This window comes from Echiichthys vipera (assembly GCF_963691815.1).
Source record: "Echiichthys vipera genome assembly, chromosome: 16".
Classification (NCBI taxonomy): Eukaryota; Metazoa; Chordata; class Actinopteri; order Perciformes; family Trachinidae; genus Echiichthys; species Echiichthys vipera.
In genome coordinates, this window is record NC_139841.1 from 18,435,221 (window position 1) to 18,495,275 (window position 60,055).

The 60,055-nt window shown below is 40.4% G+C and overlaps 6 protein-coding genes across 6 annotated transcripts; 2 read left to right on the forward strand and 4 right to left on the reverse strand.

The window, feature by feature from the left end:
• Positions 1 to 1,426: 1,426 nt before the first annotated feature.
• On the forward strand, positions 1,427 to 7,038 carry LOC310959158 (uncharacterized protein). Its single transcript, XM_083930406.1, has 2 exons — positions 1,427 to 1,724; positions 3,651 to 7,038. The coding sequence occupies exons 1-2, from the start codon at positions 1,526 to 1,528 to the stop codon at positions 5,264 to 5,266; spliced, it is 1,815 nt and encodes a 604-aa protein (XP_083786532.1). The 5' UTR covers positions 1,427 to 1,525; the 3' UTR covers positions 5,267 to 7,038.
• A 1,861-nt stretch (positions 7,039 to 8,899) lies between these two features.
• On the reverse strand, positions 8,900 to 9,778 carry hcar2 (hydroxycarboxylic acid receptor 2; the record flags this gene model as incomplete). The annotated part of the gene is made up of 1 exon (XM_083930144.1): positions 8,900 to 9,778. The coding sequence occupies one exon, from the start codon at positions 9,776 to 9,778 to the stop codon at positions 8,900 to 8,902; it is 879 nt and encodes a 292-aa protein (XP_083786270.1).
• A 5,957-nt stretch (positions 9,779 to 15,735) lies between these two features.
• sapcd2 (suppressor APC domain containing 2) lies at positions 15,736 to 29,230 on the reverse strand. Its single transcript, XM_083929850.1, has 6 exons — positions 28,217 to 29,230; positions 24,734 to 24,867; positions 19,719 to 19,865; positions 18,943 to 19,044; positions 17,421 to 17,531; positions 15,736 to 17,316 (listed from the first exon to the last, which is right to left on the reverse strand). Exons 1-6 carry the CDS (start codon positions 29,022 to 29,024, stop codon positions 17,188 to 17,190), a joined length of 1,431 nt encoding a protein of 476 aa, XP_083785976.1. The 5' UTR covers positions 29,025 to 29,230; the 3' UTR covers positions 15,736 to 17,187.
• A 5,783-nt stretch (positions 29,231 to 35,013) lies between these two features.
• Positions 35,014 to 37,100, reverse strand: tmem141 (transmembrane protein 141). The gene is made up of 5 exons (XM_083929496.1): positions 36,965 to 37,100; positions 36,704 to 36,770; positions 35,692 to 35,775; positions 35,476 to 35,586; positions 35,014 to 35,252 (listed from the first exon to the last, which is right to left on the reverse strand). Exons 1-5 carry the CDS (start codon positions 37,016 to 37,018, stop codon positions 35,191 to 35,193), a joined length of 378 nt encoding a protein of 125 aa, XP_083785622.1. The 5' UTR covers positions 37,019 to 37,100; the 3' UTR covers positions 35,014 to 35,190.
• A 4,736-nt stretch (positions 37,101 to 41,836) lies between these two features.
• On the reverse strand, positions 41,837 to 46,574 carry zmynd19 (zinc finger, MYND-type containing 19). The gene is made up of 6 exons (XM_083930083.1): positions 46,378 to 46,574; positions 44,248 to 44,307; positions 44,045 to 44,151; positions 42,902 to 43,042; positions 42,329 to 42,509; positions 41,837 to 41,991 (listed from the first exon to the last, which is right to left on the reverse strand). The coding sequence occupies exons 1-6, from the start codon at positions 46,426 to 46,428 to the stop codon at positions 41,848 to 41,850; spliced, it is 684 nt and encodes a 227-aa protein (XP_083786209.1). The 5' UTR covers positions 46,429 to 46,574; the 3' UTR covers positions 41,837 to 41,847.
• A 4,751-nt stretch (positions 46,575 to 51,325) lies between these two features.
• Positions 51,326 to 57,499, forward strand: bspry (B-box and SPRY domain containing). The gene is made up of 6 exons (XM_083930278.1): positions 51,326 to 51,736; positions 52,351 to 52,449; positions 54,797 to 55,027; positions 55,179 to 55,204; positions 55,317 to 55,441; positions 55,885 to 57,499. The coding sequence occupies exons 1-6, from the start codon at positions 51,356 to 51,358 to the stop codon at positions 56,418 to 56,420; spliced, it is 1,398 nt and encodes a 465-aa protein (XP_083786404.1). The 5' UTR covers positions 51,326 to 51,355; the 3' UTR covers positions 56,421 to 57,499.
• Positions 57,500 to 60,055: the final 2,556 nt, after the last annotated feature.

The following is a 60,055-nucleotide window of genomic DNA, read 5'->3' on the forward strand; positions in this document are numbered from 1 at the left end:
AAAGACATTCATAAAACTCAACTATATTCGTGTTGTAGTGAAGATTAATTGATTGCCTTCTGGCTATTCCTCAGTGAGAAAGTATATTTAAAACTTCTGAAGACAGCATTTTAAATTACACACGACACTCCGAGCAAAAACAAAACTACAACAAAATCATTTACGACTTTGGAAGCACAAAAATACTACAAACACTCACCACTTGTATGTGAACATAATCCAGTCTGGAGAACGGTTTTGTCTTTATGGTTTTCATTTGTCAATTGTTTTTTGTTGCAGGTGTGCAGTGCAATAGACTTTTAGACTTTTGATTATTAAACACTTAATAATTATATACATAGATTTAGCATTCCTGTTTGCATACTTGAACTGTGTATCTGTAATGTAAGTCTTACTAGAAAGAACTCCCATATCAGATATCTAATCCAATTGTTACTAGTCATAATTTGTATTTAAAATATCCCAAAAGAAAAAACATTACAACTATGCTAAATATCTAAAATGACATTGTGTATATCTAGAATTGAAAGGCCGATATACATACGATATGCTACACTCCACCGTCACTTTATATCACCACTACATCACTTTCTTTTGTGGTACTGTAACTTACTGCTGCTACACTTCACTGTGCCATACTGTCACTTAGTTCTGTAGGACATGCTGCTACATTTATAACACTGTTTTCACTTATCGCTCCTTCTCACTTATTTAGTTTATTTAGTTTGTACTTATTTTATTTCAATCTGCTGCTAAACTGCACGCTGCGTATTGTTGTACATTGTATCAACCTACGCTCAACCATATTGTCTGTTGCACTCTGTCACGCTTAGTTAATTGTTTGATTTATTTTACGTTAGCTTTATTTTGATTTGATTATGTTTTTATACTTATTGTTACTCTGATCCTTTCCCATCTTTGTACTGAAACTGTTGCACAATAATTTCCCTCGGGATAAATAAAGCTTCTTGAATCTTGAACCTTGAATGAATGGCAAAAGTGACTCTGAAATGACAGTTGTAGATAGGAAGACTGTCATTGTGTATAGCTTTAACATCATTCTAGTAAGAATTATTTTGACTAGAAAACATGGTATTATGGCTATCTAAAATGAAATTACAGATAGGAGCGTGATTTGATTACATGTCAAAACCGTTTGCCATATGTCCAGAGGTATAATTGTCATGTTTTCAACGCCATAATATTGTAAATGAGTTATTTTTCAATAAATAAAATACATTTGAGAAACTTAAGAAATGAAAATGACGCGCCAGGGCCCGGCTGATCTAACGGTGCACCCCTCCGCAGCAGCAGGGGCGCTGCAGACTTGTCAGAAATAGAAACAGCTTTTCCTCGTCGTCACTTTCGTGCGACAATGTCTCCGCTTTGTTTGTTCCGCACACGGCAGCAAAGTCGCACACACACTCACACACACACACACACTCACTTTTCTCCCCCCTCCCAAAATACTTGCGTGTACAAACCATCTGGCGAGCTGTCCGCAGCCGCTCCTCGGTCCATCATCATGGCCAAGTCGAGGGACCTGAAAACCTTCCTGGAGTCTTCCCTCAACGAGATCTTTAAAGCCACAGTGAGTGACATCCTGGACTCGGTGGACCGGACCCTGTCCGAGTACCAGGGCACAATACGGATGATCGAGTCCGAGAACGAGGGCCTGAAGCGGCTTCTGTTTGCACAGAAGGGCGCCGAGTCTGCTGCGAGAGGTACGGTTGTTTACGCTCGGTAAATGTTGGGTGTTGGGAGGGTGGTCCGGCTCCGTCGCGGCAGCAGACAGACAGACGCTGCAGCTCCGTGCCTTTTGTCCGAGGACCCCCCCCCCCTGCGTTGTCAGCAGATTGTGCATGTGCGTGCACGCGAATGTACGTAAACAATGCATAGGCCCGGGGCTCGCGGTGTAATTGCACCCTGTCCATACTTTAGATGGTAACTCAACTGAGTGTGGTCTATACCTAGTCTGTAAAGTGTCTTGAGATAACTTTTGTTATGATTTGGAACTGTAAATAAAATTGAATTGGATTGAATTGAACTGCTGCAGGGATGCCGCGCTGATGTCAGGATTGGTGGGGACACTAAAGTGATTTTTTTTTTTTACCGGTGTTGTGAAATGCACCCCCTCGCTTTATAGGTGATATTCTGGATCAGAAGGCTGTTGTTTGGACCTATAGGAGTAGTTTATATACAGGTAACCCAGTTAAAAGCACACACTGTTGAACATATGAATTGCAAGAAAAGCTGGGATTATATTTAGGAAACGCTGAGTCAAAACATTCAACTTGCTCAAAAGATCCATTTCATTCATTTTGTAATCATGGCTACAGTAGATTTCAACAGAACATATGAAAAGGTGTTGTTTTGTGTTCGCTATCATACAAGTTTGTGATTTAAAATAGTTTAAAGACTGAAAGTCACCAATGTTCTGACCGTTGTGGGTTACCAGGATATATATATATATATATATATATATATATATATATATATATATGCATTTCACAGCAGGGGTGCTGAATATTGCACAACACCTGTATGCTCACGATTTCTTTCAAAAGGTACTGCAGAGGGAATCATTGACTGTGCTTACCTCTTGTTTATCTGTCCTAAACTGCCAGTATCCCTGCTTACTTAACTGTTATATTAGTAAATCATCATTTTAAGGGTCTCAGGCATGTAATGTCTGCTCAGCCCCGGTTCTTCTCACCATCTTCCTTTTCTCCCAGTGTGTGGGACTACTTTATGCATGATTCATTGATATGGATGAATATCAAAATATGGAGCCTTTTTTTAAAGCCTGCTGATCATCAGCGTCTGTGAAAGACACTACTCGTTTATTTGTGTTGTAGTGGAGGAGAGCAGAGATGAATGTGGAGTCAGAAAGAGATTTGTCAATTATGACTTTTTTCCACCATTTCCATTCATTTCTTCTTTGGATCTAAAATGTGAAGAATGTGAAGTCTGAAAATACATTTGCTAAATTTTGAATAATTTAGGGTATTTTTATTGGGGGATCAGCACCAATGGATGTACAGTATGTGTGTGTGCCAACCAATCCCAGTGTTAGACATCAATACAAATATAAACATCACTGCCTTGGTATTTCAATTTTATTCATAATGCCTAATCACAGCAAAAGTTATCTCAATGCACTTTACATTTAGAGTATATCTAGACTATACAAGAGGATAACTAATGTAAAAGGGGGGTCACTCATAAGTGACAAAGTCGCAGATCTCCTCCGCTCAGTGTCAGTTTGTCATTTTGCTTATTTTTTTTTGTTTTCTGGCACGCAACTTCACCTCTCATTTCCAGCGCTGATAAATCCGCTCTACGCCATGTGTCAAACACCAAATGACAGGCAGGCAAAGTTAGCAGCAGTCTTATGAACATCGTGGAGAATTTGAACAGGAGAGAGGGAATATTGGACTTTATTTGAAAGTTGTCATGCAACCACAAACATGAAAATCAGGTGATGCAACTTTTAATTTAGGGTTTGTCAATTGAGTTTGTTCAGTTTTGTTGCTTCATTGTCATTCTTTCCCTAGCGTAATGAAACATTTTAGCTGTAGTGTAGGTATGACCCTAAATCACAGTCTGTACCAGTTTGTTCATTGTCTTTTGGCTTTTGACTTTTACAGATACTCATGAACAAGATGCCGCGGAAAATTTCTTGACTTCAAAATTGAAAGATCATCTCATCGGCTCCGCCCAGGGCACGTTCAAGATGTCCATACGCAGCAGTGACAAGAAGAGCTCCAGGAGGAAGCAAAAAGACAAGACGTGGGAGAGCATATCCTCTTCCTCCTTTTTACTGCAGGACGATCACGTGGCAGAAAGACCGTGTGTGATCACGGCAGAGGTAGGTGTGTCCACCCCAAACGTGATATCTGTAAAAACAGAGCCTGGCCTGGATGAAAGTGGAGCTATAGATCTCTCCCAGCCTTCGTCCCTTCTCAATCTGATGATAAGGCCGATAAAAAACGAGAGCGCGGAGGTCAGTTTTGACAGTGATAATGCGTATGCACCTCTGTCGCCATCTACAAGCCTCGAACAAGACCCCAGAGGCTGTGACGGTGAAGTTAAAGTCACAGTTGTTTCTGACTCTTACGTGCAGGACGAGGAGTTCATGAAAACTGAGGAAGAGGAGCAGAACGGGGTGTTGCAGTATGATGACAATAAGTTGAAGCACGAGTTGAGATATTACCCTGAATCAGAAATAGATCCTGAGGCAGCGAGCAGACAGGTCGCCGAGCCAGAAGTGGAGATGCAGGAGGAAAACGCTGTTGTTCCCGCCGCGGAAGAGTTTTTGGAGGATCGCAACAACTTTTTGCGCTGTCCCACCTGCCTCAAAACATTTAGTCGAGCGGCCTCGCTCAACATCCACATGAAGACGCACAGCGGTGAGAAGGCCCACAACTGCTGCTACTGCGGCAAACGCTTTGGCCGGGCCGACCTCCTCAAGTCCCACAAGCGTACCCACACGGGAGAAAGACCCTACAGCTGCAACATCTGCAGTAAAACGTACGCCCATCCCAGTCAGCTCAGGATACACAAACGCGTCCACACTGGAGAGAAGCCGTACGCCTGCTCGCACTGCGGGAAGCGCTTCAACGAGCACAACCAGCTCAAAGTCCACTTGCGGACTCACACCGGGGAGAGGCCTTACAGCTGCCAGGAGTGCGGCAAAAGTTTCAGCAATGCGGGCAACCTGCGTATACACGAGAGGATCCACACTGGCGAGAAGCCATACTGCTGCGCCCAGTGCGGGAAAAGGTTCAACGGCCTGGGTGACCTCAAGACACACTACAGGATTCACACCGGAGAGAGGCCCTACAGCTGTGAGCTGTGTAAGAAGACCTTCAGCCAGACGGGCCACCTCACTATACACATGCGGATGCACACAGGAGAAAGACCGTACAGCTGCAACGAGTGCGGTAAGAAGTTCACAGTGGCCAGCAGCCTTAAACTGCACCAACGGACTCACACAGGAGAGAAGGAGTACATCTGCTCGTACTGTAGCAAGAGCTTCAGCAGGTCAGGACACCTGAAGAGACACGAACTGGTCCACACCAAAGAGAAGGTCTTCCTCTGCAGCCAGTGTGGAAAGACCTACACTGACCAGTCCTCCCTCAAAAAGCACCTGAAGATGCACGCAGCCAAGGAGCAGAAGGCTCAGAGCGAGGAAGGCACCAGCGAGGCTGACACAAGCCGGCCTTCAGCCTCCGAGACACTTTCAGAAACGGATAGAAATTAGAACCGAATTCTTAGACGATGACTAACGTAAAAGCTAATGCTGTGTGTGATTTTACAAAAATAGTCTTAAATCAAGGTCAGCTTACTAGCTTTTCAAAAACAATACAGCCTATTACATCAGCAGGGCATTTGAGTTGTGCAGTATTTAAGTGTCTCATATGCTTTAAAGGTCCCATATTGTGCTCTCTTTCAGTTCGATACTTGTATTTTGGGTTTCTGCAAAAACATGCCGTAATGTTCAAAAAAAAAAACTGTACACCCTCTGTTTAAAAACCTTCTGTTTGTTTCTGTTGGTGTTTCTGGGTCTTCAGCGCTTTCACCGTCTCATCGCCGTCGGAATGACTGTAACGAAAACATACCAAACAACGGCGAAGTGCAGCCTGCAGTTAGATGCCACGCAATGCTGTATCCAGTTCTCTTAATACATTTATGGTTCGATTCTGCAGCAAAGTTTGGCCAAACTAAAAGTTCAGAGAATAGCTCCTGTGAGTCCTGTGACAAGTCGACTTGTGATAATAAAAAAAAAACGAAAACACCTCCCGGCTGCAGAAAAATGTACTTTTTCGTTACTGATTGGTGGGTTTTCAGCATAACAGCACTGTAGCAGCACTTTCTACCTCTTTCTCTCTATATATATCTATATAGATATATATCTATATAGATATAGATATATATATAGGTTGAGGTCCTATATAGATTCATAGGACCTCAACCTACTTTATAATACATTTGAAAAAACAGCAAAATCTCACTTTTTACAATATGGGACCATTAATCTGTTACTCAAACTAGACTTCCTTGATTGTATTTCATCATCTCTCTGGTATCTTAAACGACGCCCAACCACCACGACGCAGCCCCCTGTGCTGTTTTAATGCAGAGATGTTATCGTGTGCTGTGGTTGAAAGCTCCAGAAAAGACTATTAAGTGGAGCTTGAGTTAAGTTTATTTAATTTTGTCTCACTGCTGTTCCCGAGGTCAAGAACGAGACTTTCACGAAACACATAACTTGTATGTGATGTTTGTGGTGCAGTGCAATACACTGCTGTCTAATCTTTGCTGTGATGTAGTAGGTCCAAATATTTAGAAATGCCTAATGATTGATTTATTATTTTATTTTGATTGATAAACTTGAATACTCCTCTCTCTTACAACACAGTGTAAAGAGACAGATGACGGGACCCTAAAAGAACAGTCGTTCTTTTAAACATGCTGTATCTTACTGAAATGTTGGTAATATATATTTTTTGGAAATGCTTTAAAAGAAAAGTAATTGAATTAAATGTGTGACAGGTTGGCAGGATCATTTCAAACACCCTGCTCAAGCAAGACACTGACACTGGTCCAGGTTTCTGTTCTGTGGTCCTGACCTTTGACTTCCTTGAAAATAAAATGTCCCCACAGGGGTCAGTATAATCACAATAAATAAAAATAATATAATAAGATTCTTCTCCACACATGTATACACATTGTAGTATCCAGAGCGTTAGAAATGTGTGCCGCACCAGTGACTTAGACCGAGCATTAATATATTGCTGTAAATAGCTTTAACTAAACAGTCAGACGTCTGATCCATTCAACTGACACGAATGTATTTGTGTAATAATGTTACTGCAGATGTTCAGTATCGACTGATCCGCTTTTAGTAGAAAATGAATAATGGTTTTGTAAGCCATGATGATCTCAAACAACGTGGAGCTTGTTTTAGTCTGTTGAGGGAGTGAAATGTCGTGTTTTATGATGACGCTGTTTGTTGTGCCAGCTGATTGATACACCTGCACAGCAATGTATATTAAACTGAGTGTTGGCTACTAGGACTTAAATGTGACTTACGTTTGTGTGATTTGTGTCTAAATTAAAGAGAAAAGTTAACCAAAATGTTTTTGGCAGTGTCTTATTTACACTTTATACTTTGATGTGAAACACAGTGGGACAGAAATGACAGAATGTAACCTCAAGTACAAATATATTCAAATACATTCTGTGAGGTAATTTAAATGAGACCAAGTAGTACAAAACCGTATATAAAAAGGGCTAGTGCGTAATGCAATTCCCAGCGTTTATCTCTGATATATAAAGTAAAGAAAATTGAGTGTTTAATCACTTCACACTCCTGGGTTCAAAGGTTTACAGGGCACATTGTCTATCAAATGTTTCAGCATTGTTATTGTTATTATTGTCTTTACAGTAACGGGTGATGTTCCCTCAAAATTACACCGCTCGGCTGTCAACGATGTGACACAAAATATTGACTTAAAGAAAATCATTTTATTGATTTCTAAATGGTCCTCCAGAGTCTATGATTAGCACTGCGTCCATAGCAACAGTCACTTACTCATTGTAGCAGCAGTCTGCTATTCGGAAATAACAGACTGTGGAATGACTTCATTAACAATCAGAACTAGTATTCAACAATTTCCACAGTTTGATGAAACAGATGACTGGTCGTCTGAGAGTGGAAGTGCCTGCTATGTCCCCAGTACAATAGCGATGGATGGAATTTCATATATGGTGCTCGATGCACTGAAAAATGTCTCAATTACAAGTGTCTTTGTTCCTGAATTATCCACAGAAGACACTGTCCGCAAAGTTGCTGTTAGATTCTTGTAGTTTGTTTAAGTGTCATATGTGAACATTGGGGTGGGAGAGATTCGCTGTCTCTTAGGGCTGCAACAATTGTTTCATTATTGGTTATTGTGTTGACTATTTTCCAATTAATCAAATATCTTCATTCATTCATCTTCAACCGCTTATCCCGAGGTCGGGGTCGCAGGGGATGGTGGAGCCGATCCCAGCTGACATCGGGCGTGAGGCGGGGTACACCCTGGACACGACGCCAGTCTATCGCAGGGCACATAGAGACGAACAGAGACAGACAACCATTCACACCTACGGGCAATTTTAGAGTCATCAATGAACCTAACACATGCATGTCTTTGGATTGTGGGAGGAAACCGGAGTACCCGGAGAAAACCCACGCAGACACGGGGAGAACATGCAAACTCCACACAGAAAGGCCCAGGCCGGGATGCGAACCTGAAACCTTCTCACTATGAGAGATAGAAAGAAAAAAAAGAAAAAAAGTTGAGGAAAATGCCAATCACAGTTCCCCAGAGCTCAAAGTGACATAGGCAAATTAATTGTTTTTTAAGTACAGCAGTCCAAAATTGTTTATTTCACCGTCATGTACAGTGTGACAAGTATAATCCTCAAATTTTAAAAGCTGGAACTTGCTTTTCTTTTTCATTATATGCTTAAAATAATTTTTAAACTACTAAAATTGTGATCAGTTGTTTCAGCTCTTATGTATAAACCTGGACAAATACAATCCGAATTATCTGCACACCACCTGGGGTAGCTGAGAAGTTATTTTGTAATTTTGGTAAGCCAACCCTTGATAGCAAAAATTTAACATTATAGGAAATAATGCTTATTCTATAACTATAGACAGTATGCTTTTAATTCATTTTGCCTCAGAACAGGCAATAACTTTAATCTTTGGAGCCCGCCATTTGGAACCCAGTCCTTAGGTTGGGCACCACCGCAGAATACATAATTTTAATAATCAGCATTGTCAACATCAGATCAAACAAAACATAACATCTATATTTCACATTAAAACAAACATGTATCCTTATGGGATTTTCGTGGCGCCAGCCTGGCAGCAGTTGAGCTTTTCCTTGGACAGATAGAGCATCGGCTGAATGCTGCTGCTGAAGTCCATCAGGCCGAACGCGACATAGTGAATGTAGCAGCGAAACACGTCAGGAGAGAAGTAGTGCTGGAAGGGGAACAAAGCGACAGGTGGGAAGTAGTTGAACACTATGATGGCCAGGATGATGAGGACCATCTTGAACGCTCTCTTCTTCACAGGATGCATCTCGTCTCTGCCGGGCCCGGACTGCCTCAACGCCCAGAGGATCGCGATGTTGCAGAACACCATGAAGGCGAACGCTGCGAGGATCATCGCCGTGAAGACCTTCTCGAAGTTGACAATGTTGCCGACGCATTTGGCGGCGGCGTAGGCCAGAATGATCAGCCAGACTATGATGGCCAGGATTGCTCTGTGGTTACGGTCCTTGAGCTTGGTGAAGGTGATGGGATGGGTCACGGCCATGTAGCGGTCCAGGCAGATGCAGGAGAGGAAGAGAGGCGAGGTGTCTTTGATGCCGTAGAAGAAGCGCAGGACGTACCAGGTGCTGCTGTTGGTGAGGAAGACTATGTTGGCCAGCTCAAGTGGAGGGATGAGACAGAAGAGTATGTCTAAAACGGCCAGATGAAAGATAAAGATATCTGAGGTGGAGGAGTCCCCCTTGTTCTTGCGGATGAGCCACAGCACCATGAGGTTGGCTGGGATGCCCAGGAACATGTTCAAGAACTGCAGGACCAGGTACCAAATGATCACAGCAGGCATGTCTTTGCAACTCTCGTACACCGTCTTCTCAGCCACGGTGTAGTTGAGAGGTCTGTGAGAGACGAAGAGCAGGGAGGAGTTGATGTAGAAAACCTCCATCGCAACTGGATCAGAGGCCTCCAGCCAGAAGAAACAAAGATCTGTCAGACAAACGGAACAGACAAACCAACACCAGGTTCAGTTAGAGACAAAATATATAGTATTAAAGTAAAAAGTGAGATTTTTATTATAAAGCAGGTTGGGGCGTTTTATTAATTATTACTGTGAAAGTATGAAGGTGCTCGATCCACAGAGAAATGCACACAGAAACTGTTTTTGAATGAGCCGTCAGGGCTTCTGTATGGTTGAGATGTCACAACTATGCAATATAGATTAAAATGCTGCTACAGTGGTGTTACAGACATTCCCCGGCTGCAACGACAGTGCAGAGACACCAAGAGCACAGGTGCGGAAACACTGACAGATCAGAGCAGACTGGGCTTTCTCGGAAGGGGCTCTTAAAGAGACAAGTGCTAAAATGGAGCGTTTTAGACAGAAGGTGAATTTATTCAGACAAACAGTGTGAGAAAAATAATGCTTGTTCAATCGTTTTTTGAACATTACAGTATGTAAATATGTTCTCGCAAACACAAGTATGAAAAAAACAATTTAACACACACAAACACACACAGCTGCTTTTGTTCAAACATTTCAGAGATCATTGGAGCTTCTTGAAGTTGTATTTTCACTTCACTGAATGATTTAAATTAGCTTATTCTCAGTTTTGCTCAGTTTTTAAAATGGAGCGTTTTAGACAGAAGGTGAATATATTCAGACAAACAGCATGAGAAAAATAATGCTTGTTCAATCGTTTTTTGAACATTACAGTATGTAAATATGTTCTCGCAAACACAAGTATGGAAAAAACAATTTAACACAAGTATGGACCTGAAAATGAGCACAACATAGGACCTTGACAACAGTTCAGGGTTTAAAACGAAGTGAGTGAGAAGTCAGTTAGCTATACAAATGAGATCATACAAAGGTCCGTTATCAAACATGCAAATATGGTTGTAGAGGGTTGTCCTGATGCAGTTTTTCTTTTGAACTTGCTGCGTGTTTCCTCAGTGTGTGTGGTGTGTTTTTTTAAAGTAACAGTTTTTTCTGATGAAATACTGTGTAAAAGTGTCAGTCATTGAAAATCACCCCGTACACTGTTAATATGGACGTTCTCCAAACTCTGTGGCCGTTTTATGTGATTCACTGCGGTTACACAGTGGAAAACTAAACTTTTACCAACTTTGACTGGAAGTGAAGTGTGACTTGCTAAACTTAATTCATTAAACATCCCGCTTTTGTCCTACGAAATATACTTCCTCCAACGCCCTCTGTGAAAATACACTTCCTCACTCATTGAGCAAAACAAATAAATGATACAACTAGACCATAGTAAACCTTTTTTTTCTTTTTTTTTTTTAAAGAAAAAGGCATTTTCTGTTAGAAAAAAGCATATTTTTGCAGCTTAATACACTGGATCAAAAAGAGAATAAGCAAATATATAATACTGAGGTATCAAACTATATTCCAGACTGCATCAAAAGCTTCTGTTGGAACAAAAGTAAGGAAAATCACTACCAAGTGGACTGAAAAATGACATTTGCTATGCGTTTATGTATGATAAGTAAAGCCTCTTACCTTAAACTGGTACTTAATCATCTAATGAATTGATCTCTTGCTGTCTCTGTCACACTCTGCTGACCCATTTCCTCTATACACACTCACGTAGAGCCACACAGTGATATGGCAGAATGTCTTATGTGGTTCTATGAAAGAGCTCACAATTGTTTGCATATCAATAGGCGTCTCATTCAACTATCTCTGTATCTAAGGGTAACATGTAAATATATGCAACCCATAAAGGTCTCCTGCAGAACATATTATCTGATCAAATCTGCAGAATGTTTCCACTGTAAAGAAACACGGCTACAAGACTGTAAAATGACTCACCTGTTCCACTGCAGCACCTTCCTAAAGTGACAGGAGTCCCCGCTCTCCACCTAATCCTTGCGTGACTCCCAGTGTGAGCTAATACTGAGCCCTCAACTCAAAATGAATGGAAAACATCTTTTGGAAAATGACCCAACACTTCAGGGATCTTTGATCATCCAATCACAGCGCTGAGACGAGGGCGTAGGAGGCTGGGGATCTCCCCCTGGATGCCACAATGTCTTTGTTTGGCCCCCATGTACATCCATCGCACATTTTTTAAGATTAAGAAATCAAATAATTGTAAAATGACAAAAAAAAAAGATGATTGACATGAAAGTCTGGAGTGAGTTGTGGGGGAGGGGGACAACAGGGAAATATAATTCAGGTCTGTGTGGAGGACGTGTTGTGGCAAGCCATCAACCATTCACACCGATCGGCAATGATGCAACAAACCGATGGTGCCTGACGGAAAATTGGCAGTAAACAACTGATGCAACAGTCCAGAAAATCACTTCTGATTCAATTCAGTGTAACGATGTGTAATGTGTTACGTGAGGCTGACGTGTTTAGAGGTGTGATGTCCTTCGACGGGTTTGTGCTGCACCCAACATGCAGAACGGGGACGTGTGTCTCTCTATTTCACCTCGAGCCACCATTCACACACTCACAGTTTGTATTTAATTGGGCTTTTTAATTATCTTGTTCATGGCATCTACAGATAGTGTTGTTTTTGAAGGGTTATTGAATGACCTCTCATGTGACCTTTGACCTTTAACTCCTATTTTATGAGACAGGGGTGCGAGAAGTACTCAGAGTTTTTGCTCAAAGTAAAAGTAGCAATACCACAGTGCAGAAATACTAAAAGTCGTGCATTTATAAAGAACAAAAGAAAGAAAGACTTACTACATACTGCTGGGTAGCTTGTGAATTACCCCTGGGATCAATAAATGCTTAGCCATATAATATAATATTATCATTTGTTGATTAAATTTAGTATTTTCTGTGTATCTGGGAAGTAACTAGTGAGTAAAATGAATGTAGTGGAATAGAAAGTAGAACATTTCCCTCTGAAATGTAGACTTATAAATTAACCTCAGACCTAAATATATGTACTTAAGTGCAATAGAATATAGTCACCATATATATATATATATATATATATATATATAATAAAACATGTTACAATAAAGGCCTCTTAGTTTACAAGTGATCTCTTCTCCTTCACTGTGCTGCAGGTTGCGCTGTGTGTGTGTTGTGACGGCGTGTTTGTCCGCGTGCATTTTTTTCAGGCAGTTTGAACAGCTTAACGAGCCAGCTGATGAAACTGGACCCAGGTCTGTTTACCTTTTTGTGCCTGTCTCCGTACTTGTTTGTATTGGTGTCAGGTTCACAGGAGATGTGTCTTTCCTCCTACAAGGTAGAAGATTCTCACAGGTTTGTTAAATTCTACATCCGAGCAGAAACACACACTCACTCACACACACACACACACACACACAAACACACACACACACACACACACACTCACACACACACACACACACACACACACACACACACACACACACACACACACGACAACACACGGCAACACACAGCTGCTTTTGTTCAAACATTTCAAAGATCATTGGAGCTTCTTGAAGTTGTATTTTCACTTCACTGAATGATTTAAATGACCATATTCCACACGCAGAATGTAATTCATGGATCTACTGTATATGTATACCTTGTTGTCCACATGTGGAGATGAAAAATTTCAATAAAAATTTAAGTTTAAAAAAAAAAAAAAAGAGCATATTCTCAGTTTTGCTCCTGGGGAATGTTATTAGTTCATATTTACGCATAAAGCAGAACTCTACTGTGCACAGATCCAGATATGAGTTTTTTTTTAGAAACTATTTAGTGAGATCTGATTGAACCTTATTTTGAAGAAAAAAACCTAATATATAAGATTTATAGATAGAGGTGTGATAATATGATTGTACATTAATACATTATTCAGCTTTATTCATTATGTAGATAGAAAGTCTTTCTGTATGCTGTTGCTGACACTGCTATTCCTGGAAATATTGTAATATTTGCTGTTTATTTATTACTATCAAAATGATATTGTGCTTAACCACAGAACAGCCAACAAGACGACAGGAAACCTATAAACTGTGAGAGAGAAGGAAGTAAGGTTAACGAACACAAACATCAGCAGCAAATAAAACAATATATCATAAACGCAATGATTAAACATATATAAAACACAATCATATAAAACAATGATTATTATATAAATAAAACTAAATGAGCTTAAACATTCAAACCATAAAACATTATATCATAAAAGTTATTCAACTGATAACAAAGTATACCAGTGTATCGGTAAGATGCTCAAAAGACACATTTTAAGAAGCAGATTGATTATAGCAGATTGCTGTTCGGGGGGTTCTTCCTGATTTAACCATTAGAGAAGAGTTAAAGGTGCCAGACACGTTTAAAGACGACTTCATTATTGAAAAATTACTTTTAAAATTTGTCTCTGATGTTTTTTTCCCCAAAAAATGTTCACCTACCTTTTTAAAATTCTTAAAAATCATGAAAACTGTTCTTTCAGTCAACTTTCTACTGTAATCGATGGAGTTCTACATAAACTTGTGACTTTCTGCCAAAGTTGCAACACTTTTGGGGTTTTTTCACAACAGATTTTTGATTCTGTTTTTGTCTGTATTTCTCTCACTGATTTGAATGTTTGTCGAGTATATGGGTGTTAAACTCTAAATAAATAACACCTACCTTGGGTCACAAGGTTTCGTATAATCGATACTTTTAGAAATTGCGAACAAGTTTTCAGGGGCTTTAAAATTGCGTCTGGATACCTCATTGAAAAATCCCAAATCTATTTGTAAGCAAATATTTTTCATTTTAGAAGTTTCAATTACTTCACTGTAAAGTACGTTCTCAGTGTGCACCGGAGGTTTTGAGTTTCCACGTCACACTCAAAAGTCAGATTTAAGGTAAACTTTCCCCTCCAGCAGATACGTGATGTGAAAACAGCCTTTTAGTGTTAAACCTTTTTCAGTGGAGGGGGAACTTTAAAGAAAGCAAATCACATGTTAAATGGAGTAACCAAGATGCACGCAGTGGAGTTGAGATGATGCAGTATATCATAGAGGTTTATTCATGTTCAAGTTGTAGGATAAATGTAACCTATATATTCAAACATTACTAGTTTCTTAGACTTTTCAGCTGATGCACTGCAACTGTGCAGGTTTCCAGTTACACTCCTCATTAAACCAAGCAGTGCTAATCCCATCTGAGGGTTAAGTGGACATGTGGAGCATGAGTTACATCAGATCACTCTCACTATCAAGGGACATTTCCTTGATTCATGACAGAACTGAGCAGAACAGACCGTCCTGGAAATTCACTGATTATTTATGGAAAGTTGAGTTTTTTTTCCTTTAAACATCCTTTAATTGAGATCTAAAGGAAGACACTTCACACGACCACTCATTGACTTCAAAATGTGGAAGCAGGACAACAGCAGTAAAACCAGCGAGTGGTCGGAATCGCTCAGTTTAGGTCATTTACCAAAAGATCTGTTCAAAAACCTATAAAAAGCTTTTTTTTTTCTAGTTTTTTTAAAGCCTTAACATCAGAATACATTTTGTAATTTTAACAAGGTTATCGAGGATGGAAACTACCAAAATGGAAAATACATTTTAAAATGATTACATTTAAAAAATGTATGACAAATAAAATGAATAAAATAAGATATAAAGTAAATGAAGTCAATTATAAGCGAAATATCAATTTGCCATATTGTATCAATTAATGAATGTCTTAATTGATTTTCTTGGTATTTGATTACTTAATTATTTATTTGTTGTTATATATTTTATTTTTCTAAGAAATATATATATATTTTACTAGAAATAGGACATCGTAAAATATGAAAAATAAAGGATATGTAATAGTTTTAAAACATGATTTTTAAACTTAAATATAAGTGTTTATATGATTGTATTGCAGCATTGTAAAAGTTATAATACACACATTGCAAGGAACCACAGAACCATAGTCAGCAGTGTTTGGTTGTATTTATTATTTTACATTTTATCTGAATTTGAGTGCTCTGGATACAAAGCTGAAGGAAAAGAGTTTCACTCACATAATGTAGTTTGAGCAGCAAGAAACATACAATCAAACAGGTGGGAAACAGACATCCACAATATGTTATGTGCAGTACCATACAGATCCATTATAAAACTACAATGTTTTTTTATTCTACCGCCACCCACTTACTAAATATTTCTCTTGTAAACTTTGTGGATGGCTGTTTTTTTATTTTTTTATTACAGTTTTAGTCTAAAGCCAAACGTTTCCAGGCTGATCCTGGTCAAAAGGGATTCAAACAGAAATGTCATCAGAGGATAAATACTTTGGAGCTGAAAATATGACCCATGCAAAGAATCCACTGTAAAGACATACAGAGGATGTAGCGCTATGTAGCCAAAGTCATTTCCTATTTGTTTCTGACGTGACATCAGAAGTTTTTCCCAACCGAGGACCTCGGGCTCCGACACATTCACCGTCTGCCATGTTTGTCCTCCACATCTCTCTTCTACGTGCAAACTTCCAAACTTCTCTCGTCCGTCTCTGCCTCTACGTCTACTTCATCTCCGATGGCTTGTAGGCTGTCCTCCCATCTCTTTTTTTTCAATCTTAAAAAAAAAACATCTCAAAATTCATAAAAGATCTTAACATTAGACATGCTACCATGATATAAAAAAAAAACGTTCTTTTTCAGTAATTCCTGTCTCTGTGTTTAAAATGAAACACTCTAAAACCCAGAAAGCCAATGTCAGGTAAACATATTATTATTCATTTACATTAACAGGAAGGAAATACTGATAGACATGGGTAAAGTGTATGTTATTATCATTTAGGTCAGAGTACCAAACTAACAGTAATGTCATTGATAGGTCACAGCAAGCAGCTGGTGATTTGTTTTCGTATTAAACTGTAAGAATATGGCATTTTATTCCAACAGAACCCCACCCCCCACCGCTCAGTTAAAGTTCATGTTTGTCTTTTTATGTTGCCTGTGCTGTCGAGCAACAGAAGCAAAGACGAAAAGCTGTCTTCTGGGAGTGGGAGTGGAGATCTTGTTGATGCTCTAAGAAATGGAGTGATGGGATCTCATGAGGCCCGGCTTATTTCTTGATAGCGTTCCAGTCTTTTCAGCTCAGTCGGAGTGTTTATGCAGGAAAAGTAAAAGGCAGCAAGTAAAAGACTCTCCAATCAAGTAGAAATAAGGTTTTCCTCCGAGTGTTCACATCTAGGTAGTGCATGGTTTGGTTGAGGGTGAAGTGGTCGCATGCTGCAGTCGAGGGTGTTGGCATGTCATGGCTAAAAGGTGCATCACTGCTACAAAGTGTGGGTAAACAATTGTCAGCTTAGAAAAGTTTGGCACCAGACCATCGTCGTGATGATTCCTAGCTGAAACATGGTGCTAACGTGCTATGCCGTTGGGTGGAGTGTAATTGTTTTCAGATGAAGGTGGAGTCCATGGTGCTGGTGTCTTGTGCGCTGCGGGCTCGAGCCTCAAAAAGCTGTTTTATCAAGGCTGACTTCTCCTGCTCCAGCTGGGCGATCCGCTCGCTCCTCTCTGTCACCTCCTTGATGAAAAGAAGGAAAATAAATGAAGTGAGAGGGTGAAAGCAACACAAGCCACGACTGGTAACTATTAGTGTCTATCGGCAGTATGTGGACAGTGTCAAACCTGTGTGAGAAGTCGGTTCTGGTCCTTCAGTCTCTGGATGGCTTGTGGAGGGGCTGGACCTGGAGGCTGGGGGTTAGCTGCTGTCTGAGCAGCGCTGGAAGGAAATGATTGCTAAGAAACAAAGAGGAACAGTGGTAAAGAGAAAGTGTCATCATTTATAGTCTAGTATACACAGCTTCCCACAACTTGGTGCAGACAGGAATTTCCCTGAAGAATATTTTGAGTTATGAGAATATTTACTGTAGTCAGCTTTGAGTCACATCACTTTCCCAAAAACAAGTGTTTTTGCTTATGGTTGCTTATGTCAGTATTTTTACACTGGCTACAGCCTATAAGAGGCTCTGGGGTTATACTTGAACTTAATTATTAATTCAACCTTTATTTATACCTGAGAGATTGTTGAGGGCGGACACCCGTTATCAATGACAGTGAGTCAATTACAAAGACAAAGACAGAGAAAAACAACAACAAAGAGATATACTAACAGAGAAGAAATACCATTATCAACATAATAGAAAACCATTCAAAACTTTGTGATCAGCAAAACTCATTTGGATAGAATACAGTTGTGCAAAAAGCCCTGGAATTTTGCAATTAGGGAAGATAAATGGATAGATAATATAAAAATGTAAAATACAGTTATGTAAAATAATAACAAGCACACGTTCGGAGGTTTAAAATCAAATGTTGTCAATGTCCAAAAGGTGTAAGTGAATTCATTTTAAGGAGGTGCTGTATCTTGTTTCAGAAGTTAGGAGCACTAAAGTTAAAGCAGTTTTACAGTTCAGTTCAGACCGAGCGTGTGGAACATGTAGGAAAAGCTGGTCCGTAGAGCGTGATCGCCCCAGTTCTAAATAAAGGTTATATGGTAATTTTCCAGTTATCACGTCTCTCTTGGAGGGGAAATCACCCGCCCATGCCATAGAAAATACAATGATGTGTACCGATAGACATCACCAGTAATAAAGGCTAATGTCAGCATACTAACACGCTCCTAGTGACACTGTGAACACGCTGATGTTGAGCAGGTATAATGTTTACCATGGTCTTATTCTTAGTTTAGCATGCTGCTAGGAGGAATGCTGTTTTTCCCGTATGAATGTTTCATATACGGCCATGCATAGCTGAAACAATTGCTACAACTCTTCAATAGGCAGAAAAATATACAATATTGTTCACTGCAAAGAACGCTGTGGTCAGGGTAAGCTGTGAGTGTATGTGGAGGTCATGTAAAAACAAAACAAACACTTGACATACCAGCAAACAGGTTAGTATGCTAACATATGCTAATACGCACTAAAGTACAGCTGTGGGGGATGGGATAGTCAGTTGTTATGAAGGTGCTTATTATGTTATTATAAATCCTAAGAGTGACCAAGTATCATTCATCTTCAATCTATGTGATGATTTTAATTTGCATTATATTTAAATTGCGAGACTTTTCGCTACCAATCTAAAAAATCCTTAGGGTTTACCAGAATCACATAAAAATGCAGAAATCAATGAAGCAGCGAACACTCACCATCCCAGAGCAGGAAATAAGGTCATTAAGGCAGCGGTTGACTTCTTGCAATTTGGGAATTAAAACATTCATGCGACTCTGGTTGGCTTCTGTTAAGAAATCCTGAAACAACGTAAAAGACAATTAGAATGAAACTCAAAGGGACCTGAACAAAATGAGAACATGTTTTGGTCAAAATTAGGTTCATTTAAACTAGTAAATAAGGGGGAAAATGTTACATAATCAGACAAAAAACACACATGATAGTTTACTTTGTCAGGTTGTTTTCTAAAAAACAGTCTTTTGTTTAAATAGAGCATAGTCTGACAAACTATGTCAAATTATTTTTTTCAATATTTGAGAACATATTCTTCTGGAACTGCCACTTCGCACTGGAAGGAAAACCATCACAGATTACTGAGGCTACTGTGGGAAGAAGAAATGTCTGCCTCTTCTTTTAAAAAGGTATTTTTTCCTGTTTGACTGCAGAACATAATCAAATTTAAAAATGAGCCCTTCATTTCCCATACTGTGTACAGTACTGACACTAAAAACCTGATATGTAGTCAAATTATAAATCTCTCCCAACAGATTTATAGCTCAACGTCGCTTTCATGTTCTAAATGTTTGTTGCTGTTTTATTTAGTAATATAGGCTATAAATCTTTACTATGTGTGCTGGGAATATCTTCTCATGATGAAATATGATCTTATTTGTCCTGTTATCCATATCAATAAAAGATATATAAAAAGTACAACAGGTACTTTTAACAGTTATAGAGCCGAGTCTGAACTGACCGCGCAGTGGGAGCTCTGGCCGACCTGCCGCTGCCTCTCTGTGACATTGTGGATTTGGCCCTGGTACCAGTCGCGGGCCCGCTCCACCACTTCCAGACCCGCCAGCAGGGAGTCCTTCTCCTGCTCCAGCTCTTTCATTTGCTTCAACTGTGTGAGTTGAAAGTTAAAAAAGGAGAATATGTTGTTGGAGAGTAAAAAAAAAAAGTAGGGGGGACAGGAAAGGGGTGGAAGAGGAAAAACAGTGATTAAAAACAGACAAAAACAAACCCGCCTGGAGTCACTTTCTGTGCAGATCTCACATAGAGACAGAAAACATTTCATTTTAATATTTTCCATGCCATCATTAAAAAAAAAAAAACATTCATATCGCTGCCAAGATTAAATCTAATCATTGATTTCTGGCTGCCAGCAGTCTACATGGTAGACAAACTCCCATCTTTTCACAAGGGCATCTGCAGCAAACTCTTTTGTGCCGACAGAGACAATGGCGCCATACCAATTGTGCCGGACTCTCTCCCATCCTGAACAATGTTTAGAGGAGCAATCAGCCCGGCGTCATGGCAACCGCACAGCAACCTAAGAATGGGGTAAACAGCACCAACTATGGCCACCCCAGTGTGTGTGTGTGAAAGAGAAAGACAGAGTGAGTGTGTGTGTGTGTGTGTGTGTGTGTGTGTGTGTGTGTGTGTGTGTGTGTGTGTGTGTGTGTGTGTGTGTGTGTGTGTGTGTGTGTGTGTGTGTGTGTGTGTGTGTGTGTGTGTGTGTGTGTGTAACCCAGCAAGGCCCTGCATTGAGTTGTGCTGACCAGGCTGTCCATGCCACAGTCCAGGCCTCATTGCTGGCATTCAGCCACCTGGTGTGTCATCTTTCTATCTACCCATCACTCCATCCCTGGGTCCCCTGTGCAGCTCAGTACATTCCTGTTATGATCGCTCATCAGTGCTGTTAAAAACATAGCGCATGCCCGCACACGGGGATACATTTTGTGTAAGCAAACTAAAAACTGGACAAGGAAAGTAAGAGTCTAAATTTTAAATCCTCTTTAACATATTTGCTCCGTTCGAAGAGCCTGAAGCGAGAATAAACACAGAGGAAGAGGGGGGTTTAGGGGGGAGAGGAGAGGGTCGGAGGGGTAGGGTCCGTGTCTAGAATGAAGCATGACCCAGTGTCAAGCTGCATGAATGTGCAGTTGTCCACAGGCAGGGAAGTCCTCAGTTTAAAAAAGAAAGAAAGAGAAAATACACACACACAGAGAGGGAGCAGAGCAGTAAATGGCTGAAAGGTTATGTGAAAGTATGAGCATGTGTGTTTGTGTTCTGGCTGAATGAGCAGGCATGAATACACACAACAACGCACATACAATGACATGACACAAGATGTTTAGCTCGGGGCTACAATACAACAGCAGGTCACAGACAATATACAAGTCCAACAGTCCCTGAAACAAAGACGGTTTAGATCTGCAACAAACGATTGAAATCTAGATTAATCTGACCACTTTTTTTCTCTGATTACTCAATTAATTATTAAAAAAGTATAAAACCTAAAAATATACAATTTAACGTTGTATTAAAGAGAGTCAGGCAGCAAACCACGATATATTAGTATTAACTTGATTAATGACTTGAAATGTGATCACTTAAATTCTTCTCTTAAAGGATCCTACTAACACTATCCAAAAACCTAAATGTCTACAATACCACAACAGGTTAGCGCTAACAAAAAGACCCAACGTCCCTGAAAAAGGAAGAGATTTCATCATTGATCTGCCAGTTACTTTTTCAATGAATCACTTCATTGTTTTAGTTTATGAAATGTTAGAAAAATGCCCATCATGTTCTTGCTCATTCAATCAAACAAACAGTTCATAAGTCAAACATATTCAACTTACAATGATATCAAACAGTAGTAGTAGTAGTAAATCCTCACCTTTGAGAAACTGTGACTAGAATTTTAGCTTGATAACCGACTTGAAACATTGTTGTTGATTAAACTCAGGCACTACTCTACTAAACAAATCAACTACTCGTCTTAGCACCGCTTCCAACCCTCCAAAGTGACAATACCACAACAGGTTAGAGTCAACAAAGTCCTTAAAAATAGTTCAAATAAGTACTTTATCCTGTTCAACATACACAAATTCTGTCTGTCTCAACTTTCACAATTACATATCAAAACAACCTGATGGACACATTGAAATCCTGAAGCACACTTCCACTATCTCTCCCTTACCTCCTCCGTCTTCCTCTCCCTGTCGTCCTACTCACCCAAAGAAAAAAGTGCAGGGCCTTGCTGCTGTAGAGGCTATTGCTGAGGGGGATGAAGACAGTAGTGTAGGCAGCCAACACAGCAGTCCAGGCTGGGCCGGGCCGGCCGAGCGAGTCCTCTACTTCTACCAGGCCCCTGGGCCCGACCCGGCTCACTACCATCAGGGCAGCAGCGGGCCAAGTCGGCCTGGGTGGGAGGGCCAGAGGGAAGGGGGAGGAGGAGAGGGGCAGGGAGGGAGGGAGAAGGAGGGGAGCCGGTCACTCAGCCTCTCCAGATACAGAGGCCAAGGGGAGAAAAGAGACGGAGACGGCGACACAAACAGGGAGAGAAAGAGGGAGAAGAGGCGAGCTAGAGAGAGCGGTAAATGGTGAGGCAGGGGGAGAGACGGAGAGTGAAGGGAGGCATGAGCTCCCGACTGGAGGGTGGGAGGGGCGGTGTGAAGGGGGAGGCAGCGACAGAGGGATGGGAGGGGAATGTGGGGGCCAATAGAGAGTGAAATGGAGAAGAGCCTCTACTAGAAATCTCTTTCCTGGAATTTTCATGCTTCGACTGTTTACTTTTCCACGTAAAGAAAACATAGACATACATCTATAAACGGCTCCATCCCTGTTGTATCCAGTCACGCTTAAAATGATCAAAGGTTTATTCCAAACAAAGCGCTGTCTCTCAAAGTCTTTTACTACTGATCCTCTAATATTTTAAGGACGATGGATACCAAATAGAAATCATTGTAAATATGTCTTGTGTAACCCTTTCCACTACTATGAAAACTATGAAAAACAGTTTGTTACTTATGTTACACCTTTATTCAGTGGTTGTCACATTTTTTACTGATTTATCGGCCAGTCCAATAAAATGTCCATCAAAATGAGATAAATGTCACAATTTTCCCAAAGCCAAACGGTGACATTTAGTTATGAATTATCCGAAAAACAGTCCAATAGCCAAAGATATTCAATTTAACATCATTTAAGTCAAAGACAAGCAGCAAATCCTCACATTTCAGGAGCTGGACCAACCTTTCTTTGGCATTTCTGCTTGAAAAATGATTAAACTATTCATCAATTAGACCACCAACTATCACCACCTCCCTTATTTGACTAAAGAATGACTTAATTCTAACACAATTGAAAGAAAGTATGATCTCAATGCGCATATTATAGAGCCTACCACATTCTGTTAAAATGTATTTGTGCTTAATGTAAACCAAAAGTGAAAACACATGTTTCCCAGCTGCAGTACCGTCGTTCTATTAACTTCAGCCGCACTAATGATGCGTGTATTAAGTTTGCATGGACTGTGGTTTTAGTGGTAAAGACTAGAGGTTATTAAATGAAGTGAAATTTCACAAGAAGCAGCTTTGAAATGGTGGGTGCAGCTGTTTAGTAACAAACAGCAGGGTCAGGTTTGCAGCTCAGTGAATAGAAACTGGGACCCACACTGCATTAATGTCAACGCCATAACCTGTTGTGCTATTTAATCAGTAATTAATGAAAAACTCATCGCAATAAAAAAACACACACAATAAGTTGATTGTGGTGAATTTCCATTATCAGGATTTGGCCACAGCCTATAATTAACAATTAAAATCAAGTACAGTTTATTTGATTTTACGGGAAATCATCTTCTCATATGATGTAGCCTATTTAAAAGAGTTTAAAGAGAATTTAGTAGAAAGTAGAATGGTTTGTTGCATGAACAATTAACTAGAGATGCACCAATCCGAGACCTTGATCAGCTCCGATAATTATTAATTAGCTGAATCGGATATCGGCTCCAGCATTCATATCCAGTCACTTCTTTTTTATTAACATCATAAACAACAATACAGTTACAGCGATCCAGTCACTTCAATTCTGTGTTTGCAACAGCGGTTAGGGTTTTATATTACATTTCAAAATATCTGTTTGCAGTTCATTTTACATGCAAGTTATTTCTTTTTATTATTATTTTTTGTTGCTTATGTTCACTTTGTCATTTGTCAATAAATAATAACAAGTACATTTATATCTGTGTTAATTTGTCACCTTTTGTAACAAGGCTAAATGTTTTTGTCAAGCCTGATGCCTTCACCCACATAGCCAGGTATACGGTTCATTCATTCAACAGTAGTATCGGATCGGTATTTGGTATCAGCCGATACGCTAAGCCCAGGTCAGATTGGATCAGAAAAAAATGGATCAGTGAATCGCTACAATTAACTGTGCATGTATTTATCAACCACAACAAAAATGTAAGTTTGATTGTTGAATGGGCTGTGTGCATGTAGAAATGCTACATTTCCAATTGGGCTTCTCTGTGAATTTCACCCTCGCTGCGATTTCGGCAAGTATGTTCTGCTGCCATTCTTTTATGATATACTATAAAATAACTTTTTAATCAGAGGGACCTCATGAGGTTTACCTTATTTAAGATTCTTTTTCGAAAAAAAATATACATATATATGTGTGTCCTGTCTGTGATGCAATGAAAATATTTGTTCTTAACTAAATGTAAGGTGAATGTGATTCTAGTGCCATTTTAAGTATATTTTGATGATAACCAGGATCCTATCATGAATCGTAATAATCTTGACCAGGATAATCGTGACGTAAAATGTTCATATCTTCCCATGACTATCATGTCACAGAACTGACATTGAGAATTGTTTCTAACTGAAACATGAGTCAGACTCATTCCCCGGGCGTGGCCCCTTTCTAAAAACCTTTAAGACGTGTGTGTGTGTGTGTGTGTGTGTGTGTACCAACCATTCCATAATCTACTCCGTTGGATATGGTATGCCGCCTCTGCTCATCCCGACTCCGCCCGTGTCGTCTGGAGCCGCCAGTAAATCCTGTTGCCGATTCGCTCTGGGATCTTGGTAAACCAGATTTCACAACACCTGCACAATGTGAAACACACAGACATAATCCATTTTTAACCCTGCACTCTGTAATTACAGAATAACTGAACATCACAGGGAAAACACACTTTGTACAATATTTTATGAAAACATTTGAAAATAGGACTCTTAAAATGTACAACTGCACTAGTTAAGAAGCAGTGGTGGTAAGAACAGTGTTTTAACAGTGGGCATGCAATGACACATATGCACGCCACACCCAATAATTATGTCACATTTGTGGAATTATAACTATTAGGGGCGTGTGAGTCCAGGTGAGTGTGAAAAGTCTGACTTTACTTCACATGTTCAGTCAATCAGCAACAGTAAAGGTGAGCTACATCTTAACACTGAAGACAAAATCAGATTTAAAATTTAAAAATAAATGTAATTGGATTGGTTCAGTCACTGGTCTACAAAATGTGAGATTAAATTCCACTGGGCAAACATATCGTCTCATCTGTGGACTGACAGTAAAGACCAAGAAAACTACAGACAAAACATCCATTTGATCCAATAATTATTCCGAGTTGCAAGTTACACCACAGGAGGGAGCTGTAGCTGCAAATGTGACACTGAGCTCAATCAAGGCCCCTAAATTGATTTCTTGACTGAGGATGAGTTCAGTGGAGCAGACAGAAATATGTGAAGTATCTGAGCTTAAAAACCTCCCTGGGTTAATGAAACATAAAACGAGTCCTCAGCACAATAATCACTTGATATCTTTTTAGGCAGGATGTTTGTTGTGATCAAGAGAAAGAGTTTTTCTATATTTTCTAAAGAGTAAACATCCGTCAAAACAGGTATCAGGCTTCAGACTAACTTTAACACTTTTACCTCTTTTGTTCTCGGAGAAATAAATGGAAATTTGAAAAGTCACATTTCCAAGACAACCGAACAAACCCCATCTGTCAAGGAAGATCATGTGACTAGATCGTAAGCTCCAAAGCAGCTAAAGAAAGTAATTTTGAAAGTTTTCTCTGTCTGGTTCCCCTCCGACTCACATTCAATCTCTGCTCCTTTTGTTTTTGGAGTCTCCCTGAGGGCTTCTTACCACATGCAGGTCTGATGCAGTGGAGGCTGAACTTCAAGCCCTCACAAATTGTGTGTAAACTTGGATAAGCATTTCCCACATTCTGTATATACTGAGGTATTTTTTTATCATTATCAGATTTTTAGACTTAAGTGAATACTTCAGCAGCTGCTTTACGCCAAACCACAAGTAGTGATGGGAATCAAGAACCGGTTCCAGTTGAGAACCAGTTTCAAACTGGAAACGGGGTCGGTATTGTATGTCTCCGAGCTTATCAGTTCCTTTTATCAATGACGGCATGTTATGTTATAATACTGACTAAGAAACCCTAAATGAAAACAAATGCTGTACAAACATTCTCTCATTTGCATTGACGCTGAAAACCTGCGTAGGCTGAAAATGGATCAGGGACAAATATGGGATTTGATAAAGAATTGGACCGATAAGCAGACTCCATAACGGCATTGATATCAATAAATTGTATCAGTTTCCCATCCCTAACCATGACAGGAGAGTGGCAGGACTTTGCGGTGATGTCCAGGGTGGTGAGGAGGATTTCACCGCGGCCGCGATTCAGTGCGCCCTGGTCTGTCTGCTGTAATCTGGCCTAATCCACCAAGGTTTGGCTGCATGTAAGAGATTACAGCACGGACACTGCTGTTCTGCCGGTGGACGCCCAAACAAAGTAAGTGGAAATAATATTACACACATATGTGATTTTTGGATGCACTATCTAGTTCCAAAACTATGGGCATTAAAATGCTGCTATAACAGCAAACGCACCTCTGGGAGAACTTTCCTAAAGATTTTAGAAACTGGCTGCAGGGATTTGCCCCCATTCAGCAACAAGAGCAACTGATGTAGGACGATTTCACCCTTAATGTGAATTAACATTTCCTTTCATTTGATTTAACAAAAAAACTAAAGTGTGTGAACTTTTAGCCATCGATCTATCTATCTAAACAAAAAAACGTGGTACAAGTACTTATGCAAGTGGCGTAAGCAGTGAAAGCCCTGAGGGCTCGACAGAGAGAAAGTGCAAGAGTGTCACTCTTATAGCTCCAGACAGGCCTGGCTGTAGAGATCAGGCAAACTCGGACAGACGAGAGAGAGTGAGAGTGGGGGAATGAGAGAGAGAGAGAGCATGTTAAAAGACTCTTATATGATTGTGAGAGAAAGAAGAACAAAAGTGAGTTTGTGTGAGAGCGAGAGCCTGTGTGAACAAGATAACGAGCAGGCAAACTGGGAATTTCTCAGCAGCAGCTCCTCCAACCTACATCCTTCTCACTACGGAAAAGCTGAACAAATGAACATGCACTATACAACTAACCATCGCCAACTCCACAGTCAGAGGGGGGCATTGCAGGGATGACTGTGCTGCCTCTAAAAGGGAATCCCTCCAGAGTTTCTGACCTGACCCCTGACCTGACCTGGGGTTAACAACGGCAATTATTCAACTAATTCGCCACCCATGGTTGCAGCAGAGGCACTTAAACAGGGCCTGTTTACGCTGTGACATAATACTGATACCCGAGGCTTGTGTTGTCAAAACCCAACAATAACTGTTGTTGACCTCGGATGAGAAAGTCTCAATTTTTTACCTTTGTAGGGCTCCCTCTGGATGACAAGCAATGACATGCAAATGCAAGCATTCTGCAGACATTGTGCACTTGTACTATGAGATTGAAGCTGGCAGGATTGCAGTGAACATATCAACTCAGTTATGCACGCAATCAAATGGCTTGCTCATGTGAATTCAGATCTGTCTCAAGCGCGTTTTGTTCCGTGTTGTGGTGGGTATTCAGTGGGCAATCATCCTCAGGCACAATCAAAAACAAAAGAGAAAGTAGAATTATAAATAGTTAATGTTGATGGGATTGAAATACAGATGCAGACAGTGGCATCATGCATCAATGTTTGATAGATGGTGGTGTATATACTGAGGTATTTTGCTGCTGTGCTGTGTTTTTGTATATATATATATATATATATATATATATATATATATATCATTGTAAATGTCAGATAATGGGTATTATCAAGCTAAATATTAATACGAACAACAACCAACAGATTAAAAACAAACACTACAACTACAGTGCAATTAAAAATCGATAAAAGGTCATAGGAGCAGTGAGATGCAGATGCAACTGCATGGCAGCAACATAATAACGTTATCTGGATTTTGACAACTCGTTATTGACACACTGAGTCCTCCATGAACTCGGTGAACTGTCCCCAAGGCCCTTCACACACTCGCACACACAGTAATCATGTTTAACTGTTTACATAAAAGGCTTTTATGGTTCTACTTACTTGGTCTTTGGAGCTGCGGTGACTCCAGAGCGAGAGACTCAATGGACCTGCCCCGGCTCTGCGCGGGCTGAGCGGGATTGGTGGCATGGCCCGGGTCGGCCCGGTAACACCCGGTGCCCCCGGGTGCAACAGAAGAGCTTTGCTCCAAACTCCGCCCGGACCTCTCGAAGCCCGCGCTGTACCGCACCGGCCCACCACACGCGGGGTACCCGACCCCCTCCTCTGGCCTGACCCGGCTTTGCAAGGAGGCCGACCGGTGCGGCTGCTGCTGCGGCTGCTGGGTGTTCGTCACGTTGCTCGGCCCCAGCGGACGGACCTTATTCTCCACCCGTGTCCCGACACTGCATGTGGACACTAGCGGGGCGGGTTTCAGGGGCTGCTGCGGGTGCACGGCAGCCTGGGCCTTGAAGTGGGCGCTGCAGTGCTCCGGGTTGAGCATGGAGTACCGCAGCCCCGCGACAAACCGCTCAAAGGTGAGGCAGCCATGCGGCGGGGTGACCCTCCTGAGGCAGCCCAGCACCCCACCGGGCAGGCCGCGGGTGTCTGCCCCCTGCCAGCGGCTCTCTATCTCCGAAATGTGGACATAGCCCCGTCCAGAATCATCCAAAATGTCAAACAGGGTCCTCAGGCTGTGCAGGAAGGCTTTGGGCAGGCCATCTGTTGAATACTCCGTCTCTTTTGGCTGCATTTTGGCCGTTTTGAACCCCTCCGTCCTGCCTTGAAACACCTCTTTTCTCGGTCCAACTCGGCCGTAAATCGCCGACGTCCCGTTCAGTTTGCAGCCTTGTTCTGTCGCTATCAGAGCCATGAATGCGCCGATAATCTGCACCGAGTGATCAGTCAAAAACACACCAACACAAGTTGGATAACTTTACATAAACACACAGCCGAGCATACAGGTTAATAAAAAGGAAACGTATGCTCACTTATCAGCAAAATGCGTATTCAAGTAAAGCTTTTTAGCCTGAAATATCTTCTCTATTTCACCGTTTTGACCGTGTCCCTTCCCGTCGAAACTCCGCTGCGGTGTGATCCATACTTTCCTTTTTCTGGCCCAGGACCGCCCTTCAAACGGCTGTGCGCGAGCGTCCCGGGACACAGCCATTGGCCGCGGTGTGCACGAGCTGAGCGCTCATTGGTGGAGGCCTGAGGTATGCTGCAGTTTGAGTTGTGCTTTTGTTATTACTAATGCTGAGACGTTATTCATAAAGGATATTACCCCCCCCACACACACACACACACACACACACACACACACACACACACACACACACACACACACACACACACACACACACACACACACACACACACACACACACACACACACACACACACATAATCAGAAAGAGCTGGATCAACTATCACCTTACAGCCCCACATGCAGCCATACTAGGGAACAGAGTCCTTTTGTTCCACGTTAAACAACCTTAAACTTCGCATGGATTGGTATATAATATATTTATATATAAATGTAAAATGTCGAATTTACTGAAGAGCTATTGTTCCGTGTTGCATTAGAGTGTAGGCCTATAAATGTTCATGTTATCTTATTGGTCCAGCCATTCATTGCAGTAACATTTTTGACATTTCTTGATTCTATTTCACCTGTTTTTATTCTATGCTGATTGCTGATCTTAATGTTGTTTTCTTTTTACTTATTTTATGCATTGTTTTGTCAAGACCTGTGTATTCTTGGGCTCCTTTTATCTACTGTCCTGCCCAAACCTGATTTCTTCTAATGTAAAGCGCTTTGGGTCAACTCCTGTTGTATTTAAATGTGCTATATAAATAAAAGTGACTTGACTTGACTTGACTTTTTCTAATACTTTCAACATTTTAAGCTACGGATCGACAGATATGGATTTTAAGGGCCGATGCCGATACCAATTTTTGATGACGGATATGTACTGCCGGTTTTCTTGAGCCGATATTTGGAGCCGATACTACTTTTGCTCCCTCAATTTACATCACAAAAAATACACAATGATGATAAACAAATGTTACGAGTCTCAATTTTAATAAAAGTAACATTTATTGAAAGGCGTCTCCAGGAACACGTAGCTGCCTGTGGTCGCCTTCTCTGTAAATAATGCCGTGGTAAAACAATGCAGAAGCCTGCATCGGCCGATACCGAAATGCAACTATCGGCCTATTATACCGGCTGTATAACACTTTTCAAAGCATTTTTGTAGATTCACACTATTTGGCAACTGCTGCCTACCGACTTTGTCTTTCTGTTTTTTCTTAGATTGTATTATTTTGATAGGTGTAAGGGAGGAAGCCATAAAAAAAATTATTGTAGTAAGTAAAATGACAATAAAGATAACTTTAATTCTGAATTCTTGGAGCTCCTTTATTATTGTGTTCAAAATGTGATGGACCTACAAACTAGTTACATGTGTCTGTTATTTTATGATCACAAATGATCGCGGCCATCTTGGTAACACAAACAGAAAATGCAGGTTTTTGTCTCAAACTAAAGGAGTGAAATATTACAATCTAACCCATGGTCCAGGTAAATTGTAACAAAGCCTGGAGTGATTTGTAACATTCTGGGACATCGACATAAGACAGTGAAAGCATTTTAATTGTTTTAATTACTTAACATAGAGGGCTAATTGGTGTTTTGTGTGTGTTGTTTGTTGAGGCGTGTTCGTCTCTCTTTATCTGCTCTTCTACATCAGTTGATGCTCTATTCAAAGTGTTGAGAGGCATATGCATAATAATATATAATTACAAATACTATTTTGCTTGGGGTTGGTAGTAAAATGTTGTTGTTACAAGTAACCCAGACTCCTGTAGCCATGAACTAACTTGCCTTACAGCTAACAGTTAAAACATTAGGACTAATAATAAAAAATATATACATATGACACATAATAAACGGGATGTGCAGAGTGAATCAGGTGATTCGCAGCTTGTTCCGTATTGGAAAAGTGTTGACACTATCTTGTGTTACCACCATCCCCGGTCTGAGTGGCCTAGTTGCTCATTTTATAGAGTTGCCATGACATTTCATGGTAAAATGGTACATTTTGTCCCTTTTTGTATACACAGCCTTGCTTTTAAGTCTAGGGTTTGCACATTTGCAAAGAGCTTTGACAGACAAAGCAAACCTAACCGGTAGGGCCAAAAAAAACAAGACAAGATTACGGTAAATAAAAACAAAAGACGAAAGAGATGAACCAAAGTAGAGAATACAACCATGACAAAAAGTGTCTAACCCTATCCAAATAAAGTGATAACTGTGTTTCCTCCTCCCTCCTACGACCCTTTCATCATGCATCAGCTTTGATATTATGTAACGTCATGTATATTAAGGTTTCCTCTCAGTCAGGCTGGAGAGCTGCATTAACCCTGCTCCACATCCCGTGCAGTCCAACTTCCAGAGTCAAAACACATTCACAACCATTTCTGGCACTTCAGGGACACTTCTGTTTCGCTTTCTTTAGCCATGAGTCACTCAAGAGAAACTCTCTGTCCCTGCACAGACCCGTGTTTATCTCCGACCTGCCCAGACTTGAGCTCTCATCCCTTTGTCACCTGCGTATAACCCTTTAGTAGTGATTCATTTCGAAGATACTGTCACATTCTCACAAAGGACTCATTCATATTTTAACCTGTCAGATCTGATTATGTTTATCAAGTTAACTGCAGAAGAGGACACACAATCAATAAATCCCCTCACAACAAACTGCTCCCCTTCCCTCTGACAGTCAATCACACACCAGTTGTTCTTGTTAACGCATCAATTTGTGGGAATTGATCGTGACTCTGGGCTAAATAGATCACGTGTTTAAATATCCAACAGTGTTTCACAGTATAGATTTATATCTATGGTGGTTTGTGGCCTGGGATTTAAAAAGAAATGCTGTAAATATTGTTTGTTTTGTGGCTTTTTTAAAATGTATTATTTGCATTTCAGGCTTGATTGTTATATAACCAAAAGGAGCCAGAAAGCAAAAGAAAGAGGAGAACACTCACTGCCCAGTTGCAGCTCAGCTCATCGACTCACAAGGTCAGAGCACTCACTCCTGCTCTCCTCATCTCTCTTTCTCATGTTATCACACACACACACACACACACACACACACACACACACACACACACACACACACACACACACACACACACACACACACACACACACACACACACACACACACACACACACACACACACACACACACACACACACACACACACACACACACACACACACACACACACACACACACACACACACACACACTCCTGCTCTCCTCATCTCTCTTTATCGTGTTATCACGCACATGCACACGCACGCACACACACACACACACACACACACACACACACACACACACACACACACACACACACACACACACACACACACACACACACACACACACACACACACACACACACACACACACACACACACTCCTGCTCTCCTCATCTCTCTTTATCGTGTTATCACGCACATGCACACGCACGCACACACACACACACACACACACACACACACACACACACACACACACACACACACACACACACACACACACACACACACACACACACACACACACACACACACACACACACACACACACACACACACACACACACACACACACACACACACACACACACACACACACACACACACACACACACACACACACACACACACACACACACTCCTCATCTCTTTCTCATGTTATCACGCACATGCTGCCAAACACTCACACTCACTCACACTCTCACAAGCACACATACACACATGCGCACACTAACACACACACAGGGCTTTATAAACCATTCCAGTGGTCACCAAGCGTGCCAAAAGGCCAGTCCATTTCAGTAACTGGACATGTACAGCTCCTGCAGCTCTTCTGGCCAGTCACTGCTCTCATGTTAACACACTTCACACACACACACAGTTTCTCCCTCATTATCTGCTGTTAACTCTGTTTCTGTGAATTCTTTTCCTTCAGCAGCACCAGTGTGCATGTGACAAAGGATTTGAGAGCTTATTCAATTCACGACGCAGAGAGAGATTTTGAAAAACCGTCAAATCTTGGAAGTGTTGACTCAGATTTAAATTGAACAGTGGGAGGACGAGAAGCGAGAAGCGAGACGAAGCGAGAGTGGGGGTGGATCCAGGCAGTACAAAGACGGAGAAGGAGAAAAAGAACATTAAAGCAAAGCTAATATCTTCCCTTATTCAGATTACCTTTACTATGAGACCTTTTTCTTTTACAAACACTCTAAACACGTTCCCCACTTCACAGATGTGAACTCTCAGCTCTCCGAATTAGTGAACTTTCTTTGGCTTGTTCTCATAATGTCACAGGCCTGGACTTTGGTCGCTTCGTTCACTCGAGGCGTTAAAGCTTGAAAGACTCTATTGTTTAATTGGCCTGCACTGCATGGTGCAGAATTTACGTTACTTACACCTTATAGTACAAAATAGTTCAGCTATGCGCAAATCAACTAGACATTTAAATATTAGAGATTTTCACATATACAGTATGTACTGTATGTTTCTGTTAAATCTCATATACATGCATTTGGAGCCACTTTCAGCACTGCCACCCCAGAAACTGCTGCAGGAGCACTACAGACGTAGATATGAGTCAGAATATACTGCAAGTGTCTGCAGCTCTCCAGTAATTATTGTAATTATCATTACTTCTCTACCTCAGCGTCCTTAAGTTGCTTGTTCTGTGATTATTGAGTGATTTGGCTTATTTAACAGTGAAAGTCCCTGTTGAGATTAATGATATACTCTTAAATGAAATCCTTTTTGGGTAAAAGGACATACTGCTACCGATGATTGGTCCAAATCAATACGCTAACTACTGTTTTTTTCTACCTTTGATTACAGAAACACTACACCACACAAAAGTTAGTGGACACATCTACTGTTTACTGACTTATGGCCATATCTTGTGTGTGTATATGTCAATATTTTGTTTTTGTTTTGTGGCAGGGTGCTACTCACTTTATATAAATATACTGTGTATATATATGTATAGTTAAACACAATAAGGTTACAGTTAAAAAGCCTTTCCGTGTTAATTTAACCTCTAAAGAAGCAGCTAAACAACACCACAACTGTTTTATCGACTGGCATAACCGTGCGGGGAAACCGAAATTGCCTTCAAACCGCAGATGCAAAATATGATATAAATATGAACAATATTAACAATATTATCATAAACAATTGTTCTTTTGCACATTACGGTACTTTGCAAATTACAGTACTTGTGTATATATTAATATTGTTAATTGATATTTTATATATATACTTATATATATTGTTTTATATTTCTGTTTTTCCAAATATATAGTATCTTTCTGTATATATTGTTGTTGTTAAATATGTTGTTTGTATAGCTGGAGTTTGCAACGATAATAATTTCCTCCTGGGATTATTTATGTATCTGATTCTGACTTAGTCATCCTGAGATGTTACAGGACATCATTCCACAATGATTTTTTCTCTGTACTCTTTAGATCATCAGCTACTGGTTTGCTTGAGCCTCCGGTGAGTATAATATACAGCTCTGCAAACCCCTACAGTGAAAACTAGTGGCTGGTTTTGGCAGTACAGCGTTAATTCTGTTGCATGTCAAACAAAACACATCCAAATGATAATACCGGCTCACAAGCTTAACATCGGATTCCTCCTAAAAACCCAAACTAATTCCTGACCTCTGATTCGGGAAATCCATCTGTTTATCCACACATTAATGCTGTTATGAAATTCAAAAGCTCCACAAACTCTGAAACTGAAAAGAAAATGACTTCATTCATGTTGTGTATTGCAGAAATGGAGGATGGAAAAAAACACTGGGATGCAATTAAATACACTATGTACGATCTCACACTGACAATATCATCTGAATATTATAATGAGTACATTTTCTGAAAATGTGTAGTTATATACATTAGATACACAAGTTTGTTTAAAACTATGTTCATTCCATCACGTCGCCATATTTTGTCTTCTCAGGTCCTTTTGATACCTCTGGTTTAGACTCTGAAAGACAGACATAAGAGACAGAAAAGAGTGTTACAGTCTGTTAACTGGTTCATTATGACTGAGGAAGAGAGCTGGCACAGTTAAGAATACAGAGCCCACTGGACAAAAATGTATTTTCTTCCATAAAACACAGTTGCTTCTCCTACTGAAAGTTAACTTTCCAGAATGAGCAATGGAGGATGGCGAGCAGGTCTGCAGCTTAACTCTGTAGGCTACTCACCCTGCGGTGGCAATCTGTCTGGGACTTTTCCTGTTTCTAGCAAAATCCAAAGGTCTGAGCATTTCTGCGTTTCCCAGCGAGTCACTGCATAACTTCCTACTGATGACGCCACTGAGAGAAAAGAGAGAGAGGTGATGTTAGAGAGGGAGTTCTGAGCTAGGAGGAAGTATGGATGGTGTGTTTAAACCTATTTGAAGCATACGTTTTATTTCCCACCTATTGAAAAAAGTAGGTTCCACTGAAGAGGATAAGGAAGTTTCTTCTGGAGGAGCTTCTGAATCGCAAATAAACCGCCAGCGCCTGTAGAAGCAACACGCGACACATCTCAACAGGACTTCCAGCAGCAGGCATGATGGACATGCAAACTTTCTGTGACTCGTTCAGTATCAATAACACTGGACAACAGCACAAGTCCTTTGCTACACTGTCTCTCTGTCTGTCCCTCTTGCACTTGCAAACAGAACTGCTGATTTCCAATTGCCCTGCATGTGCATGTGATATGCGTATACACTCCTTTAGGAGTTTTTTGGGGAGAAATGGGAGTTAATTTCTTTAGATCTTGCAAAAGTTCCAGTTTTCAGTAAAAATTCCCACAGTGGAAAAGAGGATCAGGCCAGAATAACAATAATCATGACTACAGAGAACAGCGACATGGACAAAAACACATAAATTCTTAATTTTCTTCTTCGTCAACATACTTTATATACCAATATGTGAAATCAAGTTCATCACGTTAGACTGGATTGTAATAGAAGCCAGATCGAGCTGTAACTGTCAGCTGTTGGTCTTGAGTATTGTCATAATGGCTTACAAATTACAAAAAGTGAAAATCAAAACTAATATTATTAAATGTCATGATTCGGTGTTGACTTCAGTTTGCATCATGTAATGAAAATCATCCTGCTTTATTAGAAACAATTGCAGAATATAGCTCCCTCCTGTGGTACACATTGGTCAAAAGTAATGTTTGCTCTGTAGTGTCTTTTAAGTCTTCCTAATAGGCGTTTATCTACAGATATTTAAGAATTTAGCTAAGTAAAATGCAAATGTGTTAGTTCAGGGACTCATTTAAAAACACCGGAATAAAGAGTGTGTATATAGAGTATGCAGTGTATGAACAGAAATGATGTAATAAGATGTATTGCTTTTAAATGCCTGATAATTCCGTCATAATGATACAATAAAAAGTAGCAATATAGTACATTTTCTAGGGTGGGAAGTCACTTACCAAGTATAAATGTCCCTGTCCCCTTCATGAAGGCATGAGACTGACAGGCAGCATAGCTCTGTAACCCCTGGAAAACAGAAAACACACTTTCACTCCATCATTTCCCTTGTTTACACCTTTCTGTGCTTTGTCCCAGTCCATTACAGAGGTTACAGTGTGTGCAGCAGCTAGTTCATTTGCCTGTCAGTGTCCTCCAGAGATCCGCAGGCTGCACTGAAGGGAGAAAAAGGTCACAAACAGCAGGTAACAACAGAAACCCACCGGGTGTTTTGCCGCCAGCGCATCGTCCACTTTGGTGAGGCCGATATTGACCATTGTGTTGGCTGTCGTGAAGCTGTTAAAGTCTTAGATAATTATATTATCTCATGCTGGGACTGTGCACATATCTATTCTGTTATGAAACTTCCGTGCTGCAAACCAAGAGAAGCAGAAAGAGAGAGGAACAGCCGTTTGTATAAACACCAGCGACACCTGATGGACAGGAGGGGGTACTGCAGCCTCTAAAACCCCACAAATCACACATTTATGGACCAAAAAAAGGGATTGTTCTGGTGATATGATAACTATAATAATACAAATAATACATTTTTATAAATCTGAAAAAATATAATAATAAGAAATATGTTTCTCTGTTCTGTTAACAGAATCAGAATCAGGTTTATTGCAGGAATTCACATTAGAAGAAGAATTACTTGATTTATCCTGAAATGGGGAAATTGAATTTTTTCACTCTTATTAGTATTCATGTTACACACACACAGGCCCGAAATACACACATGCACAAACAGGACCTATACATGCAATTAAGGAGAGATGTTGGAGCGAGGGGGCTGCCAGTGACTGGCACCGCGAGCAGTTGGGGGTTCGGTGCCTTGCTCAACAGCATCTCGGCATTGCCCAGGAGATGAACTGGCACCTCTCCAGCCACCAGTCCACGCTCCGTACATGGTCCACACAGGGACTTGAACCAGCGACTCTACGGTTCACAGCCAAGTCACCTATGGACTGAGCTACTGCCGCCCCGTTAATCATAAACATAAGCATAAAAATAAACCTTAGCATAATAAACCATTAGCTATATAATACAAAGTATATATATATATATATATATATATAATCCTGTCAAAAACCCTTCATTTGGGAGAGCCACTGGTATTGATTATAAAAATTGCTCCATTCAGATGAACATGCATTAAATCCTCTGTCTGAAACTTCTTCTCCAACACTTATATGAAATGCTATATACACAAAAACTATCTTGCTCATCTTTGGCCACTAAAAAAGGCTATTTATTTTTTGGTTACTATCCTTGCACATAAATGTAAACTGTTACCTACAGCAGCATTAAGTTTTAGGCCCAATAAATAGATCAAAATATGAGAATTGGTGTTTAAATAAAGTATTTGTGTCTGTTAATTGCCATGTGTGACCTGCCTGCCACAACAGCACAGCCTGTTGACCCCTGTGTTGATCTGTGACCCCACAGTGACCGCAAGGCTGGAGATGAGCGGGAAGAAGAAGAGGCAGATGGAGAGCTTCTAACTGCTGAGACACAAGTAACAACACACAGAGGCTTAAGTTACATGACATCTGTTACTTGTTACAAGAGAGATACACGAAGTAGATAGACTCCAGAGACACAAGGGATAAAACCGCAGAGCTGAAGAAATGCTTTGTTTTTAAAATGTATCATCAAACACGGGGTAAAAAGAACAAAAACTTGAATGAGAGAGCAAAAAATGAACTACAAGTGAGTCAAAATGAACAACCAATCATTCAGCAAGGCTCTTGAGCGATTTTTAAATTTTTTTTATAACATACTGCATGTGAAAAGTTCGGGGCAAGGGGATATACAGTAAAAAAAAAAATGGCAGCTAACGTTTATAGGCCGTGTGAGACACTTAATAAATGATTAATTACATATTGTAAAGTAGTTGTAGGCAGATACAAGTTTTGTAAATGTATACTTATTTCTTAACAATGATAAATCCTCCCACCAGTGAAGGCTTGTGTATGATCAGATAAATAACAATATAGTAAAACTCATGTGTAATAACATAACATAACATAACATAACATAGGAGAAGTAATAATTCTAACATAGTACATTTACTCAAGTACTTTACCTAAGTATAAATTTTGAATGTATTTCTACTTTACTTCAGTATTTCTATTTCATGCTAGTTCACTCTTCTACCCCACTACACCTCATAGGGAAATATTGTACTTTTTAATACATATTATCAACTTGTAAATGATGATTTACTGTATTGTAGATTACTCTAGCCAGCAGCATATAAAGTCATTAAAATGGGGTCCACCTTTAACAGCTGCAACATTAAAGTGATGAACATATAAATGAATCAATGATTTAGTATTTTACTTTATTCTGTATAATGAGTACTTTTACTTTTGGTACTTTAAGTATATTTGGATGCTAAAGCTTTTGTACTTTTATTAAAGTAACACTTCAATTTTTTTTACTTTTACTTGTAACAGTATTTTTACGCTCTACAACGGGTTGTGTTGCCAAAAAATACATATCACAACAACTATAAGACCTTCTACTTTCAAACTTTTAGACTGTTCCGATTTCATAAAACTAACTTTAATTATGCTTCCACTGTTCCTCCGTCTGTGACCAACTTGTGACCTACAAGCAAACAATCAAACCTAAACACGTGAATTTACTTCTCTTAACCCGTGCACAAGTATCCTTGAATTGCAAAGTGGACCTTTTATGATCGTACTCCACCCCCGCATTGATGTATTTGTCAACAACTCCACACGCCAACTCCAACAAATGAGGTTCATTTTATTTATTATCATTTTACATTGGAAAAGCAACGGTCAGTTATCCCCCCCCCCTCCCCCCCAACTGTACTTCCATTCACATATTGTAGCTCTTTATTTCTAGGCGATTAATGTTTATATTCTTACAAAACAAAAAGATTTCAGACAATCTGTACACTCCAAATCCAAATCACACCCCTCCCTTCAAACCATCTATGACAAATGCGCTAACATGGGAGCCAAATTTTTAGTGCAGTGTTGAAAACCTGTTCGCACACACATACAAAATAAACAATCAACAAGTCGCATGTGCATCTGTGAATTACATGCTTACTAAGTGTCTGGACTCCTCACCTAAGACACAAGAGGACACATTAAGCAGGTGTGCGTTGTAGGTAATACAAGGAAGGCAGACGATTGAGGATAAAGTAGACACAGAACAATTTCACTTGGACTGCTGTGTCTTAGAAAACAAAAGCAGGAAATGGGTCAGTTTATTAAACCACTTGCCAAAATAAAAGTTACCGTAAAAGGTGTGTAAAGGGGGGAATTCAAGTTTTACACTCCAAGACATCTCTCACATGGAAGATTTTTTTAGTGACAATATTGGTGTGCAGTGTTTTCATGGAAAATCTGGAAGGGCAACACTGAGGAGGACTCACGGATAAGGAAGGAAATAATAATAATAATAATAATAATAATAATAATCATCAAGCAACAGGGTTGAAATGTTCAGTCCCCCTCCCTGCCCAAAAAGATGTGACATAAAAAGGTCCCATATTGTCCACTTTTTTTTCTTTTTTTTACAACATTTGCCTTCAAATATCACCAGGACAAAAACATGTTTCACAATCAAATGTTTTAAATAAATATAGCTCCATTGATAGAATTTCTTCAAAAAAATAACCCTTAGAGCAAACTCTCACACGAGATACTGAGCTTTACCCCCTCCCCTGACCCCCAACACACGCATGCCATAACCCTGCAGGTGCAAAAAGAAATACAGCGGAAAGACAGGTGTCTGTTAAAAAACAGCAACTCGGACTGACTGGAGGGATTTAAACCAGTTGATACAGAAGTGCCAAGTTACAGGTCATAGTAGACTTTGGTAGAGATCATCATCAGAAAGGTTTGACAGATATTGTGTCTAGAGAAAGGGAAATGATTATTGTGATCACAAGAAAGACTTTTCTTATTCTGTGACTATCAAACCCAGCTTTGTTTCTGTGGGACCTAATAAAGTACTAATAACACCCGGGACAGTTTTTTTTTAAACAGTAACTGGAGAAATTTGAATGTCTTTTATTATTACTTCTAACATATCCAGTTACTTCAGGCAATTAAAACTTTGTACCTCGACTTAACAAAAGTCTGATCAAATTGATAGAAAAATAATTCATAGGTCAAGAAAAACTAATAGCAAAAAAAATTAAAGCCTTTATTTGGCAGCTACTTTATTATAGAAAGTGAAAAAATATTTTTAACCCACCAATTTGATTAAATATGAAATTTAAAACGGTGTAATATGGCCCCTTTAAGAAGAGAAAAGACATACATTAACCCAGCCCGTAACCCACATTGACCATTTCAATGTCCTTCAGTACATATTGGCAGCACATACACATACATACACAAGCATACGCACTCATACACACTCCCACACTCAATACTGGTAGTGTGATTCGATCAGTGAAATCTATCTGATGTGTGTCGTGGTTGGCTGCGTGGGGAGTACGACAGACAGGGAAGCGGCTAAGGTGTCGATGACCATGAAGACAGCAGCCATGTGCACCGGAGAGGTCAGAGAGGGAGCAATACAGTGAAAAGGTCCATGTCCTATAGTACCAGCTGAAAGACGGGTACTGCAGCCCCTGGGTCCCAGCGTTTGCACAGACGTCACTACACCCAGTGGCCGGGTGGAGGAACAAAAGTGGATGCCGACAACTGTCCGTATTGTGGTCCAAAGAAGCCTGTTCAGTTCGTCAACAAGACTACTTTTTTCCCCCTCACATACAAAACCATAGCAGCAGGTAGAGCTCGAGGGTCTCCCTCCTCGAGAAAAATAACGAAAATAATAATAATAACCCTCCCACCCCCCGTCGTCCAGCAAGCAAGCCGTAGAGAATCGCCAGTTCTGGGAAGTGGCAGATGTCTTTTTGCTTTATTCTCCTTCCCCTCCTCCATGAAAAAAACAAAAATAAAAAAAATCAAGCAACCAACATTGTCCTCTATCCTCTTCTGAGCAATTTCCCCCCCGGTCTGCGCTTCATTCCTGCTCTCCTCCAACAAGTCTAACCCCACCCCCCCACCCTGTTCTCCCTCTTCCTCTCCCAGCCGAGAATGAGGTCAGATCATCGCTCGGGCTCCGACTCTAGGGCCAGCACCCGCTTGCGCTCGCGACACTGCTTCTTGTGGGCGGGCCAGTCCCTCTGTTGGCACTGGGAGCCGCAGTAGCGCGCCACCTGGCAGCGACCGCAGATGTTGAACTCCCGGAGCTGTGGAAAGACAAGGAACAAGATCATGTTTGGCTCCAGGCCTGTTTGTCTAATTCTTTGGTACTGTATTGCTAGGTAACATTTCAGAAATACTTTAATAATCCCAGGGGGAAATTAGTTTTGTTACAAAACTCCAGATATACAAACAACAAATATTATACAGTCTAAACCTATGTTAGAAAATTATTTGCTGGACGCATCAACATGTGGATGGGTTCATGAAGGGATGTTTGTAACTCTACTGTTCATCTCCACCTAAAATAACTTCACCACACATTGAATTGATTGAAATCCGACTAGAAAACCATGCAGCTTTCACAGGATTGAGAGTACATACCCTCCTCTCAATGAGTGAACAAGGAGGATAATGACACTCATAGTAGGTGCAGGAGCACTCCTCTTCCTCCACCAGCTCCCCGTTAGCGTTATAGTAGCGTGTGCGGCTCAGCTCCAGATACTGCTCCTCCACAGGGTCAGCCGGTACCTGCTGGATTGCCAGCCAGTACAGAGACTGCTCTCTGGACAAGTGGGAAGAAACATTAGGCACGTGTATAACACTTGTAAAGAAGCTGTAAGAAACTTTTACACACAGGAACACACACAACAAGCCAGTTCTTAACTTTTATCTATTTCTCACTATATTGTTGAAGTCAGCTCAGAAGGAACACAAAATTACAATTTTTTAAAACTTATTAAAAAAGAACTATACATTGATGCTAATACAGTGCTCATTTTCTGTGACAAATGGGCAAAACAGGACAACAAAAATCCATTAGTCTCTTTTCTGAGCTTTTCTTTTCTCTTTTGGTCTGCCTATAGACAAAACATTTGGTTCGTACAGCACTCTACGTTCCTACACAGCGTCAGAATCATAAATCAGCCTTTAGCACTAGTATAAACATAGTCCTACCTCTGTTTGCTGGAAATCTCCTCCGGCTTGGGGCTCCAGCCCAGCGGCACCAGTCGCAGGTTGTCTAGCCGGTTGTCCACTGTCACAGAGTTGATGTGGATGACTTGAAAACTGGGGGCAATGCCTCCTCTGTGCTTCTCCCTAGGTCAAGACATGTATCCAGATCATGAGTCAACCAGTCTCTTACCAATTGCAAAACAACAGCTTATTAAGATGAGATCTCGTGTAAGAAGAGCCTATTTATTCTAAAATACTTGCAGCTCACAATAATTCTCACATAATGATATTAAGATCGAGGCTGGGCGTTAATTCAATATGATCCCTTTTAATCTTCCAATGTAATCATATCATGATGAAATCATATGTCGTGATATACAATTACGTCATCTAAATTGATAATAAGCATATACTAACTCAAATTGTTCAGAAAATCTAATGTGAAAAATCTTTAGTTTATATTTCGCACTAAAATTCTTTATGAAAATGAGAAAATACTCAATATTTTTCACATATTAAATTTACAGGATAGGCGTTTACCATTGGGTTATTTCATATAGACTATTTACTGAATGACCAGAGAAAATGCTTTATCGTGAAATATATCATTATGGAGATATGAAATGACTATCTGATGGAAGATTTTACCGGCCAGCTCTAGATCCATGGGACAAGGCTTGAGTTATATGCAGATAAACATGGGCTACTATACTGTTATATGAAAGATCAATAACAAGCAACTGTCAACTCAGAACTAGTATAACAAGCAATAACCACTGAACTTCCTTATGATGTGAAGCTTTACCGATACCCGCAGAGTCAGCTACTGAACACCAGGGGCAGGGATACACAATCATGATTCTTAAGATTAAGAAGCACCTAGAAAGATGCAGCTAGATTCTCTACAGTCTCACTGGCTGCTGCAAAGTGGCCTCTTCAGCATCATCTCGCAATTTTAACAGTTTCTTGATCAGATCATTGCAACAATACTCATCTGTATTCAGAAGCCCTATTCAGATCGCTTAGTTTGATTATGAGAGATTATGAGAGGACCCTGCTGAGGACACTTCCACAATAAGAATGCTCGCCTGCACAGAGTCTTGAAAAGGGGCTTATCCCACACCTGATAATGAACAAATTACTCACCAAAGTAGTTCATGCAAAGGCCTTCCTGCCCAGCGGCCTTTGCCAATGTCGAAAGCGTAAGCGAAGATCTTAGCTCCATTGCCATCTGCATCTACCTCCATACGTGCCTGGAAATTGAATTTTCTTTAACATTGGCACTATCAGAAAAGTTGTAACAGCAATGCTTTGCATAAGGAGTTGCAGTTAAAATTCTTATAGTTTACCTCAAACGCGTAGTTTTCCACAAGCGGTATGTCCTGCTCATCAATCAGTGTGTATTTTGTCTGAAATGAGAGAATGGAGAGAGAATATTTTCATGTTAACCACAACTCTTGTAGGAAAAGCTATCTTTCCACGGCCTGCTTTAGGGCCAACTTCGTAAAACTAACATTTTAAGAAACTTTACAAGGAACCAAGAGAAAAAAACTACCAGGTCCATATAAGCTGTCTATTCCGATAATTAGATAAAGACTTTGGTCAGTGATACTTTATAAGATAGTTTGATAAGCAATGCTAGTCTATTTTAGAACAGCCTTGTGTTATTAAGTAATGGCCATACAGAACTTTGAGTGCAGTTTCAAGGCAGCATGGCAACTTATTTACTGTCTCCAACCCGGAAAATAAATCAGTTCCAAAAGTGGCCTTACTGTATATTCATACAGAATTTAACTGGTTTGTACATGCAAAGTCAAAACACTTATTAAGAGAACCATGTTTGCGGAAGGCACCAGCATAGTGACAAATGGTAAGCAGTTAAAAGGTATGTGTCCGAACTCCCATTTTCTCTGCACGTGACAGCTGCAACAGAGAAGTAAACATCGTAAATGTTCACTTCATCCACAGGAAAATAAGTTTAAAACATGTTTTGAACCAACCAAACCCTTTGATCCATCTCACACTAACCACATCTGGACTCGAGATGCAACACGGCCTATTTATAAAAAAAGAAAAGGAGAGCAACAGAGCCTCATGCTGACCAACCTAAGTGGGACTCAGAAAAAAACGCACGTGACAAGATACCAACACACTAGCCCCACGCTACACTAAGTGTGGTACAACACAGCACAGGGGCAGTGGTGTCCACATACCGCAAAGTCCAAACATGCAATGTGACTGCCAGGCTATTGTGTAGGATCTTAACAGGAGTAACATGATGCAAATTGTCATGTCAATTTATCATTTGTTTAAATAATGTGTGTTAGTGATAGGATGCATTTCCCTGGACACAGTAAAATGATTCAATAACACAGACTGCATGTTGAACTTTTAGCCACACAGGAACAGTCAAATGTGCATTCACTGTACTGTCATTGATTGGTATTGTCATGAAACAACGCATCTGATAGATAATGCTGTGGATCCTGTTTTTCTTTGGTTGTTTGCCTCCGTCCGGGTAACATAATCATCTTGTCCAACATGTATATGCAGTGCAATTCCCTATGTTTTTTGGTCAGACCTCTGAACCTGGTGTAGGAGCTCTGACCCAGCTGTTAAATAACTCCTCGGTTCTGTTTGACTCTTGTTCCATTTAATCAAACTAACCTTCCAACAGTATATTCATGGATTTATTTGATAATTTCTCAAGGCAATCAGAATTTCCACAAGATATAAAGTGGAGCTCAGGAGCACGGTCACTAAGCAGGTGGGCAACTGATTCGTTAGATCCCAAACAAAACGGTCTGACACTGTTCATCCTGAGTGCGAGTGTCTTGTGACACCCTCCAGCCATAAGTTTAACGTCAGCCCAAAAAACGATGCAGGTTTTCGGCCACAGATGGTGAGAAGTGTGGTGTCCTGTCGGTGCTTTGTCACGTTACACAAAAGAATCAGTTGATGGGAGCATGGATGTCCAATGGCTTCCTCATTAGCAGAAACACTTCACCGTGTAATCCAAATAACACAGCTAGCTTGGCACTGCTAACGTTAACCACGCACCGACCGTTCAAATTACAACACCCGTCGCCGAGAAGAAAAACAACCGTGTTCACCGTTTCTACCCGACGCTGGTTATGACAAAATAAGGACTCCTGTGTTTACCACTGAGACACTATTCCACCGTTTAACGTCAGCCGACAGCTAAGAGCTACCTGCTAGTTAGCGTTAGCTTCGCAGCGCGACTGTGGTGGCAGCGGAGGAACAGAGAGCCAGTCTGGCTCGGCCGGCTTCTCTAATCCGTTCAAATGCGGTTAAAATCGGTAAAGCTGTGCAGCTCCCGCATCCGCAGCGAGTTCATAACCATCAAAGCTGTTGACTAGCACCGACTCATCAGCGAGAAAAACCCATTTTCCATCGCCTTTTGTGATCCCCGCGGGCCCTCCCCCGGCCGCACATGGCAGTCCTGGGATCCAGCTCACCTTCCCGGCCACACGGCCGAGCCGCACGATCCCGAGCTTGAAATCCGACATCAGGAGGACTGGCGGTGGTGACACAGAGAGGCGTAGGATCCGACCGAAGCAGTAGTCAGATTTAAAACTCGCCGGGGCAGCCCCTCAGCCCCGCTGCGATGCCAGTTTGGGTTAACTGGTTGGGTGTTCGCCCTGACTCCGGGTCTCTCCGGCAGCAGCCCAGCCTCGGTGACACACCGCTGCTGGCGCAGGAAAGCCGAGCGAGCTGCGGGGGGCGGGACGGTTCGAGCCACTAATCCGACCGTCCAATCAAAACTAACGTCCCGTTTTTTCTAACACGACGTGTTCGATCACGTTGTCCAATAGGAAACGACTATTTTTAACTGCCGCCTGTTTCAGTTATAACGTCATTACACTCTCGTGACCACTTCCAGTCATTTTCGCGCGAAATGTTTGATGACTGGTGGGAATAATATCTGCATTTCTCCCCGCATTATATCTTTAAAGATTCAGATTTTAAATCATATTCGACCACTAATGAAAACTTAAAACTCAACAATAATATATTGTTATTTTCTTTTAATTATTTACTCATTTCAAATGTACTCCCCTAGTTTAGCAAACCCCATAAATGTTAGTTTTTGTTATTCTTCAGTCCCTTTTTTTGATGTTTTACTGTCTTTGTACATTATCATTTCTACATTTAGAAATACATTTTTGGCACAGTGTGTATCTCTGGAACATTTAAGAAAAGAAATGTTTAAATTGAATCTTTTCAATAAAAAAAACTGCATTTCGCCTACTGCCCTAAAGGCATTTCACCAGTAGTCCACCATTATAAAAGGGACAGCCATAAAAATATTGACAACCTCAAACTGCAAGAAAGATCGATCACTACCCTTAGGTAATGTAATGTGTATTAGGATTTTTAATAAATGATTTTATATTAGTAAAACTTTCCCAGAGCCTAAAGATTGTATTGTAGCCTAATGTCCTTGACCTGCTGATCGTGGTGGTGCCTGCTGCCCTGGTCCTGCATGACGCTTCCTGCTGCTATTTTTACTATTACTAATATATACTGGTTCTATAAATTATACATTTTTAGCCATAAAAACATCATCAGTAATATATCCCATTATCACAGCTGTTAATTCCTGCTGATATAGCTGATATTTACCACCATAACTATTATTATCATAGTCATGTTCTATCACCTTGTGTTTTTTCTACTACATTAACTGCCATAACATATAAGTCACATTCACTTTACTATATATATTAATATAGTTACAGTAACTTTTGTGGTTGCTTACATCTCTTGGACTGTCTCTCTGTCTTTATGTCTGTCTTCGTCTCTCTGTGTCCATCTGTCCGTCTTTTCTCTCTTTCTCTCTCCTTTTCTTCTTTGCTAACCGGTCAAGACAGATGTCCTTCCTCCATAGAGCTGGGTCTGTTCCACGTTCCTGCCTGTTAAAGGGAAGGTTTTCGTTGCCACTGTGTGCACAAGGGGGGATTGTTGGGTCTATGTAAATCATAAATAAGTCATAGAGTGTGGTCTTTATACTCTGTAAAGTGTTCTGAGATAACTGTTGTTATGATTTGGCGCTGTAAATAAAATTGAATTGAATTGTATTGAATTGGCCTAGTGTAAAACATGTGGGAAACATTAATGGCATGTCCATCTTTTAGCTATCCAATTATTTTAATAACCTACATCCATGCCTTTAAGTCATTCTGTTCAGTGGTGGTTTCTTATTACAACGTACAAGAATTTGCTGTGAAATTAGGCTTAATAGTGCAGAACCATTGACAAACCTTTTGTGTAGCCTACATCAGTATGACAGTCCCGCACTGAAACTACAGAAGCACAAAGATAGGAATAATGATAGAAAATGATATTAAGAATATGTATAATTATCACTTATACTGTTCAGAGTGTGTAGTCTACTTAGTGGTAAGTTACAATAGCAACAAAAGTTTTAAATTTAACCACAAGTTATAATTATATTTACATATGGCCCTTGTATGTAAATGATGATGCTATTCTATTGGCGACTTGATGAGTTTCTTTTAATGCAATAACTGTTGCTTGATCATTTCTTTTACTTTATGTCTTTAGTAATAACTGTCAATAGACATTTCAAACATTTTATTTCCATTGAGTTTTTCCATAAATTGTTTAATTTCCGAACACTGGTGTTGATGGTAGTAGACTACACTGGAGGATATAACAGGGCCTGGTGCAGTTTCATCACAAGCATCTTCTGTCTCAACACATCTGCAGTGATGAAGACGACTTTCAGTTCACTTAGTAAAGTGAGTGAGCACCCTCTGGAGATCAGGACGTGCATTACAGAAACAGGCATGCGGAAGAGTTTCAGAATGACTTAATAATAATCATTTAATCAGTGTATCCTTCAAGAAGATTTTGAATTGTTTCAGTTAAAGAAGTTAATGTAAGTCTATCTTGCATTTTCAGATATGGAAGCTGCAAACAACAAAATCTTAAAAATGCATTTATTATTATTATGTTAATATGCTGCTCAGAGATATCAGACATAAAGAGATCATTTTTGGTGGTATTTATTTTTTCAAAACTCAACAGGGAGTATAAAGAGACAAAGGTGAGTGTCAAAATGTTTTTGTATAGTTGCACTGTCGTTATTTGCTGCTCTGTGTGCCCTGAACTGCCCCCCAGGGACAGTTTTTTGAATTGAATTGAATTGAATTGAATTTCCATTTTGTTCTGTTTTTAGCTCTTAAACATATTGCACAGGAAGCACGTGTTCATTTCATGATCTGAACACATGTATTCTTGTATTTACTAGTATTTCACATTACAAAACCGCTTTTTATGTTCAAAACAATGGCAGCCCTATGCTTTTTGCCGTTCCAATTTCAAAGTGAAATGTGAGGAAACCCACCGTTTCTGAGCCGGAGGGCATGACTGTCTTCTGTCAGTCACTCCTGTATCCAGTTACTCACAGACATGGAGCTGGGAGGAGAGGGAGGTGTGTCGTTTCTCGTGCTGGTTTGAATTTCTTGAGATTCTATCTCTGTTTCCTCCCAAACATGTGTGTAGCTTTAACAAAAAAACTTTTGTTTAAGCTCGGTTTAAAAAGTTATGGAAATAAAAAGGGATACAAGTATGCAAATCATTTTGATTTCCTTTGATTTATTTGATCCTCTTCAATAACTTTACAGAAAGTTAACCGGAAACTTGTATTATCAGCTTTGACTGGTGAAAGCTTAGCATGTGGTTAAAAAAGGTACAAATAATATTAAAATTGACAATTAAAACAACATTTCACACTGGCAAATTAAAAGAACATGAATGGAAGTAAATAAATATATATAGTTAGCACAAGGACTAAAGGAATTGTAAAACATGGAAGTGTCTCCTTTATATGGCATTAGCATGCTGTAAACAGTTCTATTAATTTACTTTTAGGTTATTTAAATAAGTAGGCTTTATGCTTTATTTAGGTTATTTAAATAAGTATGCTTTATGCTTTATTTAGGTTATTTAGATAAGTATGCTTTATGCTTTATTTAGGTTATTTAAATATGTGTGCTTTATACTTTATTTAGGTTATTGCTTTATGGTTGCTCCCTAGTGTTGTTTTAGAAATGAAACCATAATTGGAGATGCCGTTGCAACCAAACCCAACTAGCTGCACAGTCTTTTGAAATGAATGGGCCTGGCCATTAATAAGGGCAGACCATCTATCAAAAGTAATTTTGATGTCTTTCTCTCAGAGCTTGGGCGTTATTCACAATATTGCTAAACAGGTACCTCAGTCCTGAGGTGTGGCTGCATCTCTGATCCCTGCACACACATGTATGTTGAAACTCTGTCAGTCACACCTATCCACCCTGGAAAAAATGATTATATGCTTCCACAGTTTTCTACCAATGGTATCTAATAAACATACTGGCAAAATCAAATGAAAATAGTTTTGGAATTTGCGACTAGCTAGCAAAAAAAGGTCAAAAACGCCCCAAAAGTAAAGTATACTATACTTATAGTAATAAGTAAAAAGTCCTATTGAGAAAAATAGTCCCTGGCTGGATGACTTGTTTATCATCTTTTATTGTAATTCACATCAGGTTATCATTTTAAAGGATACTGTTGTCTAAAGGGATGTGTTAAAAACTAATGTAATCACAAAAAAATGAATTCAAGAGTTTGTGAAGATGATGTGAAGTATAACAAAAGAACACATTTAATCACATTCAAGATCAGTTTTTAATGTCTTTTTGCATAGGGTTATATCAGGAAAAGACACGGGACTACTTATTAACGCCATATGAGTAATCCAAAATATATCTCCCAGACCCATTTCACAGTGAAAGCACAGTTGCTCAGCACTGCTCTCATTGAACACATCAAACACACACACACACACACACACACACACACATACACAAACAAACACACACACACACACTCTTTTTTGTGTTTTACTGTCTCTTGCCCTTTTTTAAACTGTTTTTATCAATAGTTATTTGTTGATACTTTTGTAATCTGCACTATGTCCTATTTGGCTTCTTTTGCCCTAGTGTGGGACTAATAAAGGATTATCTAATGTTATATGTTTTACATGCAAAATCTCTACCTGCAAAATGTGCAAATAGAGTCAAAAAGTGCCACTTCCCACTGAAACATATAGTCTCAAAATACAACCTCAACTAAAGTTATGTTCCCCCTAGACTTCATTTTGGGTCACAGCAAATTGCTACTTTAGCCTTTATCACAAATGAAATACCTGCTTGTGATTGATGATTTGAAACATAGAAGGATCAGCTGACGCCCAAATCAAACAACTGTAAAATCCATCGGAGCAGAAACCCTTTTCCCCCCTCAGCTCTGACCTCTGAGGTCCGTGTCACTTCCGTGTTCTGCTCACCTGTTACACCTGTATTACTGCGCTGTGCGTAGGTGCGACTTCAGCTCCGCCGGTGCACCTGTTGCGTTATTTGTGCCATGACCGAGGAGCTCATACCGTGCGATTTAACGTGCCCCTCTTCACCGACGGACCCGGACAAGACTTTAAATGGTGTGAAAACTAAGGAGATGGATTTCGAGCAGCCTATTTTCTCCGTGTTGACCGGCGGTGTGGAGCAGCAGCAGCAGCAGCAGCAGGCGGCGGGGGACACCGCGGAGCCGGCCTCACAGGCTGCGACCACCGCCGACACAGAGTCCGGGATCTTCTCCGGTGAGTGTGAGCTGTGTGTGGAGCATGAGTACGAGCTGGACTGGTTCTGCGGCACCGAGCAGAAACTCATCTGCTCTCACTGCGCCATCGTGGGCCCCTGCCACGGACACACTGTGACCCCTCTGGCCAGCAGAGTAACCGCAGTCAGAGTGAGTGTATAGCTTACTAATACTCTATTCATATACAGCAGTTTGCTTCTTCTTTTTTTAAGGCACTGACTATGGTGTGGAGGATATGTCATCTTTGGAAATGTACAAGGTAAATACAGGTTGTCTTTATGAGGATACCTGTAGGGTTAGAATTAGACCGGGGAGTTACTTTCACTTTGTGTGAAAGCCTTGTAATTTCTTTATTTGTTACTGTTACACATGTTCTCCTAAAGCAACCCTTCTACTTCTTTTTTAAGTTTCTTTTATGAGAGAAAAATGTGTATTTTGTCCTGTACAGTCATCCACTCTGTTGAGGATTGTAGCTGTTGAAGCTATGAGGACTGACTGTAGCATACGAAAAACTGTGTTCCCATATCTGGCAGTTTAATATGTGTAGTCACATAATTCTTACTTGGGTGTGCCACATTTTGCATGTTGTTTTTTCTCGCAGATGGTATTTGAAAAGACAGGATTTTCTTGTTGCGTCTTCAGCTGATGAGAGTGCTGTATCTGTGTGTGTGTGTGTGTGTGTGTGTGTGTGTGTGTGTGTGTGTGTGTGTGTGTGTGTGTGTGTGTGTGTGTGTGTGTGTGTGTGTGTGTGTGTGTGTTACCAGAACGAACTGGTGGATGTGTGTGAGAAAATGCAGCTGCAGGCACTGAGGATTGAGAGGTTTATCGACCAAACGCTGACAGCCAAAGAGCAAAAGCTTCAGGTGAGCAACACTGATCCCCACCCACTCAGCCACGCACTAATGATCACACAGACAAAGTGCCAGCCTCAATACTGATACATACTCTATTGCTCAGTGGAGCCTACACTGTTTCACAATACAGTGTTTTGATGTTGGCTGGCTCCTCTTTATGAAAAAGTCCTATGTGAGAACCATAGATGAGAACCCAAGTGTGGTTTGCAGACACGTGTGTAGCCGGATACTGAGCCCTATGATAAGTTTCTTTCCATTAGGCTGCGACTACAGTTTATATTCATTGTCAATCTATTGATTATTTCTTCAGTTATCTGATTAATTGATAAATCTAAGATTTCAGTACATAGTAAAACATACCATCACAGTTTCTTCTTCATACTGCTTATTTTTGGTTCCAAATCCCCAAAGATATTTCATTTATAATTATTTAAACGAAGAAAAGCTGAAAACTGGCACATTTTAGAGGCTGGAACCAGTCATTTTTAACCATCAGTCTTTGTTTGATTAATTAATTTAATTGTCTCAGCACTTCTTTACATGTGAAACCATTGTTGTCACATCAACAAGGAGAAGAATTGAAAGAAGAATCACTGTATGGTAAAAAACAAAACAAAAAAGCTTTACATGTTTATTAAAAGTGATGTGTTTTATTATTTACATGATTTAGTTAATTCATAGCAATACAACATGAAATAGTATGATGAGCATGCTTCTTGAATCTAAATTATTTTAAATATGCAGGAGCTGTAATTTTTTCTTTTCCCCAATGCACTTGTTGTCTAACAATTAAAGTGACGATTTCTGATAAAGTAAAATAACAAGGTACTTTGCAGCTGTAAATGAATGCGTAAGAGAGAAAGACACAATATGTCTGATAGTGATGTATAACTTGCTGATTCAGTCAGTAAGTCAGTAAGTAAGTAAAGTAAAGGTTGCCTCTTTCAGTGCACCCGTATTTATTAACCTCCCTGAACACAGTGGGTACCTGAAGTGGTCACAAGTCACGCATGTGTAGTTTTCTAGGTTACCGCGACTAACTCAAACCGCAAGCAAACAACAGGGGCAGGTGAGACAAATATGTAGATACCTTATCTGAGCAAGAATCAAATCACCAACAGATTTCTGTAATAACATAAAACAAACGCTTTTGACACTGTGGAAACAATCTGTAATGGCGTGTTTGCTCATGGTCAGACCTAAGAAGTCTTTAACAACCTCTCTACGGGCGCTCTCCATCAAGTGTTTGGCTGCTTATCAGCAAGAAACTTGGATACTATAACCACACTATTTGACCCACATGTTGCCTAATGTTTGATTATAGGATACTTTGCTCAACATCTGGGGCTTGAGGAAATGAGCCTGCCTTCCTGACTAGAAAGTCTTGTTTAAGCCGGCAATAAAATATTTGTTTGGCAACTTGGAGGCAGCAGAAACAAGCAGTGAACGCAACACTGACATATCAGCATAATCCATAAGTGTTCCCAAGTGGTATTGTTGGTGCAGATAGGGATCACTTGCTCTTTTCCTCAGAGGTAACGCACCAGCAACACGGGACACACCGCATTTGTTTACAAACAAACAGTGCAACGCAGATGTGGATAAAATATGTTCTGTCTGTCGATTTTTTATATAGTAGACTGATCTAGTCAGGCTGGCTCTCCAGTCATTTGTTCATATCATTAGAAGCCTGGCTACTGTCCAAAGCAAGAAACAGCTGTAAGAATCCCAATTGGTTGTGGAACTCTCTGGACAAAACAACCAATTTTTAGAAGGAATGAGCAATAGGGATACAGTCCTCAAAGTACATTTTCTAGACGATCTCAATGAAGAAACTGTTATTGTAAGAAGCAGAAAATGAATGTAAAACTCACATTGAAGTCCAATATCAATGTAAGGTAGTCCTGCTCAACGATTAACAACATTGTCCACACCCAGAGATAATAATGAGATGTATTAACGGCAGCATTGTTGAGACACCTGGATTGTGTCATGGTATATGCATTGTCATCTAATCCTAATTTTAAAATGTCGGTTTGGGCTCTGGGAACCTGAAATGGTCATTTTTCACAGATTGTCTTAGATTAAATGATTTGTTCCAAGCATATCCCATCATAAACGTTGATGGTTTTTAGACATTTGAAAACATTACGTAAGTGTATGGGCTTTAGAAGTATTCAATATAAAAATGTTTTGGACAACAGCACAATGAAATGTGTTGCACAAGAAAAACTTAAAAGTTACAATTAACCTGTTGACCACGTCATATTGACACAGTTTTGATATTCAGTTAAATTCATAACCACGTCATTTCTCCTCTCCAATATTTCTCCTCCTCTCCTGTCTCTTGGTGTAGGCAGCGGCGAGCAGGGCGAGGGAGCAGGTCCTGGCTCAGGTCAGCGCGGCGCGTGAAGCTCTGGAGGAGGAGGAGCAGCGTCTCTTGGAGGAGGTGCAGAAAGAGGAGGAGCGGGTGGAGCAGTGTCTCCTCACCCAGAAAGCCCACTGGAGTCAGGCTTTGGCGAGTCTGTCGCAAACACGCTCCGGCCTGGTGCACACGCTGACGCACACTCCTGACGCACAGCTTGTGGTGAGACACTGAGACTTTTTTTCTGTGAGAGAGGAATGGGGTTCATTGTGTTCAAATAGCAGTAAATCCTGATAATGGTCATTACTATTACTACTAATTACTAAACCACATGAATGCCCATTGGAGTCACCACTTTCTTCCTGTCTTCCAGACTAGTGTCCAGGAGATAGCTGACAGGTAATCTTTTATACACGACATTGCTTGTGAGTTTGATTGTTTTTTACACATGGACATGCCAGAGAGGTAACGGGTCTTCTCCCCTTGCTGTTTTTTTGCGTTGTTGCGTCAGGGTGGAGGAGGCAGAGGGGGTCGGGGAGCCATACGACACAGACCAGCTCAACCTGAACCCCGGCTGCAGTGACAGCAAGCTGCTGAGAGGTCTGTGGGCCACTGCAGTTCTGCTGGGACCAAACGGTCAGTGGATTTTCATTCAGTCTTCACGCACATGACACATCTAGCAGGAGCACACAAGGTTATACTGCACATAACGGTAATATACGCATTTATCTACCTTTTGTCCTGATGTATTTTGCTCATTTGTTGGAAACATCAGTGAATCTGTAGGACATGGATGTGGGACAAAGAGAACAGTTGAGAGAAATTACACCATAGGAGAGTGGCACAAAAATCACAGGTCACTTGTGTGAATCTGGTAGGTGGACAAGCGTGATGCTGTAATTAGGGTGGCAGGAAGTGACCAGCTCAGTCACCGACCCACATTTGGCGATGTGTGGCGAAGAGCAAGCAAGAGAGCAATTTCATTAAAGTAAAGAATTCTCAAAATTCCTCTAAACATGTCTACTTATAGTTTCGCAGCAGTCTGTGACATTCAATCCATATTTTCCTTCTTCCCACAGCTTATGGATCATTTTATTTGAAGTTTGAAGAGCGTACAGTGAGCCCTCTCCTGTCCCTGTCTGAAGACTGCTACACTTTGAGCTTCCTGCACAAAAAATCTCGCCAATCCCCGCCCTACGACCCCGCACGCTTCGACTGTTGGCCCAATGCACTGGGTTCACTATCCATGTCCTCTGGCACCCACAGCTGGGTGGTGGATGTGGGCCAGAGTGGTGCCTTTAAGGTCGGGGTCTGCTACAGCTCTGTGCAGCGCAAAGGCTCTGGGAACGAGGCCCGGCTGGGACAAAATGGTCAGTCTTGGGTGCTGTCTCACTACGACGGGGACTATTCCTTCTGCCACGCAGGGAAGAAGGTGCCCCTGCAGGTGGCGATGAGACCCCAGAGGATTGGCCTGCTCCTGGACTGGCCCAGTGGGACGCTGGTGTTTTACAACCCCGACTCCAGCTCCGTGCTTTACTCTGTCACACATCACTTCAGTGCACCGCTGCTGCCAGCGTTTGCCCTGAGTGACCGCAGTATCACCATACTGCACTGACGCACCGCACACTCTGCCAAAAAAAACTAAATGACCATGAACATGTGAAGAAATGCCTTTCTCTAATGTAAATATGATCAGCAGCTGAAAATCTATTTTCTTTCTATTTATTGTATTAGCTATTGTATTCATAGCTGCCGATCCTTTTTAAAAACAACTGTTTTTACTGAATTAATAGATTCAAATTTAGAGATAATTTAACCTTAACAAATGATCTGTTGATCATATTATACAGTAGTGCTGTAATAGTATTTTGTTTGACTGATGATGATTGTTTTTTTAATTATTGTTTGTAGCTTGTTTTTTCATCTTTGTAATGAAACTTCCCTTTTTATGGAAAATATTGATCCTGTTTTAAACGCAGCGTGACAAAGAGACTCACGACAGAAATAATCTGAGATAATTTTGTATTGATGATTTATGATCAGTAAACCAGATATTACTGTTAAACTGACTCTGTAATAGACATTTCCATGAATACAAATGCATCATTTTGCATTAATATATGTTCACAGCTGAAAAGCCCTGACGTTGTACTTTGATTTTGTGTGTATGGAGTTCCTCCTGCCACTAGAGAACTACTTCATCTAAGGAGCAAGCCACAGAGAGGAGGATACAGCGACGTGCACGGAAGCGTGCTGCAGGGCCCACACCCTCAAGTGTCACATACCCCTGTCCCTTTTGTGGCAAAACTTGCGGATCGAATCGCATACATTTAATTTAGAGCAACGTCATCATCAAAATCGATGGATTGCCATAAGAAAGTAAGCGCAGTAACATGCATTAAGTCTAGTAATACATCACAATATCAGTTGTAATGTAGGAACTCAGTAGGAATAGAACATGTTAACAGAATGAGTGTAACTTTAAAACACCAATCAGTCTTGCTCAGAGTTTCGTTAAACTTGAGGTGGTAGAGGACGTATTGAAAACCTTTAGTTAAGTAAAAGTACAACAATTTGAAAAGACAGTAAATACAAGAAAAGCACTGCATTGAAAATGTTGCTTAAGTTGAAGTAATGTAAGCATAATTAGGAAAATGTTCTTAAAGTATTAAAAGTAGCAGAAAAATGTGACCAATAAACTATTATATATTATATCATTGGGATATTATCACTCATGCATTAATGTTTAAGTAGCATTTGACTGTTGTTGTTTGTTAAGGTGGAGCACTGCAACTAATGATTGTTTTAATTATGGGTTAATCTCCTGATTATATTCTGGATTGATCAATTGTTTGGTTTGTAGAAATGTAGAGATTAGAGGGGGAAAAGTGACACCATCACAGTGCTTCATTTTCCCAGTTTGGACAGTTCCAAACCTCCGAAATTGAAATAATTAAAAGGAAAGCAGCATATGGATGTCACATTTTAGAACTATGAAATGTTTGGCATTATTGCATTTAAATTACCAGTCATTTCAGTTGTACTTGTACATTTTCATATGTTTTGTTTCCAAAAATGTCATATGTAAACAAATAACAAAAGTTGTCACATTTTAAGTGAACAATTACATTTATTTTTCCCCTTCTACTTCAAATGTGTTGAAGTAGAATAAAGTAACAGAAAATAGACATAGTCATGTAAAGTACAACTACCTCAATTGTGTCCTAAAGCAGTAGAGTAGAGTAGGTATAAATGTAAAGTGTTGACCACCACGGAAAACTCTGTAAGACACGCGATGTTTCCTCTTCATTTAAAACAGTTTGGTATAGTAGCTCAGCTCAGTGTGAAGATCATAATATATAAATACTTATAATGTGTGTGCCTACACCAAGTATTTTGTAATTTAAAAAAAAATCCAAAACCAGATGTGAGCCCCTCTGCTTTTTCTCAGAAGTTTGGCAGAAATCCACCAGAGGGCAGTGATGTCAAAGTGAGCTTTCACAACCAACATCCCAAACATGAGTCATGCAGCTGTTCAGCTCTTGATGATGCTGATTATCAGAACAGTGATCAAGTGAAATTGTTGCTCCAGGACCCCGGACAGCTACAGGTGCTCAATACGACCGACGGCGGCAACAAATTCCGAGTAAGAAATGTGAAGTGACCTGAAACTATGTGAGGAGAGAGAGGCAACAAGACAAAACTGAGAGAAAGGGAAAACTATGAATCAAGTAACAATTTCACTGACACATCATCAGTGATATGTTACATCCAAATAAGGTATTGCTTGAAGCACTAATGTAGATCATGTCTAAGGAATGTCATGTTACTATAAGGAGAGCTGACTAAATTAGCTTCAGGAAGAACATGTTTAAGTTGTGGGTGTCCCAGGATGTAGCAATTCCAGATATTTCGGGTGATTTCAGTACTGCGTGGTGTAACATTGTGAGAGCCCATCCATTGCTATTTCAACAGAGACGCTGTCTATAAACAACATCTTCATGTAAAAGACTTCCATATTTGAATCTTGTGTGTATTAGGCTTGGTTGAATATCATGGATGGATTACTGAACGGGCACAGACCTGGGGGCCCTGACTCATGTTACGGCCACAAAGAGATGCTAAATGACCACAAACGTACACTAAACATCTAGAAAAAGAAAAATAATATCCATAAAAGACCCAAAATGACTACAAAGAGACACAAAACAATGACAAAGAAATGCAAAAATAAGGAAAATGGATGCAAACCCAACACAAAAAGACACAAATGCAATACAACATGTGAACGTAAAACGTCTACAAATGACAAGATGCAAAACAATGGGAATGAATGATGCAAAATGTCTGAAATATATATATTCTAAGACCACAAAAACACACAAAACAACTAAAAATAGATGCAAAAGCGACCATAAAAAGATGTAAAATGACTAGAAAGATTCTTTGAGTTGTCTTGTTCCTACGTAAGCAGGGTGGGGGGCCCATTGTCTTTTAATCCATCCAGGATATCCCAATCACTGCCATTGACTCTTTTAGGGCTAGCTGAGTCATTGTATATATAATTTAAAATCTGATTAGCCAGTTGAACTGAAGAAAGAAATGATCAAATACGATGGACAATAAAACGCAGAGTACATTTTTACTCCTTTATTCGGAGTTTGGACCGTCACATCCATAATGAAATTTAAGTAAAACAATGTCTTAGTTGCACAGCAACACTGAACTAAATGTATCATGTGACCTCATTTAACGTACAGGTTATCTTCATGTTTTCTGAGCTGCGGAACTTACACCTAGTTCACGCATTTAAAAATTACCTTACCAAAGCTAAGGTGCTGGAAAGGAGGGTTCGTCCTATAGAGCAACCTAAGATTGAAGAGGAACAATGCAGATTCTGTCCCGGACGTGGAACAACGGACCAGCTCTTTACTCTCTCAAGTATCCTGGAGGGGGCCTGGGAGTATGCCCATCCAGTCTACATGTGCTTTGTGGATCTGGAGAAGGCATATGCCCGGGTCCCCCGGGAGATACTGTGGGAGGTGCTACGGGAGTATGGGTTGAGGGGGTCACTTCTGCGGGCCATCCAATCTCTGTACACCCAAAGCTAGATCCGGATCCTCTGCAGTAAGTCGGATTCGTTCCTGGTGGGGGTTCGCCTCCGCCAGGGGTGCGCTTTGTCACCAATCCTGTTCCTTATTTTCATGAACAGGATATTGAGGCGTAGCCGTGGTGGGGAGGGGTTGCAGT

What these genes read in the sequence shown, in the direction of transcription:
- LOC310959158 (XM_083930406.1), top strand. Translation starts at nt 1,526, where the DNA reads ATGGCCAAGTCGAGGGACCTGAAAACCTTCCTGGAGTCTTCCCTCAAC. An exon ending in CGCCGAGTCTGCTGCGAGAG is followed by an intron (nt 1,725 to 3,650) that starts GTACGGTTGTTT and finishes TGACTTTTACAG; the next exon opens with ATACTCATGAACAAGATGCC.
- sapcd2 (XM_083929850.1), bottom strand. Translation starts at nt 29,024, where the DNA reads ATGGCTCTGATAGCGACAGAACAAGGCTGCAAACTGAACGGGACGTCG. An exon ending in ACCGCAGCTCCAAAGACCAA is followed by an intron (nt 24,868 to 28,216) that starts GTAAGTAGAACC and finishes CACATTGTGCAG; the next exon opens with GTGTTGTGAAATCTGGTTTA. An exon ending in GCCAGAGCTCCCACTGCGCG is followed by an intron (nt 19,045 to 19,718) that starts GTCAGTTCAGAC and finishes ACGTTGTTTCAG; the next exon opens with GATTTCTTAACAGAAGCCAA.
- tmem141 (XM_083929496.1), bottom strand. Translation starts at nt 37,018, where the DNA reads ATGGTCAATATCGGCCTCACCAAAGTGGACGATGCGCTGGCGGCAAAA. An exon ending in CGCTGGCGGCAAAACACCCG is followed by an intron (nt 36,771 to 36,964) that starts GTGGGTTTCTGT and finishes TCTGTTTTCCAG; the next exon opens with GGGTTACAGAGCTATGCTGC. An exon ending in AGACAGATTGCCACCGCAGG is followed by an intron (nt 35,253 to 35,475) that starts GTGAGTAGCCTA and finishes TCTGTCTTTCAG; the next exon opens with AGTCTAAACCAGAGGTATCA.
- zmynd19 (XM_083930083.1), bottom strand. Translation starts at nt 46,428, where the DNA reads ATGTCGGATTTCAAGCTCGGGATCGTGCGGCTCGGCCGTGTGGCCGGG. An exon ending in TCGGCCGTGTGGCCGGGAAG is followed by an intron (nt 44,308 to 46,377) that starts GTGAGCTGGATC and finishes CTCTCATTTCAG; the next exon opens with ACAAAATACACACTGATTGA. An exon ending in GAGATTTCCAGCAAACAGAG is followed by an intron (nt 42,510 to 42,901) that starts GTAGGACTATGT and finishes CCACTTGTCCAG; the next exon opens with AGAGCAGTCTCTGTACTGGC.
- bspry (XM_083930278.1), top strand. Translation starts at nt 51,356, where the DNA reads ATGACCGAGGAGCTCATACCGTGCGATTTAACGTGCCCCTCTTCACCG. An exon ending in GCAGAGTAACCGCAGTCAGA is followed by an intron (nt 51,737 to 52,350) that starts GTGAGTGTATAG and finishes GTGTGTTACCAG; the next exon opens with AACGAACTGGTGGATGTGTG. An exon ending in GTCCAGGAGATAGCTGACAG is followed by an intron (nt 55,205 to 55,316) that starts GTAATCTTTTAT and finishes TTGTTGCGTCAG; the next exon opens with GGTGGAGGAGGCAGAGGGGG.